This window comes from Harpia harpyja, chromosome 11, assembly GCF_026419915.1.
Source record: "Harpia harpyja isolate bHarHar1 chromosome 11, bHarHar1 primary haplotype, whole genome shotgun sequence".
Classification (NCBI taxonomy): domain Eukaryota; kingdom Metazoa; phylum Chordata; class Aves; order Accipitriformes; family Accipitridae; genus Harpia; species Harpia harpyja.
This window is the reverse complement of record NC_068950.1, coordinates 5,455,421-5,524,827: the sequence shown is the minus strand read 5'-3', so window position 1 is coordinate 5,524,827 and position 69,407 is coordinate 5,455,421. Positions and strand designations below refer to the sequence as shown.

The following is a 69,407-nucleotide window of genomic DNA, read 5'->3' as shown; positions in this document are numbered from 1 at the left end:
GTTGTAAAAATAACCCAAATACCAGCAATAAGTTAATTTTGGGGGTTACAAAAGGAGGAAATTCCCCAGGAGACTATTGGCAAATTGATTTTACGGAACTACCTAGAAAAGAGGGGATATAGATACATCCTTGTTCTAGTTGACACTTTTACTGGATGGCCAGAGGCTTTTCCCTGTCGCACCAACAGAGCTAGGGAAGTAGCTAAAATCTTGTTAAAAGAAATTATCCCAAGGTTCGGTGTTCCTTTAGGAATGTCCTCAGACAGAGGACCACATTTTGTTGCTGAAATTATAAAACAATTGAGCAAAAACTTAGCCATAGCATGGGAAGTCCATACCCCTTATAGGCCACAATCAAGTGGAAAAGTAGAAAGAATGAACTATACACTTAAATTGCAAATTGGAAAAATACATCAGGAAACATCAGTGACTTGGATACAAGCACTACCTTTAGCGCTGTTAAGAATTAGAATACAATCTTATGGTAAAAACAGCTTGAGCCCTTATAAGTTACTGTCGTGGTTTAACCCCAGCCAGCAACTAAACACCACGCAGCCGCTCACTCACTCCCCCCCACCCAGTGGGATGGGGGAGAAAATCGGGAGAAGAAGCAAAACCCGTGGGTTGAGATAAGAACGGTTTAATAGAACAGAAAAGAAGAAACTAATAATGATAATGATAACACTAATAAAATGACAACAGCAATAATGAAAGGATTGGAATGTACAAATGATACGCAGTGCAATTGCTCACCACCCGCCGACCGACACCCCGCCAGTCCCCCGAGCGGCGAATCCCTGCCCCCCACTTCCCCGTTTCTGTACTGGATGGGACGTCACATGGTATGGAATACACCGTTGGCCAGTTTGGGTCAGGTGCCCTGGCTGTGTCCTGTGCCAACTTCTTGTGCCCCTCCAGCTTTCTCACTGGCTGGGCATGAGAAGCTGAAAAATCCTTGACATTAGTCTAAACACTACTGAGCAACAACTGAAAACATCAGTGTTATCAACATTCTTCGCTCTGAACTCAAAACATAGCACTGTACCAGCTACTAGGAAGACAGTTAACTCTATCCCAGCTGAAACCAGGACAGTTACTTTATGGAAGGCCTTACCAGGCCCCACATATACCAGGGACAATCCACATTAAAGGGGATAATGGATTTAAATAATTACTTAATGTCTTTGGGAAAGACTTTACAGGAATTGCAAAAGTAGGTGACAACAAGCAGGCCCTTGGAACTGGATACACTGGCCCATTCATTTCAACCTGGAGACTGGGTCTACATCAAGTCGTGGAATTCAGAGCTGCTAACTGAAAAGTGGAAAGGACCATTCAAAGTACTCTTGACAACTTACGCGGCTGTCAAGGTTCAAGGGAAAGGGCCATGGATCCATTACGCCAGAATTAAAAAGGCTCCCCCTTCATGGACAGTTGAACAAAAGTCTCCCCTCAAGCTGAAATTGAGAAAGTCATGATTGAATTTTATGTTTTGTTTGTAGCAATTATGGTAGTGATGAGCCAAGTTTGGCAAATACCAAATTGGAACCAAAACCTGCACCTAATTCTAGCACAAAATATCTCTTGGATACTGCATAAGAATGATTGCTGGGTTTGTACTTAAATGCCAGGACATTCAGAAAGTGGCATACCTTTAGTTGGTGTTCCCCTTCCTTCCCAGATTAATTGGGCCAAACCTGGTATTTGGAAAAACACAACTTTGAGTAAGTATCTAACGGGTAAATTTCCAGAGTCAAAAGTAAGCACGTTAATAATACCCAATATGTCCTTCCCATGAGTACAAGATGAAAATAGAGGTTCTTTCATGGGAATATACCCAAAATGTAATGAAACCACTAGTCTTAATCTTACTTCAATAGTAAAAACCTTTACAGAAATTAATTACACTGGTTTACCAGTCCTAATGGGACAGGATGGTACTGGTTGTGCGGGAACTGAACCTGGAAAGTGTTGCCATTAGCTTGGAGAGGAGCATGTACCTTGGGAGCTCTTGTCCCTAATATGACAGTAATTGACAAACTACATAAACAAAGTGGATGGGTGAGGACCTTTCTCAAACGAACCAGGAGGGATCCCATTGCAGATGACCCTTCAGGATTCCATAGTTTTGTCAGATGGTTTCTCCCTTGGACTGGAGTTAGTGAATTGGAGAAAGCAATTGCAAATATATCAGGTGCAATGGAAGACATTGAAAACAGAACCATTGACACTATACAGGCACTACAAATTCAAGTCTCTAGTTTATCCCAGGTAGTGTCGCAAAATCAAATAGCTCTTGACTTACTATTGGCTTCACATCCCTGTGGTTACACAATTATTAATACAAGCGGCTGTATGTATGTGGATCAAAGCGGCAGAATTTCTACCAATTTAGCAGAAATTTGGGAACAAACAAGAGCCCTGCATCAAGTTACAAAGGACGATATATCCCAGGGATTCGAGGAGTTATGGTATAAACTTACCTCATGGCTACCAAGTTGGACTTGGTTGAAAAATCTGTTCATTATTATAATAATTGTAATTTGTGTTTGTATCCTAGCCTGTATAATGATTCAATGCTGTAGTTGTTGTAGCCAATCGTACATGAAAGTTAAGTTTAAATATTGAGGCTTTGGATTTGTAGGTCCAAAGTCTCAATAAAAGGGGGGAGTTGATGCCTTGAATAAAGACTAAAGATGGAAAACTCCACTGTATCTCTGTAGTGCTTCATTTATGCTTGCTTGAGTAACTTTGAAACTTTGGTGTGTACTAATAAGATAAGAAAACCTTGAGCTTTGTTAGTAGTATGCACAAATAGATAAGAAGCCTTAGGCCCTGCCAAGCTTTGTGATTAAAACCAGGAAGTACCAGTTTAGGACCAGCTAACTGGGAAGAAGAGATGAACCATCTGGGATGACTGGCACTGCGCATGCCTTAAGGGAAAGTTCAATTAGCGGACACCAAGAAAATGACCACCAGAGGGTCTTGAAGACCTCAAAAGACCACTGACCCATTTAATAGTGCATGCCCAAAACAGCAGACACTATGTAAATAATTTCTGGGAAATAATATGAATATGTACGACAGTTCTGGGAAACGTAATTAATATGTATATATTAGAACAATATAAGCTTTGCTTGCTGTAGGTAGTGGTATGCATGCTAGGAGGATCTATACCCCATGCATCCAGTGCTGCAATAAAGAACACCTGCTTTCTAAAACTCCAAAACTGAGTCTCAGAGAGTTTCTTCGACTGGCTTTTTCTCGGTAACAGGCGAGTCCTTTGCACGAGCTGCCGTCCTTCACAAACTTCTCCAACATGGGTCCTTTCCGTGGGCTGCAGTCCTTCAGTCCCAGACTGCTCCAGCGTGGGCTTTCCCATGGAGTCACAGCCATCTTGGGGGGCATCCCCCTGCTCCGGCGTGGGCTTCTCCACAGCCTGCAAGTGGGCATCTGCTTCCCTGCTCCCCTCCATGGGCTGGGGGGGGACAGCCTGCCGTCGCACCACGGGCTGCAGGGGCATCAACCTCCTCCAGTGCACCTCCTCCCCTCCTTCTTCACTGACCTCGGTATCCACAGAGGTGTTCCTCTCGCATTCCACTCCCCTCTCCACTGCAGGTTTCCCCTCTTAAATCTGTTCTCCCAGAGTCACTACCGCTGTTGCTGATGGGCTTGGCCTTGGCCAGCGGCAGGTCTGACTTGGAGCCAGGAAAGCTTCTAGCAGCTTCTCCCAGGAGCCACCCCTGCAGCCCCTCGCCCACTACCAGAAACCCCACCACACAAACCCAAAACAGTGCTGAACACTGCCCCTCACTCCCACTGTAGAGAGTGCTCCCTTGAAGCTGTAAAAGGTACCAGTCTTTTGGGCATATGTACCTCGAGACATCTAAAGGGGTCTGAAACACAAAGATGGACACACGGTCTCTAAATATCAGGCTTCTTCAAGTTGTTTCATGAAATAATTAGGATCTGAGGTACTTAACAATCACTTATCATTTTAGAACATAGCCTGCTCAACCTCTGATGGGTTAGTATTTATATTACAATATATTTATGAATAAGAAAAACAGGTTTTTTAAAATGTAATCATTTATCCACCAGCTGCCCATTGTGAGTGGGACGATACTGTGTTGACATCTGAACAAGTCCTCGAGTTATAGTCTATGAAAGAGTCACCCTCTGAAATCCTGTTCAACAAGTCCAAATAAAGCTCTGACCGGGCCTGGTGCTCAGCTTGCCTGTGATGTCTCTGGTGCAGTGCTGAGTGGAATGTGCTCTCCTGGAGAACCTGAAGTGTGGCCTTTGCCAGTGTGGACAGCACCCTCGTGTGGAAAACCAGAGTCCCTGCACACCCAGCCTGACTTGGTATAATCGAACTTTAAAGAGAAATGAGTGCTGGCAAGCGTACAGCTGCTGGCTGTGCGCCAGGGTCGGTGATAGCGAGGTGAGTGCTCCTGCGTGAAGTGGCACACGGTGTTGGGCAGAGCTGTTGGGGACTGCGGCTTCACTAGTCCATCCTCCCACCAACAAATCTCACCTCGGTTATAGTGTGGAAAATAGTTGGATTCTGACATTCAAGTTCAAGTCACTCTGAGTCATGACACCTCATCCTACCATCTTCTTCATGCACCTCTCAATCTAAGGATCCCAAAGCCATTATAATTCAAGATGAGGATACAGTACATCCATGGGATTAGTTCATCTACTCCTGAAATACATCCTGTTTATGAAGAAAGAAGGTGGCTGTATTCAGTAGATATTGCAATTCCTCAGATCTTAAGAGAGGATGCTGTGAGACAGTGTCTGACTGGAACTGCATATATAGTTCAGGGAAGAGCATGCCATTATTTACACCTGCAATCTGACAAGGTGCTGTTGCTAACACGACTGTCCTTTTGAATGTGCCTTTCTGATTATCACTTTGTGTCTCTCTGTCAAGGCAGAGTAAGTTGGGAATTTGGAAGAGTCATCAGTAGCAGACAAACTCAAAAATCTACTTTCCTGTGGATTGTGTTTAGGCATGTGGTTATGGTCAGGCAATGAGGGTGACAGTGGATAGATATTATGGCTAGCACTTCATTTTTGCTTCTCAAGAGGACGCCCAGCCATTATTAACTGCACCAAACCTCCCTTTCTTCTAGAAATGCTCTTTTTCTAAATTGGTGACATTATTCAGGCTAACGCTCCTAACCCTAACAGGCTAAGGAATCTTAAATTCTTTATGTCATCAGCTAAGCTAGGTCATTCAAAATAAATCCTCACATGTCTTCACAGAAAGCAGGTAACTCTGTTCCAAGTCTGCTGGCCACCCCTTCTTTAGAGACTATGAATTCTAGCTCCACTTGGACACCTCCACATCTGCCTGCTCGCTCCACCTGACTTGACGCAGTTTCAGCATTGGCCAGGGTCAATAGGGTAATGGGCATTTATGTGACTAAGGCATACCAGAAGGTGTCCAGCTCCATTTGCAGTTCGACAAAATATAATGCAATAATATAATGCACTGCACATGTGAATGTCTCCTGTCCTGTTCATCTGAAGGCCATCAGAGCCTGCACATTACAACAGCTTCGTTTTACTTACAGCAGCTTTACAAATGGCAACACACAGGTCGTTCTGACAGTGCAGTTGGTTTCACCAGCTACTGGATGTTCACCATACATGGTTCACCATACCAGTCTTACACTGGAAGCACTGACTTATATATAGCATGTGTTATGGTTACATTCAAAAATCTTTGATTCAGCAAGTTATGCCTTCACTTATTTTTATATTCTCACAAAGTATAAGCAGCAACATGAATGCACCAAGAAAGACTCTTTCATATACCCTCCTAGGCATAATACACTCAGAGCGCTTTGAGCAGGTCTCTGCCATCTTACTTACCCTGAAATGCGGAATAGCTAGTAGGATTTAAAGAATGTCTTGATTAGGAAGAGATTATATACATTTGCAAACCTTCTAGGTCCCTTTGTCTCTCCATCCACCAATGGCTATTCTTGTAAAAGCAGTCTTCTATGAATTTCCTGGAATAACAGCTCCCTTTCGAGGGTCAACACCATCCCAAAAGACTCCAATGCTATTGATCACACTATTCCCTAGGAAGATAATGTGCAACTCCCTGTTACCACCATTGTAGGGATATTTTTGTTATTCTGCTTTCCTTTTTCCCCACTTACATCATCCTCAACTCTTGGTGCCATTCAATTTCTTCGCTTGTTTCAAGCCTGATACAGAATTTTTTTATCAGGGACATTGGGTCCCTCCCCCTTATGTGTCTCTCAGCAGCTATCTGCTGCCTGGACTCTGCCCTAAATCCTGCAGGTGACAGACGATGGCCCATTGACACAGCTCCGCTTCCTCTCTTTCCCACTGCCATCCCCACTCCAATCCTCTGACATAGGTGTCTGCCCTTACGGTGCCATTTGGTTTCTAAACTCTAATGTTTAGAATGACAGAGGGGCCTCAGACGCACTGTCCAGAGACAGCGTGTCCCAGTGCTTACTGCAGTCCACTTACCCACTTCTGCTGCCAGCAGCCACTGCACTGCCTCACTTGCACGTTTTTCTTGCCATGTATCAGCCTGGCTTGGTTGTCCTTGTGTATCCAGAGAAGGCGGCTTATTGCCTGGTGCCAAAGTTCAGTAGCTTGAGCCAAAGTTACGGCTTTGTGAATGTAATAGAAAAAAGAGAGATGCAGACACCATGAGCACTCTTGGATGCCGTGCACCCCCCTCCCCCCAGTCCCAGGCTCTGTGGGGAGGCACATGGGAGCAGCTTTGTTCCTATTTTAAGTACAGACCAAAGCAGCCAAGAGCCATTTTGTCTCCCCTGTGCAGCCTGGCAGGATTTGTGTTACGGACCTCAAAGGACTGCTACTGAGTGTGCTGCTCCAGGGGATTACAGACAGGAAAGGTGTCCCTGGATCTCTGTCCTTCTTGAAAGGACTCTGAAGTATATGACCTATGGCTAATATTAGACACTGCAACTTCAGCAAGCAATCCAACCCCCTTTCTGTACTTCTTGGCTCTGCCCACTCCTGCTGCGATCTCAGCCTGCTGCACCATTTCCAGGGTGAATGTCAGGACCCCAGGACTCGTGTCACTGGGCACTTGGTCCCTTGTTGAGGTCCCTGCTCCTTCAGCCTCCTGCTCCACACACCTTGAAGAGAGGGAAGTGTCCCAAGAAAGCACAGAAGAGTGTCAGAGCACCCCCCTGTCCCCTAGCACAGCCTGTGCAGCAAACCTCAGGGTGATAGAGTGAATAGGTGATTTTATTTTAAACAAAACTGATTTCATTCACTGGTTCTTTGATACTTACATACAAGTACTTGCGATGGATGCATGCAAGTGGTTCGGCCAGGGTCACTTGCAATAACACTGAGTATAGGCAACACATCTCCCAGTTTTTTTATGGCCATGTGCTGTATTTTGCATACACCTTTCATACCCTTGACAAGGCTCTTTCTCCAGAGCGCACTAGGGCTTTCAGCGGGCTTTGCCATGGCCCAGGTGGGACCCTGCTGTCCTCCAGAGAGCCCCTGGACTTTTGCTGGGCTTTGCCAAGGCCTGGACAGTGCCCTGCTACCTCCCAGAGACCCTTTGGACTTCCACCAGGCTTTGCCAAAGCCCTGGCAGGGCCGTGCTGCCCTCCAGAGTACCCCAGGGCCTTTGCTGGGGATTGCCAGGGCTGTCAAAGGGCCATGCTGCCCTCCAGAGTGTTCCTGGGCGACGTTATAGAAAGATATCTAATTGGTTAAACAGGACTTTCCCTTTGTGAACCCAAGTTGACTGTGCCTGATGATTGCATTGTTCTTTAAATGCCTTTCAGTAGCACCCAGTATGATCTTCTTCCAGGAACTGAGGTTAAACTAACAGGGCTGTAGTTTCCCAGGTCCTCCCTCATGCCCTTCTTGTAAGTTAGAATAACATTGGATAGCTTCTGCTGGCCTAGCCCTCCAGCCCATTTTTTACCCAGGGAAGAGTATGCCTGTCCAAGCCATGAGCAGTCAGTGGGAAACTGTGTCAAAGGCTTGTGAGCATTCAGCTGATACAGCTGGTCCCTGACAACTTCAGTGTCCGTAAATGGAAAATCACTGTTCTGCACTCATGGTCCTCCCACTCAGAGGACCGGGCAGCCCAATGGTCTATCAATATTATTAAAGACCAAGGCAAAAAAGCATTGAACACCTCCACTTTTTCTCCATCCCTATCAGTCAGGTGACCGTCTTCAACAAGTATCCCTCCAGTGTTTTCCCTTAGAGCTCTTGCTATGAACATACTTAAAAAAGCCGTAGTTGGTATCTGACACAACAACTGGCCCATTTCAACTCTAATTGAGCTTTGGCCTTTCATATCTTCTCCCTGCACATACAAACCACGGCTCTGTTGTCTAGCCTAACCTCACTTCCAGAGATCATGCTTTTTCTTCTTGAGCTCTGCGAGGAGTTCCCTGTTCAGCCAAGCTGGTCTTCTGCCCCACTTGCTTGGCTTCTGACACAGGAGAGTTGCCTGCTCCTGTGCTTTTTAAAGACTGACCAGTACTCATGGACTCTTTAGCCCTCAAAAGCAGATTCCCAGGGGACTCTAAGTACCTCCCTGAATAGCATAACATTTGTTCTCTTGAAGTCTAGGGTAGCAACTCTGCTATCCTTTTTTCTCCTTACACTGTCAATTTTAAACTCAACCATTTTGTGATCACTGTGACAAGGACAGCCACCTACCATCAGGCATCCCACAAGTCCTTCTCCATTCACAACTAGCAAGTCTAGGAGGACATCTTTCCTAGTTGGCTCCCTGAGTACTTGTGACAAGAAGTTATCTCCCACAAACATCAAGAATTTCCCAGACCTGCTCATAGCAGCTGATGCCTGGGAAGTTGAAGTCTCCAATAAGGACAAGAGTCACTGATCCAGAGATTTTTCCTAACTGCCTGTAGAATAACTCATCAGTGCTTTGCCAGAGCCCATGCAGGACCCTGCTACCCTCCAAAGAGCCCCAGGGCCCTCTATGAGCCCAGCTGCCCTTCTAGGACAAACAGAGAGAGTAGATTTAGATTGGACTTAAGGAAGAAATGTCATACAATGAAGGCATTGAGACTCTGGAACAGGTTGCCCAGAGAATTTGTGGAACCCCATCATTGGAAGCATTCAAAGTCAGATTGGTGAGGCTTTGAACAGTATCTAGTGAAACATGTCCCTTCCCATTGCAGGGAGTTGGAACTAGATGATCTTTAAAGGTCCTCTCCAATGCAAACCGTTCCATAATTCATGAAAAGCCCCAGTGATAGTCCTCAAGCTCCCTCACACCACCTGCCAAAGAGCACACCCACCCCAGACAGCCTCAGACTCCAAAGTTATCTGCAAAGACTTTTATTAACTTCAAAGGATTAAAAAGTGACCAAAACCCCCAGCACAGGACTGCCATGGGCCCTGGCTGTGCCACAAACAAGGCACCTGAGTTTCAATAAATAAACAACTTCCCAGAAGAATGGTACACATAAAAAGTGCTGTCCCCCAGCCTTCGTGGCCTTCCCACATCTCAGGGGCTTCAGACACCCCTCGACAGGGCACTGGCAGTGACCCAGGGCCAGACCTGGACTCAGAGACGGACAAGGAAGGCCAGGTTGAGGGCATCAGGGATGCGGAGCTCATCCAGGTGCAGGGGGGAGGTGGTGAAGGGCAGGTGCACAGGGAAGAGGTGGCTGGTATCCACCAGGAGCTGGCTGGGTCCCCCTCCATACTGGTCCTGCAGCTTTTTCTGTGGGGACACAGTGCTCACATCCAGGGCTGCCCCAGTGAGGGGGGCCATGTGGGACAGCCCTCCCCCCCCAGCACTGGACCGCAGGTCCCACTTACCTCAACGCTGCTGATAAAGCTGGGGCTGATGCGCTCCTCCAGCCCAACAGCTGGGGTGTAAGCCCGGAGGATCTTCACAACCTGGAGACAACAGTAGAGACCATGAACAGGGAAGGGCTGGGCGCATCCAGACGCTCCTGGGTATGGCATGGTCCCCACCCCAGTGCCAGTGCATCCCTGGTGCACCCAGTGAGGCCAAGGAGCCCCAGCATAGGACGAGTGCCCAGCAGGCAGCGAGCCCCAACGCCCCAGTACCTGCTGGGTTGACAGCACCGTGCAGAGGCTGCAGAGAGCTCCAGCATCCTCCTCTGTCACCTTCTTCACCTGCAGCAGCTGGGCAGCTTGGACCAGGGGCTCCAACACCTCACAGGCCCCACTCTGCTGCAGCCCCTCTGCCCGCAGCCACTGCTCCAACTGGCTGATGTTGTACCTGCCAGGGACACCAGGTCAGGGTGAGGCACGGGCCATGTCCCAGCTCCCCCAGCTACACCTCTCCTGGACAGGGACTGACCTGAGCTGGATGCCACAGCTCCAGGAGCACGTGTCCTTTCTCAGCAGCAGGTAGTTGAGGGTGGTGCCGCTGATGAGGAAGAAGAGCTGGCGCAGAACCTGGTGCCCCACACTGGGGGCCAGCCCATGGAGGTCCAGCACTGCACGGAAGGAGCCCAGCTGCTGCAGCAGCTCAGGCAGGGTGTGGGCAGGGGCTGCCGAGGACCGGCGGTGGCCAGGAGGGCAGGAGGAGGACAAGCCCTGAATGGGCTCACTCTCCAGCATTGCAGCAACTAAAGGGTAGAAAAGGCTCATCGTAATGAGGCAGAGACCCTGCGTTGTGCCTCAAGTGGCCAGTACACTGCTCCTTGGCTCTGTGTCCCAGTTGGGGATGCAGGGGTCGATGACACCTTCAGGATAGCTGGCCTAGGCTAGCCCAGGTACTGGTCCTGTTCCACAAGACTGCAAAGTGGGGCATGGGGGAATAGAGGTCCCCGGGGATGCAGCCCAAGGTCCCCGGGGTGCTGAACCCACTTGAGCTCTCCAGCCACCTCCTCCAAGCCAGCATGCTTAAGGAGCAATTGGTCCCTCATAAAAGGGGGCCCCCAATTCAGAGCCTACCTTCCCCCTCTGGGTACAACCTCTGTAACAGAGCAGGCAGTTCACACAGCTGACCACAGCACTCCCTCCCTGAACCAGCATCCCACGAGTGATCCCCCCAAGCCCAGGCCATACCGATCATGGGTTTGAGGCGCTTCTCAGCAGTGCGGATGAGCTGCTGGTAGAGCTGGACAGCCAGGGCACCCAGGCTGCAGCAGGAGCTCTGAGGGTCCACGTTCTGCAGGCGATGCTCGTTCTGCCGCACCGTATTCCCCTCCCAGTAAGTCTGCAGGCACAGACTGGGTCAGAGCCAGCAGCACCAGGGGACACAGTTGGGTCCCCAAGCAAGTGTGAAGCAGTGTCAGCCCAGCACATCCCTGCCTACCTGAGTTGGGGGCAAAGAGGATGCAGCCCCAGGTGGGGACAGACCCTGTCCCCGCTAAGGTCCCACCCTTCCCCAGGAGGTGGCAGACCCCCCCTCCAGCCCAACCCTACCTCATCCTGGCTATACTGGCGCAGGCAGTTCAGGAGCCGGCAGGTGTTGGCGAGCCAGAGTGCCACCACGTCAAAGTCATCACCGTGCTTCTGCAGGAGGGAAACAGAAAGCACTGGGGTCAGCAGGGCTCTAGCAGTGACAGCAGCAAGCCCTCATGCCCCACAGTACCTCCGTAAGCCACGCGGCTAGCTGCAGCCTGCGAGGGCGGTGGGGGTGCAGAGCCATCAGACCCTCTCGCAGGAGCCATGCAGCACCCAGGGGCACCCCTCACCCCAAGAGATGCTCAGGCTGGACGCCGCAGTCAGGCACACGCTGGGGCCTGGGGGCCAGGCTGCTGCCCCAGTGCCACCCCCACCTTGGCCACTGAAGCTTTTGCTCCTCAGCCCAACCCACGCCTCCAAGTCCGGCACCTTCGCGACCCTTTTGATGGCATTGATGGCTGCATCCAGGAGCGAGCGGGCCCGTGGCTCGTCACAGCAGCGGTCGGCGTGCCGGAAGCATAGGAAGAGGATGTAGGCTGGCAGGTCCGGGAGCGCTCCGGGGCTGCTCTGCGGTTTGTAGTCTGCAGGGGAAAGCAGGACAGTTGGGATCCAGGCAGCTATGGAAAGCTGGTCCTGAGCCAGGCAGGATGCTGCCCCAGCAACAGCGAAAGGATGAGCTCACACAGACGTTGGCAAGAAACACTAGCAGGGACCAAGCTGGGGTAAGGAGTCCCCATCTCTCCAAACCCTACCTGTAATGACGGCCTTGATAATGCGCCCTTCGTCCTCCATCCTCCATGCTAGCATGGCCTGGGACAGTCCAGCCAGGGATGGGATCACGGGGGACTGGGACACAACCACAGCAGACGCTGCCAACTTCTGCACTGGCCCAGTAGCCTCTCTCTTCACTGGGGGAGAGGAACGCAGGTCACATCCTGCTGTGTCCTGGGCTGTGGGAGCCACATCAGGTCCCCCCAGCTCAGTCCAAGCAGATGGTCCCCAGCATCTCTGTTCAGGGGGGGACTCTGCTCCCCATGTTGAGGCTAGTGACCCTCCAGCTCGCCCCACGCCTCCCTCCTGTGCAGGCACTTACCTGTGAACTCCTGGATCTGCTTTGCATAGGCTCTCAGCTGCTTCTGGAGCTTCAGTGTAGTCCTCTCCTGCTTCTCCAGCTTCTGGGCCAGCTCCTGGGCAGGGACAGCCCCAGTAGGGCTCAGCCAGCCTCTCTCAGCTGGACACCCCCACCAGCACCCAACGAGTGGAGCAGAGCTGGGGGGGTGCAGCAGGGGCCCCCGCATTGCTCCCAAAGGGGCTCCTGCAGCTCACCACAGGGCAAGGGGATGGAAGCCAGCCCCAAGCCCAGTCCTGCCCGCCCACCCCCACCTTACCCAGTTCTCCTCCTTGAGCCGCAGGACATGGTGCTGCAGCCCTTCCTGCCCCTGGTGCCGCTGCAGGTCCTGGATGAGGGCTGCCTGCTGCTGGCTCAGCTGCTTGAGCGAGCAGATATCGAGGTGCAGCCCTTCTACCTCCTCCTCGTGCTGCTGCTTCTCCTCCCGCAGCTGACTCGCCAGTAGCCTGCACACATGCACTCAGGGAAACTGAGGCACCAACCTCCTTCAGCTCCCACACCCCATCCCTTGAGGAGGCTGCTGAGGAGGTATTTCTCCCCTGAAGCCTAAGAGCTGGTCCAGGGCACCCTGGGGGCAGCACAGACCCAGTTGTGCTAACAGAGCATCTCCCCTCTGGCTGCACTGAGCCTTGAGCACACATGGCACAGCCCAGGAACAGGCTGCACCAGCCCTGCCCTCTTAGGAGGCTCCTGTTGAGCGCAGGACATCCAGTCTGCTCATGCAGTGGGTTTGCTTGTGCTCAGATCAAGGTGGGGATGGTCCAGCCCCCCAGGAAAACGCAGCTGGGTACACTGGAGAGAAGGGAAGGAGAGCCAGGGCTACCCCACACCCAGTTGGGCAGCAAGAGGCAGGCTGCCCTTGCTTTCCCTGTCCAGCTGGAGCTACGGTGCCCATAGCATGTGAGGGGATGGCTGGTTCAAAAAAGGATTTGCAGCTGCCCAGCACCACGGAGGCCAGGCAGCTGCAACCCAAGCCACAGCTGGCTAAAATACCAGGGAAAACCTCACCAGCAGCATGGATCCAGCAGCCCATTGTGGGGAAACCAGCCTCAGCTGGGGACCATCTCCCAGGGACCACACTCACCTGTTGGCAACCTGCACTGCATCATATGCATGCTTCAAGTCATCATCCACTACCACCTTCCCTGGGCTCCTGCCCAGCCCCAGCATCTCAGCTATGTTCTGCAGGTAGAGGAGAGCAGGGTGAGGCCAGCCCTGCCAGCCTGGATCTGGCCCTGCTTACAGCAGTGGAGCAAGGGCTCACCGTGCGCTTGAAGAAATCCAAGGGTTTCCTCTCCTCCAACTCCACAGGGGCCTTGGACCTCCGCAGCTCCTCCCGGGTCCGGGCCAGCTCCTCATTTACAGCATTGAACTGCCCCAGGAGGAGCAGATACGCCTTCTCGAAGGGATCCTGGCCCACACTACTCTTCAGCGGTGCCTCACCAATGGGCTGTGGCTGCAGCCCCTCTGGCACCGGCTCCCAGCCCTCCTCCAGTCCCTGGGTGCAGAGACAGGGTTTGGCACAGAAGACGGTGCTGGGCACCAGCACCAGAACACCCACAGACACCCCTTTGCGATGGGACCTGGTCCCAGCCAGGAGCCCCAGGGCACAGCTGTCCCCATAGCCAGGGGAAGGGACAGTCCACTTGTCACCCCCACCACACTGTCCCCACCAGTGTCACCACTAGCCTCAGCCTGCTGGTCGGAGCCGTCTCGTGAGGGAGCTGTAGACATGGAGGACAAGTAGCTGCTCTCGGAGCCCAAGAAGCTCTCTGACGAAGGGGACCGTCTCAAGGTACTTTGCTGAGTGGTGAGAGAAGGACAAGGTTGTTCCCCCGCACTCCGAGCACCTGCTGGTTCATCAGCTAGGGCAGAGCCGCGGTAACCTCAGGAGGATACCTTGGCTTGGAGATCCCCCAGCACATGAGCTGGGGAGCCCAGTTCTCCCAGAGAGGGTGTCCTGGACCAGCCAGCACTGCCTACTCCCCATAAGGAGCCGAGGGAGGGGTTGTCCTGAGCCTCTGTGTCCCCGCCAGCCCCTCACCCTGTGGAAGGCCACTTCATCCCGCAGGTTCTCGTAGCCCTGCTCCAGGCGGGCATACTCCTGCACCAGGCTCTGGTAGCGTGCCCGCTCCTCCTCCAGCTCCTGCAGCAGCCCCTGGCTCTCCCGCGCCGCACGCTGGTGCTGCTCTGTGGGGATGGACACAGCAAGGAGTGGGGACAGGCAAAGCCAGGACCCCTCTGTGAGGGGACATTCAGGAACACACCGAGCCTAGAGGACCAATCCATATCCAGGGGAATGGGATGAGGGGATCAGAAGACCCCTTTTACCTTCCCGATCCTGCGACTGCTCCAACATGCGCTGGATCAGGGCATCCCTCTCTTCCCCCAGCTGCAGCTTCACGGCTTCCACCTCTGCCAAGCGCTGTGGGAAAGCGGAGGGGCAGGTACAGCCAGAGCCTTGCCTGGGGCCAGTTCTGGCTGCCAGGTCTCCTCCAGGGACCACCCCACAGCAGGAAGCAAAGCACGCTGCCAGGTCCCCGGAGAGACCCCTGGAGCCCCAGCAGAGCAAGAGCATCCCCAGACAGACAGACCTGCCTGAGCTCCTCAACCTCCTGGCCCAGGCAGTTCTTCACGCTGTGCTTCTCCAGCTCGGCCAGCCGTTCCTGCAGCTGCTGGACCTGGGCATCACGGGCTGCATCCTCTCTCAGCTGCTGCATCTCAGCCCGCAGGCGCTGCACCTCCTCGGCATGGGCAGTGTTCAGCCCCGAGAGCTGTTCTGCCAGCCGCTGCTTCTCCTGGGCCTTGGGTCGATGGGCAGAGCACGTCAGGCAGGTGGCCAGAAACAAGGGCATATCCCCACATCTCCCATCAGCCAGAGCCTATGCATACTCAGGCTGCACTTCTGCAACGAAGCTCGATATCCTATTTCCCACCCATCTGCTTGGAGCCCTGAGCCTCTGGTATCACCTCAAAGAGAGCTCAGGCCTGGGAGAGCAGCTCTCCATGACATGCCATCCCACATGGACCCATGCATAGGCTTTACAGCCCATTACCCACCTCCTGGCCAACCCCAGCAGCAGTATTCTCCAGCCCTGCTTCCCCCAACCACTAAAACCAGGATCACACCCCAGGAGCCCTCCCTCCCGCTCCACAGACACCCCAGAAACAGAGTAGTGACAGCTGAAGCAGAGACACTCACCCAGATGGTGACAGCAGATGCTGCCGGCAGGAACGTGATGGGAGAACATGGTATGCCGGAACTGTTCCCAGGACATGACACTGTGCTGCAAGGCTGCACCCAACCAAGCACCCAGGAGGGTGTGCAGCCCATCCCCAGGGCCACCAGCCCCACGTCCATCGGGAGCATTGAAAACCCAGGAATGAAACCCAGATGCACCACTCCTGCCTGGGGATACGTGTCAGGCAGGGTCAGCTCCCGCCCCAGGGCCAGGAGAGGACTGAAGACAAGGGCAGGCATGGTTTCAGCTGCACAGGGACTGATAAGAAGTGGTCAGCAAGAAGCAGTTGCCCCCACGCCCTGGGACCCCCAAAGGGCTGAAAACCAGCACCCACCTGCTCATCCAGCCTGCACTGCAGCTGTATCACCTTGATCTCCATGCCCTTGTGCAGCTGCTTGTAGTGCTCGACCGAGCGTGCCTCGACACGCAGCCGCCGCAGCTCCCGGCATGCCCGCACCCGGCGGTAGCAGCACTGCAGGTAGATGACAGTCCTACGCAGGCGGGTGTAGCGGGTCCGGGCCAGCCAGCCCCTGACAGCAGCCTGTATCACCACAGCTTTCTGGTGCCACACCATCTGCGGAGGGAGAGACGGGGCAGTAGCACCGCCAGCAGCACAGGCCCCCCCCAGGTGGGATCAGGGCACCCATTGCCCTGCCAGGCTCCTACCTGTTGGTAAAGACGCCGGGCAAACATGCCCCGGGCAAAGGCTTGGATGGTGATGACAGCCCGGCGCACGCGTAGGTAGGAGCGCCGGGCCAGAACCATTCTCAGGGTCTTCTGCAGCGTCACGGCAGCCCTGGTCCTTCGCAGCATCCTGGTGAACCTGCAGGGAGGGCATAGAGCTGGGCAGGGGGTGGCAAAGCCTGCAGCCCAGTCCATACCACAGGGCCACCCAGGCCAAAGCCCAGCCCAGAGCCAGTACAACTGCCAGGTCACCCCAAGGCTGAGCTCTGTCTCAGCTCATTGCAGTTCCCCCCCAGCCCCCACTCACCTCCGGGCCATCATGCCCCGGACATGGCGCTGCAGGCAGACTGCCGCGACACGTGCCCGTCGAAAGCGCCTCCGTGCCAGCCAGCCCCGCAGGTGCCTCTGCAGCAAGATGCAGGCTGACCTCAGCCGGCGGTACCGCAGCTCTTCCAGGTAAGCCACTTGGCCAGCCCGGAAAAACACCTTGCTCTTCCCACACTGGTACTTGCTGGGGTCCTGCATGCAAGGGTGGAGTCAGTCCCAGGGACAATGCAAACCCCAGCCAGGCTCCTCAAGATCCTCATGCCACTGATCTCTCCATCCTACCTCCCTGGCTCCCAGCTCACCCATTTCTGTACCCCACTGGGCACCCACCCATGGGGAGAAGCATCTGCAAGGAATACGCTAGTACCACAGATGCACCCCCCAAGCAGGACCCTTACTTGAAGCAGTCTCTCAAGGGCAAGGCTGCAGATCTGCTTCTCATCAGTGCCCATCAGCTCCTCTCTGCTCACCAGAGCCCTGTACCTCTCTAAGAACTCCTGATACGTCCACCTGTGGAGGACAGAGAGGGGTCAGAGGTGCTGTGGCTGGAGGGGGGGGGGGGAGCACCCAGGGGACTGCTGAAGCAGGGGGGTACCTGGAGGGGTAGCCTGAGGCACTGATCCGGATGGTCTCCAGAACCCCACAGGCTCGTAGCTGCTCCACTGCTCGCCTAGAGTCAAACCTGGGGCAAAGAGGGGCTGGTCTAGGATGCGTCCCAGCCAGCTTGGCACACTCCAAGCTATGCAGGGCCAGAGCAACAGGGACGCAGATTGGAGGGACAGCAGTGCCCCACAGTGGCCCCAGCCCCTCCAGCCTCCCTGGCCAGGCACTCACACAAAGGGCTGCTTGCCATCGTTGGGTTTGATGCAGCGGATGTAGTGCGGTGTGGTGCTGCCCAGCATCTCCATCAGCCGGTTCAGGGAGGCTTTGAACTGCAGAGGACACGGCAAGCATGGTCAGGGCAAGCAGGAACATCCTGGGGCTTGTGGGGTTCCCCAGGCCAGGACACACGCAGGTCCTCCTTGGGGCTGCCCTAGCACCGGTTGTCCGGGGCCAGCACACATTTTCCCCCCCACCCCATACCTGGCTGGAGATGGACTTCTTGCTCTTCTGGCTGCTGGGCAGCGATCTGCGGCTAGGGCGACCAGCCATCCTGGGCCCACTGGACCTGCGGGACTGCAGGGACATGGGGCCATCCCCTTCCTCCAGGAAGAGCTCAGCAAGCAGGGCAGACTGCACAGAGCAGAGCTGTGAGAGCCAGGCAGACCTTGCGGCGAGCATCACCCCATACCCAGAGAGCCATCACCACCAGGAGGCAGAGCCCCAGGAGACCACAGAGACCAGCCCAGTGCACGGTCCTCTGCCCTGCTACAGCCCAGATGTGCCAGATCCAGCTGTGCCCCTGCCCACTGCTTCCACCAGGAAAAACTAAGTGCAAGCCACAGGCACCTTCCCAGGTGTGTTCAAGAGCCCTCCAAGATGTCCCTTACCTTCTGCCGGGGCCAAGCAGGGTAGAAAGGAGAAGGGACGGTGTTACAGACCTGGAAGCAGCAGGACCCTCCAGCCCTCTCAGCAGGGACATGGCCAAGGTGTCCCCCAAGATGGGGAGTCCCAAGGCAGGGGAACAGGGTGGGCAGCACCCACATCTCTGGGCACCCTGACCATGACCAGTATGGCATGGGGCTGTGCCAGCAGACAGACAGGGATTTGTTCTGCACAGCTTATGCCTCCTATACCATCAGTCCTTCCCAGCCCCAGGCTCCCAAGGCCACAAGCCAGCCAGGCTCTGCCCTACACAGCCCCTGCTCAGGGTGGCTCTCACCTTGCTGGCTCGCAGCAGCCCCACCAGGTCCTCGGGCACAGCGTCCCTGTTCTTCTCCACAAACCCATCACACTGGTATTCCACCTGGCAGGAGACGAGGCAAGCACAAGCATTAGCCTGCAGCTTCCCAGACCAGTTTGGTGCAGGGCCTTGCTTGGACACACTCCAAGGCTTTTGGAAGAAGTCCTTGCAGGAGCCAGAGCTGGTGGTGGCCACACTGCCTAGCTCCTGCCCTGCTGCAAGGTTACTGATGAGAACCATCACAGCCAGAGTTTCCATATTTTTACCCTCAGTTAAAGAGTTGCAGCCCAGCGCTTAGCAGCAGCAGAGCCAGCAGGATCCATTTCCCAGCCTGGGAGGGTGCAGACAGCTGCCACGGCACCCAGGACCACTAGCCACCACCAGCTCTAGACAGGGCAGGCTGGGTGCTCATTAGTGCAGAGCCACTGCCAAGCCCTCCCCAACCAGGGCTGCACTGCCACAGCTTTCCCTACCTTGCCAGCGAAGTGGCAGACAACGAAAGCATCCGTGGGCCTCTTGGGCTTCTGGAAGTGGGAGCTGCTGAGATGGGTTTGATAAAGCTTCTGGGCCCAGCTCCCATCACTGCCTTGGGGCATCTGAAAGGCAAAGGGGTCAGAAGGGGCTGCAGGGGTGCTCTGGGTAGCCACAGCAGCCTGCTCCTGGCACCCCTCACCCACCTTGCACTCCTCATTCAGCAGGTCCAGGATGCCAAGCCGGCCTTCGATGAGCTCAATGCATGGCTGGTTGTCACAGAAGTCAACGAAGACCCAAGGGATCTCCTCAGTCACATACTCCTCCTGCTCCAGCTTGAAGACGTGCTGGAGGGCAGGGAGAACAGAGCAGGACTGAGCCAAGAGGGGACAAAGGTGACCAGCCACCAGGCAGTGGCTTGGTTTCCATAAGACAGCTGAGCAGCCCTTCTCCTGGAGCAGGAGCACTTTGGGAGAAAGGAAGGGACCATGCCCAGCTCCAGCAGTCTCCCAGAGGTCCACGTTTGCAGAGACTGAGGCACCAGCCTCATTCAAGGCAGAGAGCACCAAAAGCAACAGCGCAGCAGGGCTGTGCAGGGCCCACCCTCGCTAACTCCCAGCAAGGAGACGCATCTGGGTGATACCCACCAGGTTGAAGAGCTGCTGCAGCTTCTCATTGGCATAGTTGATGCAGAACTGCTCAAAGCTGTTGAGCTCAAACATCTCAAACCTGCGGGAAGCAGAGACCTGCTTGAGGCAGCTGCCAGGCAGAGCCAACCCAGCCAGGCACAGGCACCCAGCTGGCCCCACTGCAGGCACAGGTACTGCCCCACATCCCAGCTGGAGCAGCTGGTGGCTGCAGACCTGCAGCCACAGCTAATGCAGGAGCAGGACCATGGTCTTCCAGGCAGCCCAGGAGAGGGGACCTGCTCTTACCCGTAGATGTCCAGGATGCCAATGGAGGTGCGGTGGCCCTCTGGTGACCGCAGGGCACGGTTGACCCTGCTCACCATCCACCTGAAGACCTGCCCATACATATGCTTGGCCAGCGCATCCCGGGAGTCGAGAGCCTGCTGCCTGGAGAGGGGCTTCAGGTAGGTCTCACCAGCAGTGACCAGCTTGCGGTGGCAGAGCCAGCGCATCACCTGCGATGCCTCCACACCCAGCAGCGTGCAGAACAGCCCTAGGGCCTTATCAGCAGGCTGCAAAGGGACAGACCCTGTCACCGCAGTGTTGCCAAGATGTGGCTCCTGCAGCCAGCACAGCTCAGGGGCCAGTTTGGGATGCAGGGTACAGGCAGCAAGCTCTCACCCACCTCCACGAAGCAGCCATCCCCACGGCGGTCCCTCCCTCTGACCACAATGTTGCCTAGGTGCAGGATGGCAGCCAGGATGCTGAATAGCTCCAGCTGGTTGGCCTCAGGGACACCTGCGGGCACAGCACAGGCACAAGGGACTCCCCAGGCTCCCCCCACCCCATGCTGGTCTGACCCCCCTGCATCGCACAAACCGGAGGGATGGGAACGGCCAGTAGATAGCCAGGCTCCCCAGCACTCCTACACCAGCACTGGTGTGAGGGCAGTGGGACACTGGGGACCAGCCCTGCCTGCCCCCTCCCCACTCGTGCCCGACCAGTACCCAGGAGCGAGAAGGCATGCCGCGTGCTGTCCAAGTCAGCCACATCGTTGGTGCTCTGGGCAGCAGTGCACTGGCCCTGGCAGGTGTAGTGGAAGAACTCTGCCCCACCTGTGGACGAGATGTGTCAGGCTGTGAACCAGCACAACCTGCCCTGCAGGGCTCCCGACCACCCTTATCCCACCCCGGGGGGCCCATCAGCAGCAGAGTCTTCTCCAGCATCCAGCCGGGGAGGGCGGAAAGGCCTGGCACTGCCCAGCACGGGACAGGCTGGCAACGAGCTGTGCCACGGGGCTCGTGGGGGCACTCACGGAGACCCAGGCCCTGGAGCTCAGGCAGGGTGGCCGAGGCACAGAGCTGGTAGAAGATGTGGTAGTTCCTCTCTGCTTTCGCCTGTAGATGAGCAAGAAAATCACTGAGAAGCCAGGTCATCTTGGGCCACCCTGCTCCCCTGCAGCAGTGCTGCAGCCCCAGATTTGGGGACAAGGGACACCTTCCCCCTCTCCCAGCTCGACTCAGCAGCACTGGGGTTGCTTCCCTGGGGGATACCCAAGAGGAGCACCCTCCCACTCTGAGGATTGGGGCTCCCACTCAGCCCTGTCTCCATGCCACCCCAGAGACCCACATGGAAGGTGACACGGGACTTCTCCAGCAGGTAGGTTTTGATGGTGGCCCCTGTGACACGTGCTTGGCTGAAGCAGATTTCGATGTACTTCCCAAAGCGACTACTGTTGTCGTTCCTGGTTGTCCTTGCGTTCCCAAAGGCCTGGAGGAGAAGAAAGGCAGGAGGTTTTAGCTGGCCCCAGATCTCCAGGTGCTCTGGAGAAGTTCAGTCTCTGCCACCAATTTTACAGGGGTGGACAGACACGGCAACACGTCAGGGATACACGCCATGAGCAGCACAGGCAGAACCTGCAGGAACACCCCAGCTCTCCCCATGGGACCCAGGGGAACCCACCTCCATGAGGGGACTGGAGGCCAGCACCTTCTCCTCCATGCTGGAGTCGCACAGGCAGCCCCCAACAGTGGTGAAGTATCTCATGGCATACTTGGCCGATGCAGTCTTCCCTGCACCTGACTCACCGCTGATGATGAGGGACTGGTTCTTCCCAAACCTGCCAGACAGGGACATGAACTGGGGACATGCCAACAGGACCGCTCTCCACAGACAGACCACAGTCCAGTCCCCACTGCAACCCCAGGGATGCTCCCATGTGACACTCACCTCACCATCTGCTTGTATGCCTCCTCTGCCAAAGCAAAGATGTGGGGATCCATGTCCCCAATTTCGTGGCCACTGTAGGCGTAAATCACCTCCTCCTCATAGATGGGCAACGGCTTGTAGGGGTTGATAGCAACGAGGATGACACCTGGAGGAAGAGCGCTGTGCAAAGGGCAGGAGCAGGGGGGGCCCCTGTCCCAGGGAGCTGCAGGGAAGGGGCATAGGACGGGGAGCAGAGGGGGTGCACGGGGCTCACCGCAGTAGGTGTAGATGGCATTAGCCTCCAGGAAGCGCCGGCGGAGCGAGTGCAGCACAGCTGGCTCGTGCAGGTAGCTCAGGGCCACCAGGTCATCGGCACCTGAGAGGCAGTCGGGGTTGCAGAGAGGTGGCAGCTGGGACTCGATGGGGTAGGCCAGTGCCTGCAGGGATGGAGACAGAGCAGGACAAGTGCTGAGTGGGGTCAGCCAGCCCCGCAAAGCCAGGGTGGGTCTGTGGGAAGCGGCACAGCAGGAGGGATGCTGTCTGCAGGCTGTGCTTGGGCTGTTAGTCACCAGGAATCACAGCCCAGCCGGCGCGGTGAGCTGAGCTGGAGGCCTTTTGGGAAGTCAGGCAGGAGCAGGCAGTGAGAACCAGCTCACCGGGCAGTCAGGGGACACAGGGCATGGTGTGCCAGACACAGCTGAAGACATTTGGGCTCCTGCTCAGACATCAGATGGGACACATCCAGGCAATGTTTGAGCCTCTCCGCACCCTGCTGAGGAGCCCAGGCTGGTTTGGGGGTGCAGAGGTGAACTATCTCCCATCTGAGGATGCCCAGCCACGTGGCAAGCACAGGAGGGACCTGCTGGGCTGCACAGCTCCAGCCTTACCGAGCCATCTTCCAGGCGGAGATGGAGAACGGCATCTCCTTCCTTGTAGCCTCTGGTTACTTCTGCCACCCTCCAGACTTCGACACAGTCAGGGATCCACACCCGGGCACCCTGCAGGGACACAGGAGGGAGGGGATCCCTGCAGAAAGCCATGGCCAAGAGACAGGGAAAGCATCTGGCCACCAGCCTCCCCACAGTTCTCACTTAGGACAGTCAGCCCAACGCTCAGCATCACCGTAGTGGGGTGAACCATGGGACCCAGCACCCTGCTAGGTGCCCCACGGCCCCTTAGCTCCTGCAGGCAGAGGTCCTACCCAGCTGCACTCCAGATGTGCAGGAAGGTGCCTTTGCTGGAACCCCACTTCTCTCCAGCTCTGCTGCCCACCCCAGGAAGGTCAGCACCTCTCCTGCCCGTGGTACAGGGGGCTGCCTCTGCCCCACCCCAAGGATGTGATCACTCCTGCTGCTGCAGGAAAGGTTTCTGGAAACAGAGAAGATGCCGAGCATGGGCATTTCTGAACACCCAGTGTGCTGGAGATGGTTTGGCTGGGCAGAGATAGCAGGCTTGAAAGCAGATATTTGCAGTACAGATCCCTTGCTAACTACTGAGTGGATCCAGACACCATCACCAGCTCTGCAGACCCAGCTACAAGCCAGAGCATAAGGATAGCAGTAAGAAAAAAAAAAAAAAAAAAAAACAATCAACCCATACTCTTTTCACCCCCCAAATTTGCAGCCCCCTGGGGCCAGCCACAGTGGGCAGCCTTGTGTGAGGGACCAGTTGGCACCCATGGGACCAGTGCTCCCTGCCTCCAGCACCCTGCCTGCTGCAGGCAGCAGCCTCAGTTTCCCCTCTGCAGACAGCAGGTGCTGATGAAGTGGGAGTTCTGCAGCATGGTGAGCCCTGACTTCCCTCTGTACCCAGACCCGAGCGTTAACACCTCCCTCACATCTGGAAAAAGCATCTTTGGAGCCACCCCTCAGGGAATAGGGGATCCCACGCCTAGCATGAGCAAAGTGGCACAACACTACAGGGGTAGAGAGGTAAAAACTAAGCCAAAAAAACCTCAAAACCCTGCTGCAGGCAACCCATCAAGTGGCAAGAGATTGAATACCCAACCCCAAACTGGCACAGGGTGACCTGTGCTCCCGGGCCAGGGAACCACAGCTCCTGCTGTCCCCGCAGCCCCGCTCTGCGCTGAGCTGTCAGGCACCTTCCCAGCACCTTCTGCTGGACTGGGAAACAGGGACTGCTTCCAGGGGGTCAGGACCTCCTGCTGCTCTGAGCAGGCAGAGATGAGGCCATGCTGCAAGCTTAAAAAGGTGGGGAAGGGGAAGCAATCTCACGGTTGCAGCTTTGCTCTCAGGCTGAGATGGGAGCACACATCTCTTTCCACAAACTCTGGGAGCTACTGAGGACTAGACAGGGCTCTAACATATCACACTCCTATCCCAGTGGGCTGGGGCCAGCCTCTTGCTAGAAACCAGGGCCTGAAAAACCATCCTGGTTTCGCTGATTTTGCAAATCCAGGGAACTTGGCTCGCAGCAAACGTTTCCAGGTCTGCAGCGTGCAAAGCACATGTGTTAATGCATCATTAAAGCTGATCAAACAAGCACTGAACAGGCTGGAAGTCTGGGGAGGCGGAAGGAAGGGGCTGAACTTTGGGTTCACATCCAAGGAGTCATCAGAAGACTGAACGTCTGAATTTGCAGCTGACAAAGAGGCTCAGCAGAGGAGCGGTAACAAGAAGCCATTATCATTTATGAGCAATAGCCACTGGGGGGAGCGAAAATCGCACTTTGTACAGCTTCCCGGCAAGGCACTAACGGATTTCAGTCTGAAATCAGAGCTGGCCAAAAGAGCATCCCTTGCCAGTGCGCCCAGCTCGTCCCTCGGCTGCTCCCCAAGGGAACACTGGGGAGCTGGCACAAGGTGCGAGAGCTGGCAGTTAACCTCAGGGCTCCACAGACACTTGGCTAAGTCAGTCATGCAGCCACTTTGGTCCCAGCCTGGCCGGTTATTTGGGACAAGGCAACCCACAATGCCTTAAGCATAGAAACCCTCCTTGCTTTGCCCAGGTTGGCACCTCAATCACACCACAATGATGGATGCTGCACTCTGACCTCTACAGAAATATCAGTACCCTCCAGCCCCACAGGCTAACGCATGTGCAGGGAGAAAGGACCATGTTTAGGGTCTGCCCTACAGCTGTAGTCATCATTTTTGCTATGCAGCAGCAAAAGTGAGAAGCAAGAGCCCGCCCTGCTGCCTGCTCGCAGCAGAAGCATCCTCGACAGGCAGAGCTGCTCCAAGGCAGAGGGAGGAGGATGTGGGCCAGGATCCAGGGCATGAAAGCAGCCAGGCCAGTTGGGCAAGAAGCAGGGCAGATGGGTGCCCAGGCAGCACCAAACCCTTCTCACCTGTGACGAGCACCACTGCGAGGTGCTGTGCTTGCCAGGCCACGGGTCCCTGTGTGTCAGGGAGCCCTACGAACAGCCTAGCTGGGGTGCAGCAGCCACGGCAGCACCCACGCAGGGCGGGCACCCCACGGCTGGACCCACAGCTGAGGCACCCCCAAGCACCCTGCACCCCACAAGGTGCCACCGAGCCAGGCACCAGTGGGGAGGTCACCCAGGGGGACACCCAAGCCACAGCACCTGCAGCCACCCGGGGTGCTGAGCCCCCGGGAGAGGGACAAGACACCCCCCCCCCAGGTCTGCAACAAGCACCCCAGACCCGCAGGCAGCAGCACCCCGGGGTGGGACCCCCCCGACCCTCTCACCTGCACATACAAGTCCCCCGCAGCCATGGCAGCCCCCTCACCGCTGCCAGCACTCCCACCCCCCTCACCCGCAGCCTCTTTATGGCCACTAATTGCCGCTAATTGGAGCGGGGGGGGGGTGGTGGTGTTATACGTGCCTGCCCCAGTCCGCCTCCCGTTCTGCCCCACAGCCCCTCCCCGGGCCAGAGGAACTCCTGGAGGGTGCTGGGACTGGTTCCCCCCCCTTGCTGCGACACCCCAAGATCCCTCCCAGCTCGGGCACCCCAAGTGCCCCCTGTGCAGGGCACCTCAAGACCCCTCCCATTCAGGACAACCTGAGAATCCCCATAAGGGGCACCCCAAGACCCCACTTGGGACGTCCTGAGAAGCCTTATGTGGGACCCCCCTGCCACCCAGGACACTCCAAACTCCCCCCCTACCTGGGACACCCCAAGAGCCCATCAAGGGCACCCAAAGACCCCTCCTATCTAGGACACCCCAAAACTGCCCTCATCCAGGGCACCCTGGGCTCTGATCTCGTGCACCCCAGGTCACCCATCCAGGGCACTCCAAGCACCCACACGCCACCACAGCCCCACAGCACGGGCCCCTGCTCCCCTCGTTACAGAGAAACTCCGGTAACGATGAAAACCTGCGGCCACAGCACTGGCAGCGTACTGACAGCTGTCTGTGGGTGCTGCTGCCTGTGGGTCCCCATAGCCCATGGGTGCCACTGTCTGTGGGTGCCACTGTCTGTGGGTCCCCACTGCCTGTGGGTGCTGCTGCCTACAGGTCCCTGCTGTCCCCGCACACCTGCGGTGGCCCAGCCAGCCCCACAGAGCCAGGATGAAGCCTGGGCGACTGGCTACCATGCGGAGGTGGCTGATGGTGGGGACAGAGTGACAAGGGGATGCCCAAGCAGTGCGAGAGGTGGGTGACGGTGACCAGCACTGCCTTGCCGGGAGCAGGAGCACCCGTGGGGACAAGAAGGCCAGACCCACAGCAGGGTCACGCAGCACGGACAGGGACAAATCCACCTGTCGGGAGGAGGCAGATGTCCCCATCGGTTCCCGCTCCGTCCCCAAGCACCCAAGCTGGCACCCGCTTTTTTCCCAGCCAGCTTCACCAAGCCTCGGCAGCCCTGCTGTGCCGCTCCGGAGCTAGCACAGCTCCGGGGATGCTAAAGCCATCCCAGAGGGTGCCAGCTCCGGTAACCCAGCGCACTCTAGCAGATTAGCCCAACGTGGCAAGTGGGGCGATGAAAACATTGCCCTTCCTCCCCCCCCTCAAAAAAGTGAGCACATTCTGCAACAGGGAACACACAAAGATATTTTCTGATGAAAAAAAGTAATGAATCCCTTATTGCCCGAGGGCTGTCAGCGGCATGTGGCTCATTAACAAATCACGTAGGCGGGTTCGCGCCATGTGCAGCCTGTAGACACAGACTGGAACTCCATTAATAGCTGAGCTTTTAGCCAGGGAGAAAACAGACGCCCAGGCAGCCTTTCGGTAGTTACCGCTCCCCGAAGGGGTCGATGGCACTTTCCGACAGCTGCCTCGAAAACCCCAGCGCGGCCGGGGAGAGCTGCGGCAGCGGGACGTGCGGCAGCCCCGGCACAGCGAGACACGGCGGCAAACCGTGCCGCGGTGACCCGACGCCGGACGATGGCACCCAGGGAAGCGGCGAGACCAGCGGGTGCTCGAGGGGTGCGTTTTCCCCATCACCCCATCCCACGTTGCGCCCCGGCTGCCCCAGGGAGTCACGGCTCAGCCGCAGGGTTTGCAGGAGGGTCCGTGCCCCCAGCACACAGGAACCGGAGGGTAAATCCTGCCGAAAAGCAAACCGCCGACAGACGTACGGACCGGCAGACATACAACTCAAAACCAGAGCAGGGTGGCCAGTCCCGAGGACGCTGGAACGGGCGCCGAGAGGCTGCAGGCAGTGAGACACCGTAGGTAGCACATGAATTCATATATAGTAAAAAGTCTTTATTAAGAAGGCTTTGAAGTCAAAAAATAAAACTCTTGATACAATTTTCATAACCGTCAAGTCAGCTCAGCAAATATATAATCAGTACTTTAGCCATGTAAGGTTAAAGGTCCGTTATTTTCTTTTTAAAATAAAATATATTTTAGTTTTTAAAATTTATTCAATAAAGTACATATTTTCCTATAAATTCCCTACATATACATAAAGAGGTAAAAAATAAAAAAATAAAACTAAAAAAAAAAAAACCCAACAAAACCAACCACAAAATAAAAAGGTGATAGAAATCTGTCTGGGTTTTGCGACATGGTGTGTTAACTGTGCCCCCTCCATCCCGTGAGCTCCCCTGCCCGGCCCGGCCCCTCCAGCCAGGACCCCCAACCTCTCGTCACACGTTTTTGGGCAGTTTTCACATTGGCAAAATAGAAGATAGACCTGCGTTACAAAAAAAAATATATATATATATTTATAGAACCGTCAAGAATCATCCAAAAAAATAACTACATACAAAAAGAACGACAACAAAAAAATTATAATAATAATAATAGAATGATTTTAAAAAAATAAAAGACAACCCTTGTGTGTCCTAAAATAAAAAGTGCAACCGGACCTTTTCTTTCTGTTTATTTAACTTTGCAAACTGAATACTGTTATTTGGGAAGGACTGTTGAAGAACAGCTGGGCTTCCTCCTCCCAGCCGCCACAGCTGGGTGAAGAGTTAAAGCTATTCTGTAAACATTGGAGTTTCTTCCTCTCTGCAGTCTCACACCCCTCTTCCTCGTTGTCTTCGTCAGCCCCTTCTTCCCCACCCCTCCCGACCCCCTGTATTTCGGCCACCCTCCCGCCCCGCCGTCCTGCCCTCTCCGCCTCTCCAGCCAGCAAGCAGCAGCCTCTCCTTCCCCCCCCCACCCCGTGCGCCCATCGGATCCGTTATTAAATAAAAAGGTTGATTTAAACAGTTTAAAGTCCTTAAAAAGTTGTGTTGGGGTGGAGGGGAGGGCTGGCCGCCCTGGCGAGCTGGACCCGGCTAGGAGAAGATGTGGATGGCTTGCGTGGCGGGAGTGTGGCAAGCGGGACACTCGGGCTCGGCTTTGCCGCAGATGCGCATGGCACACTCCATGCAGAAGAGGTTGTGGCCGCAGGGCACCAAGGCGGCGATCACCTCGCTCTCGAAACACACCATGCACTCGCGGGAGCTCTTGCGGTGCCCGTCGGAGCTGCTGGAGTCGGTGGGCGAGCCCGAGGCGGCGGAGATGCTGCCGGGCAGGGAGGAGGAGGAGGAGTAGCCGGTACTGTTGGAGAAGGAGGACAGCGAGCCTTGGGTGGGCAGCCAGGACAAGGTGCTGACGGGGTCGCTCTGGATGCGGCGCGCTAAGGGGTGGTCCAGGGCCACGCCGCCGCTCTCGGGGAGGGTGGGCGAGTGGCGCGGCGTGGCCGTGCCGCTGTTGCGTCTCTGCGAGCTGTTGATGGAGGAGCAGCTGCTGAAGGCTTGCAAGGGGTTGCCCGAGCGCTCGAAGGGCGACCAGATGGTGGTGGGTGTCGTGAGGTCGAGGGCCAAGAAGTCGAAGCCGAAGTCGCACTCCTCCGAGCCCAGCGGGGCCGGGGGCTCGCTGAAGGTGAAGCCGCTGCTGGTGCTGTAGGGGCTGGTGGGGCTGGCGTCCGCCACCCGCCCGCTGTAGTAGGACTCGGTGGAGGTGCTGCCCAGGGAGCTGAGGCTGTCGTTGCGGAGGGCGGCCGAGGGGCGGCGGGCAGGGTGGGGGGCCTTGGCCCACAGGCTGGCCGTGCTGCCTTGCAGGTCGAGGCAGACGTCGGTGCCGTTGGAGTGGAAGTCGTTGTCGGCATTGACGTCGATGAAGGAGCCTGTCCGCATGGTGATGTGCGCCTCGATCTCCTCCCTAGCCCGGTCCACGTTCTCGGGCATGCCCGTCACCTCGAAGACAGGCTCCTTGTCCCGGCTGGGTGTCACGATGTAGGTGTGCGTCTGCTGCTGGATCCGCTTGATGGTGGCTCCCTTGGGCCCCACCACCAGCCCCACCACACGGTATGGGACCCTGACCTGGATGGTGGTCTGTCCCGGCAGGTTGGGGGGCCCCTGCATCGCTCCCGTCAGCCCGTTCACTTTGTTGCGCGTCGCCCGGATCATGGAGAAGTGCTCGGCGGCCGAGAGGATCTCCCTTTTCGCCATCTCCACGTCCTCCTTCCTCCCAGTCACAATGAAAACAGGCTCTTCGCCCCTGACCGGCGTTTTGATGTACGTGTTGGTCTTGGCGCGTAGGGCTTTGATTTTGCAGCCTACAAAGCGAGAAGGGGAAAAAAAATGACACGTCAAAGCTGAGACCTCGTGGAGAGCCCTTGCCCACCCAGGATGGGGAGATGCAGGACCAGCAGGTCCCTTTGGTTCTGCACCTGCAGCACAGACACCCTTGGAGAGAGGGGTCCCTCCCGCCTCAAAGGCAGCCAAGGGCTCGCAGCTTGGCGCTGGGGGGCCGCACCGGCTCGTCCGAGACACGCCAGGCTCCTGGCACTGGCCTGACCCTCTGCCACCACCTCCTCCGCGCCGCAGTGGGGATCGGGGACCCGTGGGACGCAGCCTACCGCTGCCCGGCTCCCGAAGGCTGGGACAACACGTGGACAGAGAGGGGCTGGGGCAGACAGCCGTGGGGGCACTTTCTGGGCTGTTGAGGAGATGGGAAGCCGATTTTAGGCAAAAGGTGCTTAAGGAGGTGCAAGGAAAAAAAAAGACGCTGAAGATGGAAGGGAAGGAAAAGGCTTGTTTGGATCCTGCAGGTTTGTCGACACCTCTCAGCCAGCAGCTAAGCCCAAGAAACAGCCCCGGCCGCACCCCAGCGGCAGCAGCGATGGCCACGGAGGGATGGGGGAGCTGGGGCTCCCCACGGCTGGGCGGCACAGGCACCCCCGCCTCCCTCTCCCTGCCCTCAGGGAGGAAACCCCAGGGCAGAGAGGCTGCGCTCTCGCCGGCTGGGGCAAGGGCGCTCACGGGGCACCGGCTCTCCCCGTTCTGGAAAGACCTGCTTCCCCTGCACGAGGAACATGATTCAGCAGGCAGAGCCCAGGCTGGGACGAAGGAGATCGGGGCTTTGCTGCTAGCTCTGCCTTCGCCTCGCACAGCTCCGGGCAAGTCCCTGCCCCTTTACTCCCACGGGCGAGCTGGGCTGTGGCTGCGAGTCCCTGCCAGTGCCCGTCCAGTGAAAGGCTCCCGCTCTCCTCCGGGACCGGTCATTGCTGCTCTCGCCGAGAAGCCGCCTCCGGCTGCCAAGCGCAGCACCGCTCCCTGCAACCCCAGCCCTGCTAATTGCATCCGCTCTGCCTGCGCTTCAGTGCGCGCACTTAATTAAATTCACATGAGCCAGGCACACCGCACCGGGAGCTCAGCCTGGCTGGCCGCCCTCTGCTCCCGGCACATGAGGGCGAGTGACCCCGTCTCCCACCTCCCACGCACTCCCTGAGCTTTGCAGGGCACCCAAAGCAAAGCCAGGAGCCCGCAGGGATGGAGGCTGCCTGATCAGAGCCCCAAGACCGTCCCCGTCCACCGCAAACGCTGCTGCTGCAGATCCACATCGATAAATAGCCGCACACCGGCAGGGACAGCTCGACTCCTCGGAGACACAGCCAAGGCAGCCTCAAGCGCCCAGCTGGCTCCTCCGCAAACGGCTCGCTCGGAGCACTCCTCCTCCTCTTCCCAGACGCTCCCTGAGGAAGGGCAGGGCTGCTCTTCCAGCTGCAAGGCTGGAGAAGGGAGAGCCCTGGAAGGTTGGACTCAGCCAGGGTTGGGGCGGCGCACGATGTTCGCGCAGGTCTGTCCCAACCAGGCAAATCAACCTGCGCTCGCTAGCAGCTGGAGAGCAGAGCCCTAAGAGGGCCGTGCTATTCCCGGAGACCGGAGCACGGTGCATTTAGCAGGGCATTAAGCATCATGAATAACAAGTAGTAAAAAACTGTCAAAATAAGTGAGTAGCAGCTGTCCTGGGTGTCACAGCCCAGCTTTTTGGCAGCACTAACCCCTCCGACAGCCACATTCAGGGAGGCGACGGTTGATGACACCGGCCTCTCCAGACACTTCCTCCAAAAAAACCTCGAAAGCAGCTTGCACCAGCCAGCATGGCCCCTGCCCAGCCCCGGGCTGCCCTGGGGTGCTGGCAGCTCTATGTGTGCCCTACCTGCTGCCTGCAGAGGTCCCAGGATGGCAACAGGCAGGTTGGAGGGGAATCTGGGAGGGGAGCAGGCAGATAAGCAGCCAGAGCGAGCTGGGGAGGCAGGAGACCTGCTGAGATCTCCCTCCTAAGGGGGGAAACCCTCTGCATTTCATACAAGCCAGGCTGAAAGCATTTGAAGGCCACCTCCAAGCACTTGCTGCAATCAAACAAATGTTCCTCCCACCTTGCACTGCCCCAAGGATTCAGTCCCAGCTGGGGGGGGGCAGCAGGACAAGCCCAAATTCAATCCTTCCTACCACCGGCCGGGCTCAGCCAGGCAGAGGCAGCGCTGGGAATGGCACAGAGCTGCCCCGTTCTCTGGAGCCGGGGAAGGCATTGAGCGGCTGCGAGGACACACAGAGGGGGAATGTGGGTGGAGAAGGGTTTGACCAGGCTTTTCCTAATTTAGGACAACAACTGGGAGGTGTATTTCTGGCTGGGGGCATGTGGTGGGGAAAGCAACGGCCCAGTCATTGGGGCAGGGCAGAACCAGCAACCATCAAAGGTGAAATTTTTTTAAGCACGTGCCAGCTTTTGCGAGGCTGTCCAGAGTGAGACAGTGTCCTGCAACTCCCACGTTTCCCTCCCTGATTTATTCTGGTACCCGCTATAGGCTCTCCCCCTGCTCCACTGCTTGGCAAAACCGGGGCGAGCACAGTGGCAGCGGGCAAGGGCAGCCGGGCTGGGAGCCACCGCGGGGCTCTGCCGGCACCTCCCAGGGACACCAACCTCACACCCAAGATCCAAAATTCATCCTTCACAGCAGGAAGCAGCAATTTCAAGATCCAAAGGTATTGGCAGCTGCCAGGAGCTGCGAACAGGAACTGCTTGAGAGCCATGTCCCACGGGGGGCACGGCACAGCGAGGCTCCTCCTCGCCCTGCTCCACCGCGCCGGCTGCACCGGTGGGACCGAACTGATGCTACGGCAGCACAAGATGGAGGAAGAGTTTATCCGGCTGCTCCTTGCGAGCCCTTCCTAGGGGCAAAGCCAGGAACCTGGATGAAAAATTAAAGGGGTGTCTGGCTTGGCCAACTCCACCCTCCTCAAACAAGCAGGGCAGGAAAAACGCACAGGACCCGTGGCTGCCGGACGCTGCCGGGGCCACCGTGCCCACGCTGCGCTGGGGCTGCCTGCGGCACAGCAAAACGCACCACGGGTCAGAGCAGGTTTTTCCGATCCTGGCGTAAAAGAGGACGGCGGCAGGGCTGGGGCAGCGGGGGTGCTGGCTTGCCTCCCTGCCAGCCCGCAGAGCCGCGTGGGAAAACATTGCAGAAAAGGAGGCATCGGCCAGGGAACCGCTTGTCTGAGGCCACGTGCTGGCATCTGCACCGGGAACCGCGCTTGCACTGCTGAGCGCGAGGAGCCTCTGTTGTGTGACACACCGGTGAGTGCTCCCAGATGGGCGCATCGGGGACGTGGTGGGAGCAGAGCTGGGATGGCACCGTGGCCCCATCCAGGACCCAACGTGTCCTGCCGCTGCCCCCAGTCCCAAACTCCACCTATGTCCCCCCCTCAGCCAGGGGGAATCCCAGGGAGCAGGTCCTAAAAGCCCCAGCCGGGAAGGATGGGCAGCGTCCCTGAGCTGGGATTCAGTAAAGCGTTTAAACCCACACGGCGGAGCGAGCTATGGGTCTGCAACACCAGGAACTGGTGAAGAGACACAACCTCACAGCAGTACAACCCGTCCTCCACCACATCTGCGCCCCGGCGAGGTGGCTGAGCCGAGGCTGCTCCTGCCCATGCCCAGGGAGATGCTGACACCCTATGGCCAAGCCCCCCAAAAGCCCCCCCCGAGAGCCAGACATACTCGAACCGCACAGCACAGGTGGTTTAACCAGCAACCTGCAACTGGGGCAATGAGTCACACCAGTATGAGATATTTCAGATGAGCCTCCACAAGCCCCCACCCCAGCACACTGTGAAAACACCATCCCGGACTGCTGCATCCCTCTGAAGCCGGTGCAGCACAACCCTATCGTAACGGGGCCGTGCCAGATGGGGCTCTGGAGAGGACCAGGGGCCACCCGGCATTGCCGGCGAGCCCCACCGCAGGCATGCCCTCACCCTGGCATTGCCAGATCGAGCGCCTTACCTCAACCAAGTGGCAGCAGTTGGCATTCCCGTGTTTTACCTTGCCAAGGGCCGCTGCGCAGCATTAGCGACGAGAGAGGAGGAAAACAAGGTGCCAGACTTTGCTACCAGTCTATAAATAAGGTGGCTTTAAAAGCAGCTTTCAGATCCAAAAGGAAACACCACCAAAACCTGGGAGGGGGAGCAAACCCAGGGGTGCTACAGCCCCACCAGATCCCTTCTCAAGACCAGAGCCTGGGAGTGGCTCAGTCACCACGTTACAGCTCTTGTTACAGAGCTCCGAGTCCCCATGGGCCCAAACTCATCATGACAACCCGTGGCCATGCTCAACTGCAAGCAAACGCCCTCATTCCGGGGGTCTCAAGCACGTGCAACCCCCAGCGAGTCACAGCCCTCGCACCACCACCCAGCTCTGCCTGCAAAGACGGCACCAACGGAGGGGTGCGAGCTGGACGCTCCTCTCAAACCCTCCCATCTCCAGACTTCGCGCCGCTTCTCTTCCTCCCACTGTCACCAGCTCCGAGCCGCTCTCTGTCCACCCGGCACGGCTCCCGGCACACTCCACTCTGCAAAGCTGCCCCGCGGCGCCCTGGTTGGACCCATCCCACCTGCCCTTGGGCTGAGAAATCACTGGTTTTGGAAAAGAAACAGAATCTCAGGGAATTCTTCCCAGGATGATGCGGTGATGGAAGCAGCACCCCAGGCAAGGCGGCTGCTCTCCCTAAATGTCCTCTCTTGGCACCACCAAAGAGGACTTTGCCCTCTGCCAGGAGCTCCAGTCAGATCAGGGCTGCGACTATCACAAGAGCCCATGAAAACCAGTACAGCGCAGGCTGGGAAGTGCCTCTCCATCCTCTGCGCTCCCACCGTTGCCCAGATAAGAGGCAAGAGACCCAACGCAGCTCACCCGCTCACTGATTCCCAGCACGGCCCGGCCAACACCTGCTTTGACACAAGTTGGCCTCCTCCACACGAGGAGGACAAAGCCAGCCGATCCCCTTGGCCAGACCACACCTGCGTTTACCCAAGGAGCTTTGCACTTGCAGTGCCCAGCTCCAAGCTATGAAAACCCAAGAAAGAGCCAACAGCGCTTTTCTGGAGGAGCCTTTGATGGCATCGACCAGGAGGACCGTGTTCATCACAGCCTCGGAGCCAGCCGATGCTGCCTTGCACTCAGCCCTCTGGAACACGCTACCCACTGCAGAAAGAAGTTGCCCTTCCTCTTCCCCAGCTCTGCAGCATCTTCTGGCCTCAGATCCAGCGTTACGGCACTCCCGGTCCCCTTTTTCCCCCATTACAGGCAAATGGCACAGGATGTGCCAGGACTGGGGCCAGACGTGGAGGAGAACAGGTTGCACCTCCATTGCATCTCATCTCCCCTCTTGCTGAGCGTTTCTTCCCATTTCTCTGCAAACAGTAATTAATTCATCCTTGCAACCACGCTGCAGGAGGCAGGCACATCACACCTTTGTTTCTTCTCCAGACACCAGGAAAAGCGAGGCAGGGAGGCTGGGCTCCTCGCCTCGGGCCAGAGAGGAGGAAGCCGGTGCCAGAGCCAAGACGCGCAGGCAGATACTTCAGCGATCAGATCAATCTGTGCGACCGACTTCAGGAGCGTCTGGCTCTGCTACGACCCAGAGAGGTGGGAGGAGGCAGCCAGGCCAGCCTCAAAGGACATGGCATGATGGGCAGAGGACAGCAGAGAGCAGCAGCCCAGGGCTTAGAAATATGAGAGGATTCAGCGCAGCCCCAGCAATCCACTGCAAGTTTACAGATGCTCGGGCTGGGCCAGAAACCAAGGCCTGTGGTCTCCCTGTGAATCCTCCAAGCACCGAAACACCCGCTGTGCTCTGGCAGGGAGGAGAGGTGCCGTATTTCATCCTTCCCTGGATCTCACCTTCGAACATCCCAGCGTCTTCTATAAACGGCAACTTTCCCAAATCCTTAGCAAAGCTGCGAACACTCCCTGCATGTTGCAGATGGGGAAGTGGAGCCCAGGAAAGGAGCCACGACTGGCTCCGTCCCACGAGAGGCACGTGGCGTAGAAGGGGAGAGTAGAGCCCGGGGCTCTTGGCTGCACCAGCCGCACATCACCCTCTCGGCCTCGTTGGGGCAGAAGCTGCTGGAAACGCACGTCCAAAGCCGGGACACCAGGGAGCAACGCTGCCATGGTGCCGGCATGCAAGAACCAGGGCAGCTCTAACACAAGGCCCGCCCCACACTCCCCAACTCCCTTTTCCCCAGTGATTTCCGTTATCACCACCGTTCTTTTTGCTGGTGAGCAAGGTCAGCTCATACCACTGCAATCAATGCCCACAGCACTTTTTGGAGATGGTCCCTCCCACGGCAGGAGTCATGAACGGGCTTGCACGCAAAGGCACGGCCACGTAATCCCGCCAGGCCATGCTGCCTTTTGGTAGCCGTGTGGGCAGGGAGGAGAAAACCGCAGATTCCGGCTGGCAGACACCACTCCGCACCATCACCGATGACGATCCGGGCGAGGGGTCGTGGCAACCACCTCTCCAGCTCAGTCAAGAAAACACAGATGATTTGCTCTACACAGTGAAGATTTACCTGCTGAGCTGCTGCTGCTCCCTTCTGGAAAGGGTTAAATTAGCGGATCTGGAGGAGAGAAAATTGAAGAAAAAGGAGAAGTAGGAGAAATCGAGTCCGACAGCCTCTGTCCCACCTCAGCCCGCACAGGACAGCCGTGCATTGGTCTGACAGGCAAAGCGCTGCCCCGGCTGCCGGGACATCCCAGCCAAGTCCCTGCTCACCCTAATGGCAGCAAGGGGCTGCTGGGCTCTGGGGACAGCAGGACCAGTCCCAAAGCGCCCCAAGAGCTGCTCCTCAGCACACTATGGGGAGAGAAACCCAGCCTTGCCCCAACTCAAGACCCTTCCAGGGCACCCGATATCCATGCCTTCATCCCTTCCTACGTTCCAAGTGCGGCAGCACCACAAGCGCCTGCTCCCCGGGTCATGGCCGGGCTGGACAGTGCAGGAAAGACAAGAGTGATGGGGACACGGCCTGAGGCAGTGTCACCAGCGGCACATCTTGCCACCGGAACGATGCCAGGCCCGACAAAGCACCCCAAGGTTGAGCTCCACGCTGCTGCATAGCCAGAGCCCCACTGCCGCAGGAGGTGGCCAAGGGAGACTTGCACGTGGGGACCTGGGGACCAGAAGGACCCCGGAGCCAGCACTGGTGCAGGAGGATGAGGCGAGCAAGAAGGGCTCTGCTCATTTTCAAGCTTGATGTGAGACCTAGAGAGGCAGGCAGCTGCGAACGACCTCGGTATCGCCCCTCCTCAGGCTGCACCGGCCTCACGCATCCCCGATTTAAAACAGCTGCTGGTGGTACCAAAGAGAAGCCAGAGCACAAAGACACTCCGCGGACAGCCCTGTCCCCTCAGATGCTGCCCAACCGCACCCCCCACCAGCGAGAACCAGGGCTGCCAAGTGCCGAGCCCCCTTCACGCCAAAAACCCAGCACAACAGGGCCACGGCATGGCGTCCAAACAGGCCGGGAGCTGCAGAAAAGCCGAGACCAGGAGAAGGGCAGGAAACACATGGGAGAAAACCCCCGGGAAGAGCTGTTCCTGCCCGCGGGCTAGGGCAGCAGCAGGTAGCTCTACACCATTGCCGGCCCCAGGTCCCCTCCGAGCCCACTGGTGGGACACGGTGTCCCCCCAGCACCCCTCCTCAAGCTGGTATAATCTTTTTTTTTTTAAAGCTCTTTTCCAGGAGCCCCACGAGCCTGTGCAGCTTAGCGAGCATCCAAGCTCTGCACAAGGTGTTTGGGGCAGATAGCCGGGTGCGCATTTAACTCATCGGGGTGCCGGCGGCGCAGCACTGGGGACTCACTGCAGCTGGAACACCCGACCCAGCTGCTGCGAGAAAGGGTGCCAACCCGACAGCTCGCCGGGCCGAAAGCAGCCGTTCCTCCAACCTCCTTGAACTCACAGGGCCACCGCGTTTCCCCAGTGGAGGCCAGACCCCATTACAGGTTTGCTTTCGAGTTGCCGGACCCTGGGGTTTTGCAGAGCCCGCCGGCGAGGCCACCAAATCCAGGTCCCCATCCAGCCCAGGGAGAAGCAGAATCCTCCCGAGCAGGGCGCGGCACCGCGCTCCTCTCTTCTGGCAACGGAGCAGGCTTTGCCACGCCGCTCGGCTGCTCCGGCTGGGCTCGGCAGTCCGGTGGGACCCCGCAGCCGGGGCGGTGGGACCAGCGAGGGGTGCACGGAAAGTTGGGAGGCCGGGAAGCGGGGCCGGCTGGGAGGCAGCGCAGGCCAATGGGAAGCGCAGAGCATGATGTCACCGCGCTCATCACAGCATGGCTCTGGCTAACAAAGAGAACAATGAGGCTGCCCAGCTCCCCGCTTCCCCCCAGGAAAAAAATGTCCCCCGGCCCCCCGGCCCGCAGCCCCCTGGCCAGGGAGGGATGGGAGCCGTGGGAGCGAGGGCAAGGCTGGGATGCCAGAGCCCTGCGTGGCAAAAACCCCCCGGAGGTCAGGCTCCCTGCGAGCAGAACTGCCCATCGCCACCGGGATTCCTGCGGGCAGCAGCTCCCTTCATTTTCTTCTTTTTTTTTTCTTAAATTCTCCTCCCTAGGAGTCTTGTCTTTTTTTTTTTTTTCTTTTTTTTTTTTTTTTTTTTAAAAGGCGAAACTTTGGTTAAGGGCTATTTCGGATTTCCTCAAGACAAAGCCCACGCCAGGCACACCCACCCAGGGAGAGGGCTGGGGCTGAGGCGTGCCCGGGTGTCCTTTTGTGACAGCTGAGCGGGAGCGGGGCTTCGCGCCCCTGCGCTGCCCGCAGAGCTTCGTTCACCTAATAAACGAGCGGATTCATTATCATTTATATACAAAGTCTGAGATATCGAGCATCGCTTACACACCGAGTCCGAGATACCGAGCTGGAGCGGGGCGGGGGCTGTAGAGGCACTCAACTACAATAAAATCAAAGCTTTCGCCTGCACTTCGTGTCCTGGCAGCTCCCACGGACTCGCGTGGCGCCCGGGAACTTTCCGTGTGCCCAAGGTGTTTATCCCCCCCCCTCCCCCCCGTGCCGTTTTGCTGGCCTATATAGTTTTAATTAATATTTACAGACGGCGCGCTGGGGAAAGGCACAAAGAAGAGCAGCTCGCTCCCAAAACCCAGGGCGAAGGCGCGTCCGCGGGAGGAGTTCCAGGGCCGCGGGATTTGTCGCCGTTAAGTTTCCGCCTCCGCGCTACCGGGCACGGAGACAAAGCCCCAAAACTGACCCAAATAAAGCGGGGCCGGGCCGGGCCCGGTGCATCCCGCGGGAGGCGGCGCCGCAGCCCCGGGGAAGGCTCGGGGCGCTCCGGGAAGGGGGTGGGGGGGGGGGGGTGGCGGACAAAGAGGGGGGGATCCCCCCCCCCCACGCGGGGCGGGGGTTACCTTGCCGGCCCACGATCTCGGCGACGTGCTCGGAGCTGGGCACGGGCACGCACTCGGTCATGTTCACGCTCTTCTTCCTGCTCCCCAGCGCGCCCAGCGGCTCGGCCAGCAGCGCGGCGGGCGGCGCCAGGTGCGGGGCGAAGTTACCGAAGGCGGCCGGGGGGGAGGAGGAGGAGGAGGCGGCGGCGGCGGCGGCGCCGGCGGCCGGGGGGGAACCGCCGCCACCACCGCGCTCCCGCGCCTGCAGGCCGCCCGGCCCCGCGCCTCCCGCCGCCGCCGCCGCCTCCGGCTCCTCCGGCCCCGCGCCGCCCGCCTCCGCCGCCCGCAGCCCGCGCTCGCCCGCCTCCTCCAGCCCCAGCAGCGAGAGCTGGTCCAGGGCGAACCTCAGGGCGGCGGCTTCGTCCTGCGCCGCCGCCGCCGGCGGCGGCGGCCCCTCCCGCTCCCGCCCGGGCTCGGGCTCCGGCGGCGGCTCCTGCCCGGCGGGCGGCGGCGGCGGGCTGAGCAGCGCCAGGCAGCGCGGCGGGCCGCGGGCGGGCTGTCCGCCCTCGGGCTGGTAGATAGAGCCGGGCATGGCGGCGGAGCGGCGGCTTGGCCGGGAGCGGAGCGGGCCGGGGCGGTGGCGGTGCCCGCCGCACGCCGGCTCTCTGCGCGCGCCCCCCCCCCCCCCTCCCGCCGCGCCGCCTCCGCCCCGCCCCGACGTCAGCCCGCCCCGACAATGGGCCGCGCCCCGCCGCGCGCATGCGCCCGCCCCGCCGGGAGCCGGGCCCGCCCCGCCGCAGGAAGGGGGCGGGGCCGGCCCCGCCCCGCCCGTGAGCCGGGCCCCAGCTCGGTGCCCCGGGAGCTGCTGGCGCCCGCCCCGCCCCCGCCGGGAGGCACCGAGGGTCGTACGGGAGACGCGGCGGAGCCCGGCCGCACGTGGCGGTTGTACGGCAGAGCCACAGCAACGCGCTCCCCGCCCTCTACGGCTCCAGCACCGCGCGTTCTCCGCCGTGAAGCCCCGGTCCGGCCCCTCCTTTGCGGAGATGCCTTAAAAGCGATGCCCAAGCCGGGAGAGGCGGCAGGCTCGGGGCCGGCGGTGGCCGTTCCCCGGTAGTTTGCAACCGCAGCGCTCTCGAGCCAGCGGTCCCACCTCCCCCAACCCAAGTAACAGACCAGGCGAGGCGGGTACGGCTTTGCACAACCCTTTTATTGACGGGGGAGTCGTGGTTCCCGGCAAAGAGCAAAACGGGAGCGGCGAAGCAAAGCGGCTGCTGGGGCGGAGGTGGCAGCTCCTCACGGCACCCGGGCGGGCTATTCCCGTCCACCCGTTCCACGCACGCCGGGACCACGCACGGTTTATCAAGCACTCGAGGGGATGGAGCTACGGCACAGCTACTCTTTGGGTGCCGAAGGACATTTCCTTCTTCCCGAGTTGCAAAAGTTAAGAAAACACAAAGCCTTCGTCCTTTCACCTTTTTCCCTCGGTTCCTTAGTTCCCATTTTGCAAGGGTTAGTTGCCATTTATCACACGCAGCAGCGAAGCAGTCATCTGTTTTTTGCTTCCGAAAGAGCCGCAACAACTTCAGCGGCTCGGATACCCCAGACCACGAGGATCTCGACCACCTTTCCCAAGCCTCCCCCACCAGAAAGCCACCACAGCAGGTCCCTGGTGGGACGGTTTCTCCCCCCACAAAGGCAGCTGGCTCACTGCAAAACAACTACCTCCAAATCATTTGTTCCACCCGGAGCCACCGCTTTACAGGGACCTTCCACAGACGGAGCTTTAAGAAACCCTTCCCAGCAGTGATGGCACACCACACTAATTCCCCTTAACAATAGCCAGACCAATTAGCAGCTCACCCACTACCTCAAATGCCCAGGTGCTCAAATTCCACAGGTCCTATTCTCAAGCTTCATTTTCTCCATTTTCACATAACGGTCTTTCCCAACCGCTGTCTTTGGGACTAATTCACCTACTTGGCTTGGGATTGTTTTTAATTGCAAGAACCATCAGCGTCTGGTCTAGAAACCCCCACTTCAAAATGCCCACTCCGTTGACATTGCACAGATCCTGGGAAACATTAACTCCTGCTGGTCAGTGGCCCAAAACACACAAGCCACACTGTCTGTCCTTGTGCTTCTAAGTTTTGCCCTTCAGCTGGTGACTCTCCTATGGATAAGGACTTTCACCTTCCAATACTCCAAACGGGTCACCTTCAACTTCTATGGAATCTTTCCAGCAACATAACAGTCACCAGGAACTGCCTCCTTCCTTCTTTCCATTTCTCCTACCTGCCAACTAAACCTAACATCTTCCAGCTGCTAAAAAGTTTCACTACAACAGGCAACAAGCTTCCTCAACTCCTGTTTTACCTTCAGAGGTCTTGGCAGTGAGCTCCCACCGGCTCTTTCTTTCTGGACGGCTGCTGCAGAAGAAGACTGGAGCAACTTCTGCCTTCCCCCCCGAAGCGTTCACGGCTCAATTTCACGGAGATCCATGCGTATCCATCCAGACTCCTCGGTGCTTACACAGATGCATTGGCATGAGCGCAGCTCTGGGAATCCTCCCACTTCAGACTCGTCTTCCCCATGCCACAAGCTGTTCAGAGCTGGCAGGCTCCAGGCATATTACAGAGAGCTCGCACCTACTGCAGACTGAAGCTTCTCCTCCAGGGACAGATGCGGCAAACCCAGCAGATTTGAGCCACGCAAACTGGCTGTGAGACAACTCCCCCTCTCACTTCCCAAAATATTTAACCTAATAAGTTGAAACACCCCACTAAACTACTAAAGATAGTGGGTTTTCCATTACTTGAGACAGAGCAGTACAACCCCTCCCTTCTGAGCTTCTCCCATTTCCAGTCAACACGGAAAACTCATTAATGACCAACACTACGTCTCTGCTAACTTCTCTGGGCACCCTGCACCACCACAGAAGACCACACCTGTATCGGAACATGTCTGCATGGTTCCTTGTGTCCTTGCTGCAACTCCAATACTGACTAACACACTCCTTGCCACTGCAGGCCACCACATCACCATCTCTCAAACCCCATGAGAAGTGTTGTACGTGGGCTTTCAACCTCACCTCAGGAACTGCAATGCTGTCTCCAAACACTGCCATTTTTGCCTACTCTGTACTCTCCCTGTCCTTCTGGGAAACTACTACGTCAAGTCCAACAACACCTAGAGAAACTGCCAGTTGTTATTTTAAGTTTTTGGCAAACCTGGTTTGTAGATGTCATGCCTATGATCTGTTCCATTTTCAGCAGAACTAGCTCACCCTTTCTTCTTAGATTCTTAATTTCACTCATGACACCAACTTGCCTTTGGGTTTTTTTTTTTAACATGAGTAATTAGCAGGTCTTCAAGAGACCTGTGTCTTCCATTAACAGAGAAAATGGATTATACAAATTAGAGAAGTTCCTTAGCACAACTCCGTTCCTTTACCAAAACACAGCCATACAGAAGATCCAACTTCCCTGAACACAAGAGAAGAGAGAAGACCCTTCCTGGCTGCTTCCAAGCCCATCCCTCCAGGTGGTTTCCCCATTTCCTATCAGGGCTCACTCACAATTGCTTCTGCTGCCTCTTTGTGCTGCCTGTAATCATTTGGACTCTGACTACCCACAGAACAAAGATGTCCCCCAAAATGACCAATACAGGGAATTAAAGAACACTGTACTCAAGCAAGCAGAGGTGTTAACAGCCCGTTAAGCTGTTTTCTTGTGTGGGGAAACTGATATAACTACAGCAGAGTAATTAGTACCACCACAACTATGCAAGCCTAACTCCCCCAAGTACAATTCTGCAACAGCCATTCTTATGTGGTCAAGTGTGCAAAGGCAGAAGTAACAACACCCTAGCTAGAATATTTATTCTGCTTTAAAGACCATCCTTTTGCAGACCAACTCCTAAAGAGTGGATTACTGAACACATAAGGGGACATCGCCCTCCCCCAACAAACCAGAAAAACCCACAGTTAGCCATTCGCCTAAGTCACAGCACATTAGCCAAATGCTATAAATAGGATCCAAAGTTTAGGGAAAAAAAAAATACTTTTACAGAACTATTGTTGTTGCTCCTCTCACTCTTTAGGAGATCAAACTCTGCTTTCTGCACTGTTCTTCAAGCACATGCAAACATCATGCAAAAAATACAGGCTTTGAGCACAGCACAGAAGAGGTGGTACAGCTTAGAGAAGAATTATAAAAAAGTCCTTACTTGTGTGTGGGAAGGCTTAAGGGAATATTTCAGCACATCAGGAGCTGAATCACTGCATGTAGGTGGAGCCAGACAGATTGACAAGATCTGTAACTTGAAAAATGACCTAAGTCTGAGATCAATCATCTCACAGAGTAGCTGACTGAGGGAACAACATATGGAGACAGCTCAAGGTGATGAGGCTCAATGTCAACATGACATGCAAAAACTGTATTAGAGGCACATGCTACAACTTACCAACTATTCTATAACTCAAAACACGGACAACTGTGATCCTCTCGGCACCAACAGGCCAAGCAGCCTTTTTTCTGTTACCTCTTAGTATCACCACCACAACTTTATCTTAACAGATTTCCCTACTACAGCAGCACATTAAAAAAGCACTTTGGGGGAAGCCATTAGCAAACATCTCTTTTTCATGTATTAGATTAACAAAGAATCAGGCTTTCAGGTAGATTTTCTGAGAAGTTGTGGAGCAGCCACTTGATGGAAAACTAAGAATTACAGATCAGACAAAAGCATGAAAAATAAAGGATGGTACACCAAGATTTCAAGTTTTACAGCCCTTCAGATCACTAAACCCCATAAAATGTGCTTGATAGGCTAATCCAGGACATAGAACAGGACTCAAATTACAAACAAAACCAAGTAATAACTTTCTAGCATTCATCTTCTGAAAGCTCAGACTTGGGGGTCTATTTATCGGAAGACCTGTAATTTGTATATGCAAATGAAACCAGATTCCTACAGCTAAGCAGTTCCTGAACCTTGCCACTAGACACAAACCAGTTAAAAGGTCGTTCATTGCTTTACTATTCCAATTCTGCATGGTCTCAAACTATTTCCATTTGTGACTCTCTTAAGGTAAAACACTAAACTTTAAGAGATTTATTTAATGAATTAAATAAATATTAATTTACCATACTCAGTAAATATTATATATTACCAGCAGTTAGTGTTATATCAGTACTCATCAATACTAAATTAGATTGCTAACCAATAACCCTGACAATTTCAAGTGCAATTTGGTGGGTCATTCTGAAGTTTGAAATATTTTTTCTCCTCATTCTCATAAATGCTCTATCACTGTAAATATCATTTAGCAAATGCTGTTCTCTCATATACTCCAGCTAGTCATGTGGTCAAACTGAAGGGTAATGGTTTTCCCTCATTAGTTCAGGGGAACAGAGTTAATCCCTGCTAATCTGAGAACAAATCCAAGTTTTTAGCTCACTACGTCCCATGCAGGACATTATTTTCTGTGCTGCAAAATTAGTACACCACCTTCTCATGGCTATCTGTACGCTTAGTTAAAACAGGGAGCTAAAATATGCAACACTGGGAACCTCAACCAACCACAAAGGAAAAGTCTGTTATTAAGCAGTTCCACTGTATGCAGAAATTTCTGTTCAGAGTGACAACAGCTAAGAATATGCATTTTATTTGATAGGGAATAGTATCATCCAAAGACTTGCACGGGCATCTGGACTCTTGGAGATTGTTCTTATGAACGTAATCCCAAATAAATAGGATTGTCTGACTGGAGAGTTAATCCTGAAAAACTTACTTTTTCTTCGTTAAACAAACATTCTTCTGCCCCCTCCCCCTCTAAACATGTTATTCTACCTTCTTTTTGAGGACCAGGAGAATCAGTCTAGACAGAATGGGCTCTCTTTAAAGCAAGACAAAAAGGGACATGACTCAGAAGTGCTGAAAGACTAGTTATGCTTTCAGATGTTCTGCTTTATCTACCTCCTGCAAAGTAGTAAAGAGTAGGAGTAGGGGAAAAAAAAAAAAACCCCAAACCAAACCACCCAAGCAACCAGGTGTAGAGTCAGAAGGAAGAGCTGAGTGTGTGGGTAGGTTATCAGACCCCAGGAACAGATCCAAACAGAAGATAGTGAGAAATCTGGGTGCAGACGGACATGGCCACGCTTCCTTTAAGTGCAAGCCTTTGCATTTGAGGTCCCAGGGCCTCTTGCCATTTGCAATGGCTGCTCCGAACCCGTAAGTGCTGCTGGTGAGCCTGGAAGGAGCCACCGGCTTGGGCTCGCTGTTCTCTTTCATCAGAAAGACCTACCCGGGGGTAAGTTGCTAAAATAATTCCCACATACAGACGTGTTACAGTTGCCACAGAGGTAAAATTCGATAGCAAATGGGAGGGAAGAAAGGCAAAAATATATTTCATAATGATCTTAAAAGAACAATTGGAAGTTGATAAGCAGGAGCCAAGACAAAGTTAGACAGGGGTGAATAAGTATGAGGTCAGGAAATCAAAGGATAGAAGATTACAAGTAATATCCAACATCAGAAATAAGCCTGGAAAGAAAGCTTCAGGTGAACAGCTTGTGTGTTCTGAAGGATAAAGTCTTAAACCAGGGAGACTGCTACTGTATGGGTACACAACACATACTACAGAGACAGAATGACCCTGCTGCTCTACAGAAGGTACAGCAGCATCAGTGGATTTAAAGTCTTTTAAAAATATGTGGATGCAGCCTTGAGCTGTGCAACTGGGCGCCTTTCACATGACTAGCACAAATACTAATTTGACACAATGAAACTTTTAACTAACAGGACAGCTTGCTGCCACTTCCCTCTATTCCTCAAATTACCACAGCCAGCTTGTACAAGGTTAGTTTTCAGCAAGACAGCTGCAAAATGTAATTTTTTTTTTTTTTTAAACCCTCACTTATACTCGCATTCAACATTTTCTTCCTTTATCAAAAAGAGCATTAGGGCAATCTCTTAGGGCTATAAAGAAGCAAAATTACCTCAACCAGTAGCTGATAAACTAGCACTGATCAAAAGCTTCCATTCAGCGGAGTCTGCCTGGTACACAGTGCATGCTTTCAGTGCCCACAGTAACTACGATTTGTTTTACTGATGAAAACATGTTTCTGATTTGGAAAATTAATTTCAGCTAGCCTCCTTTCACATGGGAAGCAGAACAAGAGTGTAAACTTATCCATGAATTCTAACTTCAAAAATATTTTTGACGTAATATTATCACTAGAAAACAACTCACAGCCATGACACCAAAGCCTCCACAGGCAGGGTTTAACATGCCTACATTCCCGGAGTCCAGCCATGTCATTCATTACTGTTTTCCTTTCCTGATGTGCTCAGTTTACAAGAAAGAAAACTCCTCCCTTTTCTTGCTCAAAAGCCAGTTCAGCAAGCTCAATTTCAGACGTGAATGAAGCTAACTTTTCCTAGTCAGAACCACCTACAAAAGTTCTGCAGGCCAAATCCAGACCTTACCAATATCCATGCAAATTTGTTATTTTTACTGATTGCACAAGATTTCATCCAACTAGAATTCAGTAAAAATAACACTGGTAATACAAACGGGGAGATAACTACATTCCCTTTGTTAGTTTTGCAAAACAAAGCAGATGAAAAAAAAATAATTGAGCCATCTGAATGGAACAGCTCCAGCACACTTTGCACAAGATAAAATCAGAAGTTCTAAACAACAAGGAGCCTCTTTTTACAAAGTTACCTTTGCAGAGTAAAACGGCATTTCGAGGATTTTCATCCTATCTACCAACATCTATGAAACCACTCCACCCCCCAATCTCCTCCAACCAGTGCCCTCTAGAATTAGGCTGGCTGCTGTTTCCAGATAAAACGAGAAAAACCTGACCGAGCATGACACAGCATAAGAAATGTAGCTTATGTGAACTCAGGTGGTATGTACCCAAAATTACACTGTCTAGAGAAAAAGATGCAAAACCTTAGCTGTACTGGACAAGATCCTACCTCTTAGCGAAGCTGCATAAGGACCATTAAAATATGCTTATATATTATCTCCGAAGAGGATTAAACTATATCAATATAACTATCCATCCACAGAGCTTGGTACTATTGTTTTAGTAGAAAATAATCAAAATAGCTTACCAGTGCAAACAGTGTGCAGGACAAACCTAAGGCTACTTCACATTGCAGCTCCGTATTACATATATGCATAATATTTGAGGGCGACAGGAAGGTGCCGTTACCACTGACGGAAAGAATTACTAGTTTCGAAAGCATCCCCTCACTAGTACTTCTCCAAACAGATGAACTTGATCTCAGACGGAACAATGGACAACGCCACTGTTAATATGTTCTCATGTAACAACCGCTGTATATTAATAACAGGTAAGTTTTGCCCCCAATTCCACTCAATTATTTTTCTTAAGTATGTTCTTTACTAATCATCTGCTTAACAAGATATGCCTCAAGTAACAACTGCTTTCTCCATCTTGGGGATATATTAAATGATGGCAGACCACTATATGCCCATCAGTCACATCCATGGCAGTAGGCTGTGATAAGACAAACTAATCCAGTTATTATTGCAGCAACATGAGAAAGACATCAGGCTCATTTAAAAGGAATATTTTATTTACTTACCTGTCTCGATAAGCAGGTAAAGTTATTTTAGTTTCTTTGGATGCGACAGGAGTCCTGGGCCCGTTTTTGGTACTTTGAACAGTCAACTCCTCCATACGAATGAAAACATTAATGTACTTTTTAAAGGACTGAAGGAAAGAAAGAGAGCTGGACAGGGAAAGTAGAGTGGTGAAAACAAAAGAGTTGGCACACAAGCTGGCAGCAATTTAAACTTGATATTCAACGTATCAAAATATTAGTATCAACATCTCAATCATCTAAGTTCTGGTGCTACATGTGTTTATAATATACATGTGTTTATAATATATTTAGATTCAAATAAAAGTAAATAAAGACATTGCTAGATACTAAACAAGTTTTAAAAAAGAAATAGTGTCAGAACAAGATTGCCATGGTCAAAGGAACACCTCTAATATGGGTTATAAACTGCTAGAGCTGAGATTCAAAGGACCATATCAGCAATTTGCCCGTTAGACAGGACACCCTGGCAGCCTCTTACATGGTGAGGACACAGCAGGACTTTGCAGCTAGAACTGGCTTTCCACAAGTTTCACTCTGTAATCCCGTCTGCCGGGTCCCAAATACCAAGATCCAAATCTCAGAATGGAGCCCACAACAAAAAAGCAAGAGTGCCTCCACAGAAATGACTGGAAGGGGCATAGCACAAAAACTCCAGGTGGGGGCTTGACGCAGACTAGAAGAATCTCTACTTTGTGAGAAACATTTAATTCAACACAATGAATTACAAGAGGACAGATTTACAGAATAATAACCATAACAGACTGTTCAAAAAGGAAAATAATTTTCACTGGCTGCAGTACCAGGTAAGGTTCCCCAAAGCAATACCTGGTAGAGCAGCAGCAAAGTACAATTCAGTCTTCTTGCAGTACTCCAAATGAGCAATACCAAAGAATTTTGTATTTTCAAATCTTTCAAGAAAAGAGTTAATACAGTATCAATCACTTTGGCATGGGATATTTTTCAAGGAGCTTAAACCTATTCAGATCACTAAGCTGCACTACTCCCAAAGGCTATTACTTTCCAGGCAATTCCCCTGGTCCCTTGCTGTCACTGCTAATCATTCTTACATGATAAAGGCTCTGGGAGCTACTTTCTTCCCCAAGTTTTGGGGTACCAACAACTTGTACAATTGGTTAGTGGCACAATATTTAATCCACCACTTTATACTGTACTCTCAGCTGAGACATCCACGCATGAATTATGCAATGGATACCCTAAGACTAAAATAATTTTGCAACCTAGTCAACACATTCTCCAAGCTATAAACTCTCATCTTCCTCCCCTCTCCCTATCCTCCCTCCCCAGATAAATCCATTTTTAGCCACAAGTTACCCCAATATGCTCACAGACGTACTAGAAGAGACTGAGGAATCGATCAAGGTACCCATGGTGAAGCCAAATACTTATAAACACATTAAGGCAGGTTTCACATCATTTCATTTTTGGACACAAAATGCTGGTCACTTCACTGCACATGCAAATAAGAAAGATTTAATACTTAATAAAAAGCTTTAGATTCATTTTTAGATATCAATTATAGAAAAATCAACCTTTTTCCTTTCTTGTTTTAAAAGAGGTCAGAACATTACTGCACACAAAAGCAGATGTGTAGACACACCTATTGGAATGGATCCCCTTCCCTCTGCACACACAGAAACAGAGGTCAGGGTTCTTGGCACCAGAAGAGAAAGGAGGAACGTTTCCTCATTGTCAGTCAGAAATGAGTCATCCTTCCATTCTGAGTTGAGAAGGTCCTTCTGACCTGACTTAAACCAAAGCAAAATATACCACAGAGTGGGTATATTTATCTTCAGAACTCTGTTCGGCTATGCTCAGACATACACACAACTCCGTATCAAAAACGTGCACGGCAGTGCATTCAGTGTGGTGCTGGAACTAACTAAAAAAACCAATTGCCATTGATGTAAGACCAATTCCTCAAGTGTAACTTCCCCTACTAATCAAAACCTCAGGTGGAAGAGGCACTGGCAGTTCATCTCTGAGACTACACTTCCAAGACCAATGTGGTCTTTCGAGGAAAAGGAAATTCAGTGACCCGAATTGACACACGGAATGACAATCCACAGCATAAAATGACCTCCCGACAGTCTGGTACAAACAGGTAGCCTACAGCAGAGTAGCCAAGGAGTGAAACAGCATCTCTCTCACTTGTGTTAGAGAGAAAATTGTTTCTATGGGTCATTGTTAAAGGTACTTTAATAGAAAAGCTTAAAAATGTATCACCTATCAGTGACCCACAACGAAAAAAAAAAAAAAAAAAAAAAGGACAGGAAATTTGGTTCCTAGTATTTTCCCTCCCACCATTTTATATTCCTTTATCCCCTCCCACTTTTGCATTCCCGATTACCCTACCCCTTTAGAAAAAGGAAGGGGAGTAGAGTTTAGTCAAGTTCCATCTTCAAAACTACCCAGCAATTAATGAACCATCAGCTTCTCAACATTTCCTGAAGTGTACATCAAAATGCTCATAGGTACGGTTGGATTGTTGGTGCAATTTACTTGGCAGACACTCTTGGCTTTGTAAATAGTTGTGCTGACCCTGCTGATAGGGTTTATACTGGGAATTCTTAGATGGAACTCCCTAGAAGAAAGAGAAAAAAAGACCTTGTAAGTCAGTAAGAACTTTTTATATCTTTATAGCAAGTGAGCCCTTAAAAGAATAAAGCACCATTGCCATAACATATCCATTTCTTTATCTCCTGTTTTTCACCTTCAGCAGACAGTTTATTCTGGTTCTTTGCTGTTGCCAGACCTTTGTAGTAGAAAGGAATGCAAGATATTCACTGTCCAAATAAAGCTACTGTTAGTGATGTGGTAAAACAGGGAAATAGAGAGCGCCCAGATATAAGACGGTGTCTCCCAAAGGCCAAACAGATTTCACATTATAATCAACCTTCCAGCCTGAAGGATTGCTTAACATATATCACTCTTCCTTCTACCTGAAATACAGCTGCCACTCCCTCCAAAGGGGCTTTTCTTTTCTTCTGCTATTCATCCTAAAAATTCCCTTTTTCCCCCTCCACATTCTTGATTCTTGCCTCACAGGCTCTGGAGTGTACATAATGAAGCACCCAGGGTATTGGCTATCCTATTTCAGCAGCAGAACACTAATTGCTTTTCTTAGGCTAAAACTTAAAACGACCAAAAATTAAAATCAGCGAGTTCTGTTTTCATCTCACTGCATGAGCTCCAGTGACGATACATACAGTGCTCCTGGCTAGGGTCACATCAAGGAACACAGCAAGGAAAAACTCTGCTTCGTAGCACAGTGCGCTGTCACTATCTAGTGCAACATATAACATTTAAGGGAATTCCTGTTGGTGTATCCTGACTTGGCCTTATGTATATGCTTTTTTCTGCACTGCTACACAGTAATGATTCATTATTCAGAGCTATTTTGGCTTACAAGACAATAAAAAAAAATTCTGAGCACACCTTTAAAAAGTTCCACCACACAAGTGAAAGTCAGAGGTATACTTGAAAACAAGAAGCAAGCCCTTTGTGATACTTTTAAGGGATGCACAATGTAAAGGCACATTTCTGTGAATCCGGTAGTTACTACTGTTACACTATCTTAAATTTTTCAAATGTTTCCAGATTTTGAATATATACGTTATTCTGTAACTTTCAGTTTATAAATTCCTGCCACATATAAAGTTTTTTAGCAACTTCCCTCTTTTGATGGTCAGGTTGCCTTTTTCTAACAGTCTGCAAATATTATTTTGAAAATTCCACAAACATGCCCTCCTCTAATGTAAACTGCAAGAAAACGTGTACTAAAAATGCAAAAGTGAGAGAGGCAGGGGCAGAAGCTGAGTCCATAAGGTGGCAGTTGTCCTTTCTGCCCACAGTGTCCTCTTGCCTATCATAGGAAGTAATAAATAAATAAATAAATAGGGGGAAAAAATTGACATCGCAAGACAAATACATTTTTAAGAACTGATCCACTTTCAAGACAGAATCCTTCAAGCACTTACATACACATTCTGGTTACACATTTAGACCACCTGACACAGGCATAAGGCCCAGAACACTCCATGACAATGCAAGCACTCACCAGACATCACACACATCAAAATATTTGATTTTTTTTTTCCCAAAAGCATGGCCACTACAGCTTTGAAAGTACATGTTAAAAAGCAAAGATTTGTCAATATATACCAAGATTCCTTCTGAAACATTTCTGCGTTCAATGAAGTACAGTTTAAGGTGAGAAAGGATGCTATCACATTACCTGGACTATACATTCTCCATCTCCTGGTCATGGTCCTGCTCCTCCTCCTCCTCTTCCTCTTCTCCTTCTTCCTCGCCTCCTTCTTTCTCTGAAGGTGCTTCCCCATCTCTTGCTATTTCCTCTACATGGGCAAGCATGTCAGCCATCAGAGCTTCCTCCAGCCTCTTTCGCACCTGCTGCACCAGTTCCTCTTGCTTCCTGCCCCAAATCAACGAACACCGACATCAATCCTCAAAGCTGCCTCTTTCAAGGGAAAGGAATCTTAAATCCCTCATACACGAGGCTGGGCAGACAAGCATGGCTTTGAAAGAGCTCTCTGTAAGAACTGCATTGTAAAAAAATTGCCTGGCATTATACTGTAAGTGAAGATGAAAGAAACACTTTAAAAAGTTGTCCAGTATTTCCTATTACAAGTCCTTAGCATTGACTGCACCATTTTTAATTCTGCCTGAAATTTGCCTAATCTAGCAGCTGACTCAAGACTTTTTTTTTTTTTTTTTAATTCCTAGCACTAATATTAATTCAAACAAGAAAAAGTCAGGCCACCCTGCTCAGATTTCCAGAAATGAGATTGAAGAAAATGAAGTTTCTGACCATTTCAATCTTTTTGCTCATTCTCCTTTTGAGTCACAACCTTAAATTCTACAGCTCCTTTTCTGTCAGTCATAGTAAAGAAGTGATCAACAATCAGCAGCTCATGGGACTCCTATTTCATCTCAGCCACAGGAAATCACAAAGTTATAAACAGACCATTTTTCCTGGTCATTCATATATAAATCAAGCACAAAAAAAAGTTATCCTGTAATTCAAAAAGATTTATCAAACAGTCAAAACAGGCACTACCTTTAAACGCTGTTAATGAATGCAAAGTAGCGTGCTTTCAGATTAGTGTCTTTAGTATATTCAGTTCTCTATCAAGTGCTTAAAGCTGAATTTGACCAGTCTTGATTTAGCAATATAATTAATTACTGAAAGCAAGCTATACCTAAATAAATTGCATCCTTGTTCACTGCCACCGCAGCAGTTGGCGATTTTATTTGGTCCTGTGCTGACACACAGTAAGGTGAAGAGAATCGAAACGCACTGTTCAGGATTTCTCCAATCCCTTCTTTGCTTAGAGGCGCCTTAATCGAGGTTACTCAAATTCAGACACCTTTTTCAATAAAAGCAGACATGAAAAACTGACATGAAAAACAAATATGAACCTGAAACCTCAGAGTAACCATGGTCAAAATAAAAATAATGGGCTTTAAGTACATGCCTGTATGAGAATAGCTTTGTGTAACAATTTTTTTCTACCTTGTTCCAAGACAGTAAGTGATATTTCTAGTTAATACCTAATATCTTCATCTGTCACCATAAATGCTTTGCAAAGTGGCTGTGAGGTATTTAGCCAAACTCCAGGATTCTTCTCTACAGCTGCGGACAGCTGTCCAGTGATAGGCATAGTGCTAGTGTGCAGAGCACTAGCTATAGCAGAGAGAAGGGTTTCATCAGTGCAACCAGGTCCAACCCCTGCAAGTGGGAGGAAAAGCGATAATCAACATTGCACAAGACAAAGAACAGCAAGTCAGGACAACAGGCATTATTTAAATTTTAATTGCAAAGCACATACTGTCATTTAGAAAGGTAACACAACATAAATCTCAGTCCTAAACACTTCTAATAGCACCTGTACAACTCTCTCCAGGGTTATTTAAACCTAGATCAATTCCTCATTCTGTTACGCAAGAAAAACCTAATTGGGAATGGAAGCTGTTTCCATTCTGCTTCTGGAAAATGAACACACACACAAAAAAAAGTCAAGAAGCTTTGCTTCAGTATCTCCTCAGGACAAAGGGCATCGAGACTTCCAGTCACAGTACTAACAGTTCCTGCTGAAGCAGGAATGGTCCACAGCACTGACGAGCACTGGAGAACAAGGAGGTCAAACACAATACCTTCAGATCACCGCTGATTGGTATCAAAATGCCACCCCTGGAGTTAAGGGCAGACTCTGATTACCTTGTAAACCTTTTGGAAGGTCCATTGTTTTCACCAGCTCCTCTGCAATGTCAAAAGCATTCAGTCCACTTAATTTCTTCTCCCAGAAGAGCTGACATCAAAGAAAGTGTTTATTGGCACAAAACAGAAATGGAATTGACAACTACACAAAGCACCTGCTTACTATCTAAAGGGGGAATAACACTGCTGCAGACAATTTTATATTGGATTTACTACAGAAGGGGTCTGCCACGTCTGACAGTAAGGAACAATCCTCATTACCAATCAGTCCTGCAACAACTCTGTCCCGATTTGCTGCCTTGACAGAGACCTTTTCTTCCAGGGACTGGTACTTTCACTGCTTCTGAACTGGAACAGCAAGGCGAGGCTTGCTGGCTTTCATTTAAGTGCACAGAGTGTGGGACAGCCTTTTTTACACTCCTATTACTCTCCTGCTGTGTCACACATACCACAGAAGTTAAGGAACGCAAGAATTGTATCCAAGCTCTTCCCAAGGTAAAGCATTATTTTATTCCTCTCTAGCAGTTTCTCATGAGAACAACCATATCTATCTAGTCCTTTACTGTATTTTGAATCACAGGTTCTCCTCAAGCTTAAGAACACGTGAATGCACGGTGTGGTGGGAAGTCAGATACTTTACCTAGATACACTTTCAACTCTCAATCTACATATATAAGGATGATCAATGAATAGCTGGAGTACCAGTTGTCTGGCAAGAAAGCAATTTTATCTAGGTTTTGAGAAACTAAGAATTTACCCCAAACAGTCCACACATGTCCCCTTTTCATGCCTGTCAAAATCTGAGTGCAACTGAACCCACGTTACTTTTCCAATTACCAGCTCGCAACATGGGGAATGAGTACAGTCACAGCCAAAACACACAGGCTGGATATTCTCTAGCCTATGACTTTCAAATAGGTGAGTTTTAAGCCAGCGCATGATGGGACTTAGCATTGCTTTCAAATTTTGAAGAAACTTCTGGAGTCTGCTGACCAGAGGTTAATATAAACTGCAGTCCGGTAAAATACTTTAAAGCTGTAATTTAACAGACTCTTAGATGTATATTGCAGAGAAAGACACAAGAAAGAGCAAGTTTGCTCTATTCTACCATACATAACAGAAAATGAAATATATAAACCAATACGTGTATACATATTATATATACAGTACATTTATTTTTTTATATATACACACCTATATACATAAAAACCTCTAAAGGACCTCAGAAAACAGACTCCAATGTTGTCATAAAAAAGAAAAAGGATTACATAAGAAAAGCACAAGCAGAGTCTAGGAAGCTGCATTACAACAAGTAGTAACATGAGCAGCAAAACTACACAGGTCAGATTACAACATCTTTGTGTACTGGGGCTGATCTCTGCTGTCTAATAGATTGCATTCACACATCAATCTGCACTCACATATCAATCTCTTCCACAAGAGGGATACAAATCTTTATCCAGCTCAGAGTTTTGCATACCAATGTCATATCTTTGGCGTCCTCTTTTATCGTCTTAACTAGCCAAGGGGTTTAGAAGAACTGCAACAACACTATGAACACACATGCTCTACTTCCTTAGAAAACCATGCTAAAACCCTAGCAACCTGTTTAAAAAAAAAAAAAACAAACAAAAAAAAACCCCAAAACCCCACAACAAACCAACTACCAAAACAAACTACCCAACTCCATTTCAAATAGAACCTCTCTCACACTTCAGAAAGGTAGTTTTTAAGTTTGCAGAAAAGGCTTTAATTGTAAAAGATGGGTAGTTTTTAGGGTATTTTTAAATTTTATTGAAATCACTTTGCCTCTTGGAATTATGTATTTTAATTCCACCAGACTTGCAAGAGTTTAAAATGTACTGATAATTGATACTGATGACAGCATCTGAACAGACTAATAAAGCTGAACATCTAGTTTCCAAAAGTTATAAAGATGGACTCACTACACAAAAGGATTCACAGAATCCCTGGTGTGAGCTCTGCAGAGGAAACAGGCTGTCAGCTCTAGGTAATATTAATGAAATGAGAATGCCTTCCAAAGGCTGCTTTGAACAGGTACATCTTATTCTACCAGTGCCCAACTTCAAAGCCACACTTGTCCTAAGCATACTTTTTGCATCCTTTCACTAGATGAAATTAAACTGAAAGATTTCCTTTAATTTTGGCGTATTCTCTTTTTGCAAATACACAGTATGATAAGAAAAACAGTTTGATTTTGTAGTAATAATGACATTCCATGTGAATTTATTACCTTATTCATACAGGTAGAGTTAACTACTACTGACACACGCATCTGAAAAAAAGGCCCATGCAGGGGGTACAATCCTTTGCACCACATCACAAACACATTGTATGTGGTCTGTACAGGAACAGGGATTTCTTGAAACACAGAATTCTGATACAATTGGAACATTTGACAGTGATTCTAATCACAATGCAAATGTCCCCTGAAGTGGTTACCACGTCTGTCTAAATTTGTAGGTAATACTTAATTTCAGCATTAAGGAAATTAAGGCTTAACTACAGCAGAATTGTAATCTAAACAAAGGTTGGAGTTTAGTTATAAAACACAGTGCAGACAGCATATTAACTGTATATTGGAAATGGGTTTTGTTCTGATTTTAAAAGCTGGCAGCACTCTAAGTTATTGTTTCTGAAATATCAGAGACTTCAAATTGCCATGGACTATTTGTTCAGCATCACAAAGTTAAAGTGGTTTATTCTGGGACACTTCCAGCAGCAAAACCAGGATTTTCTTAGTTCTGGAGAAGCAGCTACTAAGCTGCAAGCCTTACCTGCCGGGGCTGGTCCACAGCTTTCTGAGGATCACTCTTCACCTTATTGCTGGGATGGTTTGTGATTTTTGTGACAGGTTGTTTGAATATGGAGGCTGTCTGTCTGACAGGCAGTGCTGTGTTCAAATCAGGCTTGCCCTAAAAATTTCAAACAAAAGGAGGGGAAAAGCCCACAAAAATATTTTCAATTTGCTAAAATGCTACTACAGCCATGAATATGTACAGCAGGGAAAAGAAGAGTTCATGGACTTGAAAACTTGTCTGATCTCAAGCTATATGAGTTAGACTGCTAAAAATGCATAACTACCTTCAAATCTTGCCTTAGACCTGTCAAAATTAAACAAAGTTTTCCACTCTTTCACATTCTACTTAACATACTAGCCTCCTCTCATTCTAGTTTATACACATTGGTTTTATGCCAATTTTGACAGAATTTAGGAGCCGGAATACTGAGTTTGCACTTTGAAAAGTCATTTGTAGATCACTAAAACAGAAGACTGACACAACATTTGTAATAATTAGAAAAATTATGAAGTGGGATTTATAGACCATTTTGTGAATCCAGAAACCATTCTAAACCTTTCTGTTTCAATTCAGTTGTGGACACCAATAAACAAATCAATACAGCTGGAACCTTAATCACTTTTTTTACCTTCAGTTCTTAACAAAACTTAGTTTTTAAACGGAGCTCATAACAAACAAGTTTTCACTACATGACTGCGTTTTATGTTAGTGGAAACATAGGAAGACCATTCCTCGTTCCCGAGATCTAACATGCAAGTCTTGAAATGGCTGTAGGACATACTTTGTTCTTGAGGATGCAGACACTCCATCTGCTTAACATATTTATTCATGAGATGTAGAAAAGATGTATTCAGGACAAATATCATTCTGAACCATCTGTATGCTAATCCATTTATAAGCCAATGATAACTATATGTACATTTATTGAAAGGTTTGGGCAGAATTTTTAGCCTATGAGATGTGTGTTAGCTGCTGGTCTCTGCAGCAAGGCATGTTTCTTTTAAAATATCACCATAGCACCTAGCGCTGTAAGTAAATGTTCCAATCACTCTGATGATGGTGATTCTTGAGTGGTTGACATATTTAGAAAACAAGCATTATGCTATTTTCCACATTTAATGTTTAGGTGCATAGACATAAGCTTCTGGGTTCTGCAAAGGTTTTAGCATCTGATAAAGATACTTAGAATGACACGAGCCAATCTGTCCAGACAGGCAGTATACCAACGTCACTGTAATCTTGACTAAACCTTAACAATCAAAATTACCAGGTGCCAAACACAGACTCTTTTATTTTGTTCTACAAATAGGCCTTGCCATCCTCTTGCCTCTTCAGCTTTTTGCCCGAAATGCATCCCCTCCTTAGATCAAATTCAAAGCCGAGATACCAGCATGGCCTACGGATAGCTCCATAGAGTCGCTTGCTCGCAGGAGGCTGCGTTACCTCATCCCTGCTGCCCCAGGCCACTCTTCCCTCCTCTCCCAAACCAAATGCCAGAGCAGAGCAGAGCTGCTGCAGTCACAGGAGTCAGCTGGAGAGTCAGGGGTCTGGAAGAGATCGCACTGGAGAAGGCAATCTCACACTCCAGGGAGGGGAAGAGAAAAAGATGCCAGCCCTCCCTCCAGCCCTTCTGTACAGAAGATTTAGCAGTACCGCAATATTCTTCCATGGTATCAGCACCCTGGAAGAATCAGTGAATTGCAGTATTTGTCCAACACCCCATAACAGAGATGTTATCATCTACAACTCCACTTTCACACATTAATTACAGAATGCTTAATTTTCACGCTATCACAGATACGGTTCTGAGAGGCAGTCTGGCCAGTACAATAGCAGACAGAAAGGGGAAAGCTGCCACTGCATCTTAGTCTTACTTTGGCTTGGTTGGAACAGTCATAGCGCATCCTCTGTCTGTTCTTGTTCATTTTATTCATCAACATTTTTCCTGTGCGGAAGTCAAAAGTGCTCAGGTCCATCGAGCTCCCCAGGTAGCGTGCCAGCTGGGGCTTGCTTCGGAACTTTTTACCACTTGGGCTGAAAAAACACAGAAAAGAAACAAGGAGGGAAATTAAAACCCTCTGGACTTCAATACCAGTGCTCACTGCAGCTCAGGAGAGGCTATTTTTATTTCCTTCATGAAAAACAACGTGTGCTGAACTTCCAAGAATGAAGCTCACATTAAACTCTAAATGGATATTATTGCTTTCATATTAACTCCTTCTTATGATTGCTGTGGAAGAGACATGAAGTGCAAACCACGTTTTTACGTTTTTATACGTAAAAAGGAACATTCAGACCAGGCATAAATGAACATAGCATAATTCACCCAATAACCAACATGGAAGATATCAGCACAGATGTACTTATCACTCAGTGGTCTCAAATAATAAATGCCCATTTTCAAGCATAATTTCTTCTCCCAGGAGTGTTACATTTGACTAGCACCACAAACATCTCCTCGGACTCCTTTTCCACCCCCTTGAATAGCACATTCTGGTTTGATTACAAGTCTTTGGTAGCATTCTGAACACTTAACTTCAGGATTACATAGTAGCAAGGAGAAAGAACAGAAGTTAAGGGCTGACAAGCTGCAAAGCAAAGGTTTACAAAGCTTTACTGATGCAAAGATAAAGTTCAAAACCTTGGAAAACTTTCCATTAATGGCAAAACAGAAGAGAGATTCTTTTTAAACACCTGGTTTCACATGAAAGACTACAACCTGGCAAGCAGGCACAACTTACTCCAACTCCTTGTTGGTTTTTTTTCTTTTTTTTTAATACTATAGCATAACCTTTTGCACTACTACAAAAAGCAATGCTAGGCAAGCTCTTTTATTTTTTTATGCATAAAGCAAAAATAAGTCAAAGTGTTACGAATGCAGTGTAGAACTATACAGACAATAACCACAAAGTATTCTTCACGTTCTCATTTAGCATAATAACACCACCTCTATTCCCTTCATTTCTCTTATTTCTGGTTTTCTGCATCTTGCAACTTGCATATTCAATCTTAGTACCCATCTAGTAGAAGCTCACTCCACATACATCTATCATACTAAACACACGTTAGTTGGGTGAAAGGCATTTTAAGACCAAAAATGCCAGTTACCACCCCACCCCTATTTATCTATTTTCTTCTTTTAAAGAGCAGTTAGTAGTGTTAGAATATTTTTTTCAGCCATAGTGCATGGAAGCAGGCTGATCTCCTCCCTAGCCTAAAAATACCCTCTGCTCTCGATGTACCAAGGATCTCATTTAGCAGATGTACGGTCACATCCCAGTGAGACCTCACTAATGGGGTGCCCATTGTACATGGTGGTGGCACCCTTGAGTTCAACAACTCAGTCCAGAGCAACCTCACAATATCGAAGCATTGAACTTCAGATGACCAGAAGCAGTACCTACATATTAGAGCCCCTGTTTTTTCTACTGAGGAGAGAAATGGTATCAATGAAACTTATACCTGCTGGAGACAAATCAACACCAATGATGTTCAAATGCTTTCTGAGGACAGTTGGAGCTCTGTCATTAAGGTTTTCTTCTGTTATTCCTTAAGCCAGAAATGCAGGCTACTTGTTGCAAGGTTTCTACTTGAAGGCCAAGAATAACTTGAAATAATAAAGTTGTCACAGGATGAGAGGAAAGAAGTACTACTAACTATTTCAGCAGCATAGACCCCACTACCACAGTGGTGGTGGTCGCAGTGGTAAGATACTAACAACCTCTCTAGAGTCTTCTCAAAGAAAAAAAGCTCAAAGGAAAAAGCCTCTTTTCAACACATTATCTGCTTGCCTGAAACCTTTATTAGGGGAAGGGTCTGAAAAAACAGCATTAAGGGTAGAATTTCTAGTATGGGACAGTGGCAAACCAATTAGTCCAAGTCAGACTCTGTATACAAAAAAAAAAGATTAAAAAACCAGAAAGAGCCAAAGTATTAAAAGCTCTCCAAAAAACTGAGAGACAAGGTTAATATGAATTATACTAAACTGAAATCTAAAAAAGTCTCTCAAAGGACTTATGACCAAAAGGTTGTGGTCATCCCCCGCACAGCATCTGCTTAGCAAGCTCCTGGCCCCGATTGCTCCCAAGCTGCTTATCTTGACCCGTTATCTACTCCCTGCCACCACCACTGCTCAAGCATGAAAGCTTTCATGCAAATGCACAGTTAACCAGATGGGAAAAATAATCCATCTTTAGAGGGCAGGGAGAAGAGGAGGAAACACTTTATCACTGATTATTCCTCAGTTGGAGCAGTTCACTACGGAGCTGCACAAACACTCGGGCCAGAAGATGACACAGAGAGTAGGAACAAGCAGATAGGAACAGAGACTGGGTCCAGACTCAAATTTGAAACCACTTTTTAAAAATATAAAAGGGAGTTATATGCCTCAATCCAGAAAGAATAACCAACTCCAGCAGCTTGTAGGCCAGAGCCATCGCTGCCATCAGCAAAGCCAAGGAGAGAAACTCTTACTATATGAAGAATACGACACTGCTTCCTCTTCCAAGATCCGCAGCTCCAATTTACAGTTTGGTGTCCTAGTAATTTTAAAAATAATACATTACAGTGAATTGTGCACTTAGAAGTGCAGCATAACTTCCAGAACAACAGAGCCCAATATACTCAGAGACAGTATTTTAAATGAACACAGCCCTTCAGCTTTTTTGTTTAGTATGTGTTCTAGTAATTTTGCAATGGATCTGAAAAGCTGCTCAAAGTCCACATATGTCTAAAAAAACCCACCTGAAATGACTCAGAGTCCTGTCTCTTCCTGGGGAAGCTTGGCCCAAAGGAAAAGCACTGAAATGTTCAGAAGAAAAACTTTTATTCTGATTATGTCTTGAAAAAGGCAATACCATACCAAGCTTCTCCGAACAATGGCAGACCGGGAAACAAAGCTACAACTCAAAGCTGACAGTAAACTTGCTCAGTAAACACAAACAGAAAGGAGGTGGCTGGTGTGTTCTGGAGCTCCTGGGGTCCCTCTGGCAGGAGCACGCTTGGCAGGACGCAGCCATTGAGGGCACCTACAGACACCTGAGAGGATCAAAGGAGGGGGTGGGGGGGAGGCAGCCAAAAAACCCACAAAACTTGAGCAGCAGGATTGCTTGCTGCACATCACAAGGCACAGAAACAGTAAACCAGCATTTATGGATTCTGAACATCGTTAAAATGCTTGGGTGCCCTTTAAATGTCACAACATACGAAATTTACCTCCTTCCACTCCAGAGCAAAAGCTTTGCTCTGCACTCCTGTTTTTGATAGACAAAGATTTTGAAGAGACCCAGAAGAGAGACATCTTGGTACAAAGCTGCAAAACCCAACCTCTTCTAAACACTGCAGGCACCAATACTGTGAGCGCGCTGTACTTGGTTCCTGAATTAAGGTCTTTCACACTTCACCATGTTACGAAAAGCAAGGCAACTGCAAAGTTGCAAACGATTTTACATGCTCGTCCATCAAAAGCTCCAACACATTATCTGCTTGCGCAGCCTGCCTCGGCACTAACAAAACGGACCCGAAGAGGACCAAGGGGTGGTATGCCCAAACCCAAGCCACCCTCATTTGTTATTCACAGACTTTTTGGGTGCGGATTAAGCTGAATGCGTGGCACGCTATTGAAGGGCCAGGCGCTGCCAGGTGCCCGCTGGTCTCCATGTGCAGCTCACCCTTTGTTTCCTGTCTTATATTCTTAAGGAGAGACCGACTGCAAGCCCAGGCCCTCTCCCCTCCTCCTTCATTACACAAGTCTCCTCCCCTCCGCTCTCCCCATTTAGCCTACGCAGGATCTGCACAACTTGGAAAGCAAAGGACAAAAGACAAAAAAACCCTGAACAAACCCAGACATCGCCTGCCTTTTAAAGAAATGGAGAGAGGAATAACCTACGTAAAAAGGGTGATCAATAGCATACGCCCAAAGCCACATTTCCTTGGTGGAGGGGTGACGGGTATAATTGAAAATGTTTTTCCTTCTCTGTTTCAATCATGCTTCCTCCTGCACGGAGCTGGCGAGTCACAGCCCACCCCAGCCTCCTTCCACTGCACTCCTCTCCCCAGCTCTGCTCCAGACAAAGCCCGGTGCTGGGGCCCTTTGGGTGCCGTATGCCCCCCGACAGTGCTTCCTAGGGAGAGATGCGTACCTGGGGACACCTCACACACTGCCACCGTTCGTTCCCCTCTCTCGCAGCATCTTCACGTTATCGCTGGCTGCAGCATCTGCATCAACTCCTGCCTCGGTGGTCCCACACTCCAACAACTTGATTATCCCAGGACGGGCTAGCATAGACATACCCGCAGCTTTCACCAGCGCACATAAAATAGCACTGGTGTGAACAAGCAAGACCGGGTGACTCCTCCAGCTGCCATAACCCACCCCACGTCTTCACACATCCACGAAATGGCATCTCCCCGTCCCTCCGTAAACGGGTGCCCTCAGCTCTGCACGGAGCAGCCCTGGGGAATCGAGCTGTCCCGTGCAGTATTTACGGGCACATGGAGGCCCCGCACTGCTGCGTGTAAGGGATGCTCCCTGCCCCGCAGGGCAACAGGGTTGTCTCTCTTCAGTAACTTGGGCTCTGACCACACAAAAAAAACCCAACCTCAAAACAAAGAACTTTGATACATGCAAAATCTCTCTCATTTCCAGAAGCACCCCACACCTAAACAAGAACCCAAGTGGCAGTCTCATAACACAGGAATGAGCCCAAATATAACCAGCCATTTTTATAAGGCTTATCTCAAACATCATGAGAGCTTCCCTGGGCGAACTGTGGGTAAAAATGAACAACTGAGAAAGAGCAAAGTACAGTCTCAGTAAAAGCATTGTCCTCCACAACCTTTTTGGGGGAAAAAAAAAAAAGTATACAGACCAAAATATACTTGGGCGGGTGTTAAAAATCTTTTCTTCAGCTTTTTACATAGGTAAGAAATTCACAACAAAATAAGCTTCACCCAAGAGTTCTGTTAAATTTTCCAGAGCAGCGATGTCAACAACTCCTCGAAGCAGAGACGAGCAGTGACCCCAAACTTCTCAGACACTTGGTCATCAAACCTTCAGCAGAAAAATACTATGAAGAAAAGCCACACAAAGCAGCACTAAATTCTCCTTCCCCTAGGTGAGAACACTGAGTTTGAAGAGAACCTTTGTAGCCAAAACTCTCTCAAAGACAACCCACCACTTTCACAAAATCCCTGACACGCTTCCCTTCCTGAAATCCTGCACCTTTCCTGCTCGCTCCGAATTTGGCCCACAAGCCCCACTACATCAGCTAGACACCCTCTTGGGTTTCCCAACTCTTAAGCCACAGGCAGATGAGATAATGCACTCCAGTTCAAAAAGTTCTGCACAATCAACAGCTGGTAAGCGACTGAGGTTATAGGACTGTTTCTAAAAATCTGCCCAGGGACTTACACCTCAAGGAGGGTTTAATTTCCAGCCAGCAACCGGCTCGCACAGACTCACATCTCACGGGCTGAACATACTCCGCACAACCCATTTGTCTTGTTGCCCAAAGCAGAACTCATATTCAACAGAAACCTTCATGCAGAAAGCTTGTGCTGCCAGTGCTTAGGGTTACAAAAGGAAACCTCCAATAGAAAGCACAGTAGCCCTAAACAACAGTTCGCAAAAGCAGTAACTGCCACCCCACCACTGATCACCTCGGCTCAGCATTAATTCTCAAGGCTGGTTATTGCACATGAGAGTGCTCGTTTCCAAACCACGCATGCAATTTTCCACAAACGCTTACTGCATCTGTACCTTCAGGGTAGCTGGACAAAAAAAATCATCCAGGTAAACAACAGGCAGAAATAGCAGAGGTATTAATAAATTGCCACACACGTATTTTCCACTCTGAGGTAATGCAAAATGCAACAGCAACCAAAAATTAGTGCAGCAGGGCCCTATTATACCTTTGATCTCTGTCCAAATTGATATAGAGGGAAAATCCATTATAACTTGGGAATAAAAATAGGATACTTCTCCTCTCTCCCCCTCTATTTTAAGTTCAGCTCTGAGACTGCAACTTTACAAATAAAATAAGTTCTTGGAAAAACAAGGATCTTTTAAGCTTTTCAGCTGCACCTCCTCTAGCTGCTGCCCGTGATCTTTTCTTCTCCCCACAGACTCCAAGCTGCAGCAGTGGAGCTGGCACTTCCAGCTTCGTGCTCTCAAGGATGGTATTTGCTGGTTCACCTAAAACCTAGCACAGCATGCTTTTTTTCACAGCCATAATCTGATTTAAAAAACGAAACCTAACACATGCAGAAATTGATCGCATACATTTTGCGGACTAGAAAGGCCAGATAAGGACACCTGGATAACTTCTGCTACGCTCTTCCAGCTCCCGATGGACCTAAGTTTCACACATCAGCTTGCCGGTGCACTCAGGCTGCCTCTTATGGGTGCAGGAAGGATCCATATGGCCCACCTACAGCCATATGAGACATACATTGATATTAATAGAAATCCTCCAGGCAGAGCAAGCATCTCCCCGGCCATATGCTTCCCCCAGCAGCAATACTCACAGGTAACACATCCTGAGCCCTGCCCCTGCACTCTCATCTATCGCAGCAGCCGTCACCGCAGGCTGGCCAAAGCTGCTTTCTTCACCCTACCCCAAATTCCTTAATATACAGAAAAAACAGCAGATACGAGCCCTAAGGCGGCAGGCAACCACTCCCACCGATACCCTGGCTACTTCGCAAACACCTTATTTATTTGACATTAAAAAAAAGTAACTGTATTTCCTAGGCATCAGCCACTCTGAACAGACGAGGGGGGGGGTCCCGAAAGGCCACTGCCCCCTTCCACGGTGCTCATCACCTCACGGCAGGTCGCTGACAGCAAGGTGGGGTGCTGGCAGAGACACACACCCCCCCCCCCGAGACCCAACGCACGCCCCTACGGTACCTATTGGTACAGGTGCCCGGGCCACCCGCTACCTATAGCCCTGCCGGCCCCCACGGCACGGCCACCCGTAGCGACAGACGGGGCCGGCGCCTTCCCCGGTGCCCCGGCCTCCCACCGGGCGGCCGTCTCCTCCCGGCACCCCACCGCAAGGAAGCGCGGCCCAAGCCGCCCACCGGGCCCGAGACCCCCCCCCCCAACCCCGCACCCCGGGTCCGAGCCAGAGGCGCCGCGGCCCGGCTGAGCGCTCCCACCTCTTCCGCTCCATGGCGGCCCGGCCCGGCCCGCGGCCGCTCCCTCCTGCCTCCGGCCGCCGCCGCCGCCGCCTCCCGCCGGCTCTTCCCGGCCGCCGCGCTCTCCTCCCGCCGGCGGCTGCTCCGCGCTCCGGACGCTCCCGCCGCCGCCCCCCCCCCCCCCCAACCCACCCCCCCCCGCCCCGGGAGGCGGCGCCGCGGCCGCGGCTCGTCCCGCTCCCGCCCGCCGCCCTCCCCCGAGCGCGGCCTCCGCCGCCGCGGGCGCCCGCCGGGCCCTGGCGCCGTTCCGCGCTCCGCCGCGCCGCGGCCCTCCCGCCTCCTCCACGCCGAAGGCGGCCGCTCCGCTCCGCCCGCCCCCGCGGTTCCGCTCCCGCCCCTTCCACCGCGCCCGCCTCCCGCCGCGGCTGGATCCCTCCGCCCGCGCACGCCGCGGGGATATAGTCCCTCCCCGCCTCCCTGCTCGGCGGGAAGCCGGCTCCGCCGTCCTCCTCCCCCCCCCCCGGCCCGGCCTTACCCCAGCGCCGGGCGCCGCGGCCCCCCCCGGTGTCCCGGCAGCGCCGCTTTGGGCATCTTCCCCCGCGCCCGCCCCGGCCGGACTGGCGGCTCGGTCCCGCGCCCCCCGCCCCTCGACCCCCGCCCCGTCCGCCCGCTCGCGCCCCCTGCAGCCCCGGACCCGCGCGGCAGCCCCGAGCGCCGCCCGCCGGCGCCCCCTGCCCTGCCCCGGCCCCCGCCCGCGCACCGAGGGGAGGGGGGGGGACACGGCCGACGTGGGACCCCCGGACCGCCCAACCCGGGACGCGGGGCTGGAGACGGACCCGCCAGGACGTGGGGCTCGGGCCGGCCACCCGGGGCTGCCGGGCACACAGCCCCACCGGCAGGCCGGCGGCAGAGGCGGTCCGCGTGCCGGCGTTACCACCCGAGACCCTGCGTGGAAGAATTGGCCTGCTCTGCCAGACGGCCCCTCTCAGAGGGGCTTATTTACGAGATGGCTTCTCTGGGTTCACCATGCACGTTCAGTAGCAGCGCCCCGTGTAGCGCCCGTACCCCTTCTCCTGGGGCAACGTCCAAAAAGAGATCCGTACAAAAAAAACAGCCAACCCAACAAGAAGGAGGAACATCTGCTCTGGAGGAGACGGTGTGAAGACAAAGCAATGAAAAGTTTTTCAGGAAAAAGCGTAAACCACAACCTATTACGGGTGGCCAGGTCGCCTACTGCGGTACCCCCGGGAGAGGGGTGCCTGCCTCCCGCTGCCGGTTAGCATCTACCTGGAAAACCCAGGTTGGATAACATGCCACCGAGCACCTGTGTTTTGGCAGCAGCGCGTTCCTTGCCATTACAGCATCCATGTGCTGAAAAACACCGAGCGCCACAAGGCAGCCTTGCCTTCCAAAGCGAGTCAGAGTAATTAGTTTTCCTTCAACAAACGAGTGACATACTAGGGTTTTGTTCAGAATCCTGCACAGACCAGCAGTCCCGAAGCGATCACCATCGGACTTCAGAACAGCAGCGTCCGTGGGAGCGCACCCAGATCCTGCCACAGTCGGCAGGGCTCGCCGCTCTCCTGGCCACGTACGCGAGCGCAGCCTCAGCCACCGCTCAGTTCTTCTGACGCTGAACTTATTTAGTCTATTTGAGCTTCCAGCGCTTCCTCCAGCCCACATCTGTGCAACAAGCTGTCGGTAGTTTTACTTATTTTTTTTTTAAAACGGCTCCCTCATTTGTTTCAAACTCCCTTATTTGGAAAACAGCAGGGAGCGCAAGGAAGGATGCGAGACGCGCGTCGTGGGCAAGAGGAAACCCAGAGTCCCCCACGCACGGGATGCAAGTTGTCCAGACTCGGGGTAGGAATTAAAAACGACTTCAAAGAGCCGGGTGCGCCTGTAGGTGCTGGGTTGCATTTGCTTTGTACAGGAAGATTTTTATATTTAAGATACGTGATGGTAGGGATTTTGTCTTTAATTTAATCAATACGGAGCTTTCTGTTACCCTGAAGGCACTCCATCTCTCTAGGGATTGGGTTTGGTTTTGTTGGTTTGTGTTTAACATTGTCTCCTTCTGGGCTCGCACTTATGAAATATGTTGCCCTGCTATCGCTGTTATTTCCTGCAATGTTGAACAAACAGATCAGAAAAGCTCTAATCGCCAGTATTGATCAAAACCACATTATTTTTCATAAACGCACATATTTTTCATAAACTTCCCTTTGTTTTTTTGTAGAAGAAAAAACAACCAACCTCACAACCCAGCCAAACTCATACTATTCTAACGAAAACCTTGTACTGAAATACAGCTTCTTGATTAAAAATGAAGTAAGTGTATAAAGGGAAACTGAGGCACAGAGGGATGCAGTTTGCTCTCGTTTAGCACAGCAAATGGGGAAACTGGGAGCAGAACTCAGTAAGGGTGAGACTGCAGTGCTGCGCACCTGAAAGCAGAGCCCTAACCCCCCCCACACCACGAGGTAACCTACTCCATCCCGCTGCTGACTACACCTGGGAGCAAAAGCAGGTGTAGAGTCCTGCCCACATCTCCTCCCTCTGCTCCAAACCACCAGTTTGGAGTGACCCTCAGCACCAGGGGTGGCAACCTGGTAGCTCTCTCTTTCACGCTAACCACTTGATTGTTTCCTCTTTCACTGATTAAAATCAAAGCCACAAAACAGAGTGAACCTTTCACTGAGAAATGAGATCGTGCAAGACACGCCGTCCATATTTGGGTGCTGCGTTTTGACAAAGACATGGAGTGACTGGAAGCAAGCCAAGAGGAGAGCAATGAAAATCATCAGCTGTCTACAAAATGACCTGTGAGGGAAGAGGAAAGAACCAGGGATGTTTAGTCTCGAGAAAACAGCTGAGATCTCATAATAGCCTTCAAATATGTAAAAGGGAAAGAATTACCGGGCTTGTATTGCAGGAGGGGAGAGAATTTCTTTTTGCCAAACGTGTAAACTGAGAAGTTAAGCACAGAAGCAGACCACGTAGAGGACTGTGAAATCTCCCTCAATGGCATTTTTTAAGAATAAACTGCAAAAGCTGGGGAGTGGATCCTTTTGCGGGGTAGGGATGGACAAGGTGACCTCTTAAACATCCACTCAACCTCAAGCTCAGGGTAACAGTAGTTAGAAAATCAGTTTTCACTGACAGCTGGTGCAGCAACAGCTTGCAAAAGGGAAGACATTTACTCTCCTAGGACTGTATGAAATGTTTGGGTAGAGACTAT

General features: G+C 52.1%; 4 protein-coding genes and 1 long non-coding RNA gene across 8 annotated transcripts in view; all 5 read right to left on the bottom strand.

Moving 5' to 3' along the window:
• Positions 1-1,397, bottom strand: part of LOC128147616 (ceramide synthase 4-like) — a 16,625-nt gene extending 15,228 nt beyond the window's left edge. Inside the window, exon 1 of the mRNA XM_052800356.1 lies at positions 1,359-1,397. Coding sequence (XP_052656316.1) covers positions 1,359-1,397 — 39 coding nt within the window. The remainder of the gene's footprint in view (positions 1-1,358) is intronic.
• An 8,136-nt stretch (positions 1,398-9,533) lies between these two features.
• Positions 9,534-23,647, bottom strand: LOC128147615 (unconventional myosin-Vb-like). The gene is made up of 35 exons (XM_052800355.1): positions 22,842-23,647; positions 22,229-22,391; positions 21,976-22,120; positions 21,709-21,865; positions 21,376-21,516; positions 21,062-21,143; positions 20,754-20,861; positions 20,432-20,544; positions 20,053-20,318; positions 19,765-19,846; positions 19,324-19,464; positions 19,120-19,242; positions 18,626-18,709; positions 17,887-18,036; positions 17,638-17,735; positions 17,399-17,485; positions 17,202-17,313; positions 16,784-16,995; positions 16,459-16,615; positions 16,127-16,366; positions 15,145-15,354; positions 14,595-14,822; positions 14,108-14,353; positions 13,815-14,048; positions 13,635-13,732; positions 12,810-12,996; positions 12,515-12,608; positions 12,174-12,329; positions 11,830-12,002; positions 11,440-11,529; positions 11,080-11,230; positions 10,367-10,637; positions 10,111-10,285; positions 9,856-9,936; positions 9,534-9,757 (listed from the first exon to the last, which is right to left on the bottom strand). Exons 1-35 carry the CDS (start codon positions 22,992-22,994, stop codon positions 9,599-9,601), a joined length of 5,367 nt encoding a protein of 1,788 aa, XP_052656315.1. The 5' UTR covers positions 22,995-23,647; the 3' UTR covers positions 9,534-9,598.
• Positions 23,648-27,572: 3,925 nt separating this feature from the next.
• On the bottom strand, positions 27,573-39,974 carry MEX3D (mex-3 RNA binding family member D). The gene is given in 4 exon segments (XM_052802049.1): positions 27,573-29,883; positions 39,320-39,484; positions 39,487-39,524; positions 39,526-39,974. Coding segments are annotated over 4 exon segments (1,833 nt in total). The 5' UTR covers positions 39,891-39,974; the 3' UTR covers positions 27,573-28,618.
• Positions 39,975-48,630: 8,656 nt separating this feature from the next.
• On the bottom strand, positions 48,631-66,770 carry MBD3 (methyl-CpG binding domain protein 3). 4 transcript variants are annotated; one of them, XM_052801179.1, is made up of 8 exons: positions 66,702-66,770; positions 61,769-61,825; positions 58,900-59,059; positions 57,002-57,139; positions 54,204-54,294; positions 53,537-53,714; positions 52,200-52,397; positions 48,631-50,546 (listed from the first exon to the last, which is right to left on the bottom strand). In XM_052801179.1, the coding sequence occupies exons 1-7, from the start codon at positions 66,755-66,757 to the stop codon at positions 52,205-52,207; spliced, it is 873 nt and encodes a 290-aa protein (XP_052657139.1). In that variant the 5' UTR covers positions 66,758-66,770; the 3' UTR covers positions 48,631-50,546; positions 52,200-52,204. The 4 variants fall into 4 exon arrangements, with proteins under 4 accessions (XP_052657139.1, XP_052657140.1, XP_052657143.1 ...); XM_052801180.1 differs by lacking the exon at positions 66,702-66,770 and adding an exon at positions 66,188-66,330; XM_052801183.1 differs by lacking the exon at positions 66,702-66,770 and adding an exon at positions 61,499-61,563 and having other exon boundaries at positions 61,769-61,799.
• LOC128147929 (uncharacterized) lies at positions 63,104-65,987 on the bottom strand. The gene is made up of 2 exons (XR_008237136.1): positions 65,552-65,987; positions 63,104-65,454 (listed from the first exon to the last, which is right to left on the bottom strand). It is a non-coding gene; the product is annotated as an uncharacterized LOC128147929 (long non-coding RNA).
• Positions 66,771-69,407: the final 2,637 nt, after the last annotated feature.

Bases quoted from the DNA above. Each gene is read 5' to 3' on its own strand.
- LOC128147615 (XM_052800355.1), bottom strand. From the start codon at position 22,994: ATGGCTTTCTGCAGGGATCCCCTCCCTCCTGTGTCCCTGCAGGGTGCC. The intron at 21,517-21,708 runs GTGGGTTCCCCT...CTTCTCCTCCAG, and splicing joins CCTCCAGTCCCCTCATGGAG to GCCTTTGGGAACGCAAGGAC. The intron at 20,319-20,431 runs GTGGGTGAGAGC...GTCCCTTTGCAG, and splicing joins GGGATGGCTGCTTCGTGGAG to CCTGCTGATAAGGCCCTAGG.
- MBD3 (XM_052801179.1), bottom strand. From the start codon at position 66,757: ATGCCCAAAGCGGCGCTGCCGGGACACCGGGGGGGGCCGCGGCGCCCG. The intron at 61,826-66,701 runs GTAAGGCCGGGC...TGAACATTTCAG, and splicing joins CCGCGGCGCCCGGCGCTGGG to TGCTTTTCCTTTGGGCCAAG. The intron at 59,060-61,768 runs GTGGGTTTTTTT...GTGTTTTTTCAG, and splicing joins AGGACTCTGAGTCATTTCAG to CCCAAGTGGTAAAAAGTTCC.